Below are 72,089 nucleotides of genomic sequence, written 5' to 3' on the forward strand. Positions count from 1 at the left end.
CCGCCATGGCCAAGACCAAAGAGCTTTCGAAGGACACCAGGAAAAGAATTGTAGACCTGCACCAGACTGGGAAGAGTGAATCTACAATAGGCAAGCAGCTTGGTGTGAAAAAATCAACTGTGGGAGCAATCATCAGAAAATGGAAGACATACAAGACCACTGATAATCTCCCTCGATCTGGGGCTCCACGCAAGATCTCATCCCGTGGGGTCAAAATGATCATGAGAACGGTGAGCAAAGATCCCAGAACCACACGGGGGGACCTGGTGAATGACCTGCAGAGAGCTGGGACCAAAGTAACAAAGGTCACCATCAGTAACACACTACAACGGCAGGGAATCAAATCCCGCAGTGCCAGACGTGTTCCGCTGCTGAAGCCAGTGCATGTCCAGGCCCGTCTGAAGTTTGCCAGAGAGCATATGGATGATACAGCAGAGGATTGGGAGAATGTCATGTGGTCAGATGAAACCAAAGTAGAACTTTTTGGTATAAACTCAACTCGTCGTGTTTGGAGGAAGAAGAATACTGAGTTGCATCCCAAGAACACCATACCTACTGTGAAGCATGGGGGTGGAAACATCATGCTATGGGGCTGTTTTTCTGCCAAGGGGACAGGACGACTGATCCGTGTTAAGGACAGAATGAATGGGGCCAAGTATCGTGAGATTTTGAGCCAAAACCTCCTTCCATCAGTGAGAACTTTGAAGATGAAACGAGGCTGGGTCTTCCAACATGACAATGATCCAAAACACACCGCCTGGGCAACAAAGGAGTGGCTCCATAAGAAGCATTTGAAAGTCCTGGAGTGGCCTAGCCAGTCTCCAGACCTCAACCCCATAGAAAATCTGTGGCGGGAGTTGAAAGTCCGTGTTGCTCGGCGACAGCCCCAAAACATCACTGCTCTTGAGAAGATCTGCATGGAGGAATGGGCCAAAATACCAGCTACTGTGTGTGCAAACCTGGTAAAGACCTATAGTAAACGTTTGACCTCTGTTATTGCCAACAAAGGTTATGTTACAAAGTATTGAGTTGTATTTTTGTTATTGACCAAATACTTATTTTCCACCCTGATTTACGAATAAATTCTTTACAAATCCTACCATGTGAATTCATGGATTTTTTTTTCACATTCTGTTTCTCACAGTTGAAGTGTACCTCTGGTGCAAATTACTGACCTCTGTCATCATTTTAAGTGGGGGAACTTGCACAATCGGTGGCTGACTAAATACTTTTTTGCCCCACTGTATATATATATATATATATATATATATATATATAGATATATATATATATATACATATATACCTAAAAATATACCTAAAACTTGCATTGTGATATCTGAGTCTGCTTTTTAGGTTCACTTACAGTAAAGTTATTACATCCATATTAGTTTTTCTTTATGCCTCCTTCTGTTATGCCTCCCTGTTAAAACCAGAATTGAATTTAAAATCCTTCTACTCACAAGGTCTTAATAATCAGGCCCCATCTTATCTTAAAGAGCTATCATATCATTCCAATAGAGCAGTTTGCTCTCAGACTGCAAGCTTACTTGAGATTCCTAGGGTCTTTAAAAGTAGAAAGGGATGCAGATTCTTTAGCTTTGGTAAGCATCTTATATAGCGCTTTTCTACTCTCCCAGAGCACTCAAAGTGTTTTATACAACATGGCACATTTGCTCATTCACAGAATTACTTGCTTTATGTTTGCTTACTTGACATGCAGACTGGGGGAGCCAGGGATCTAACCTTCCAATCAGTAGATGACCTGCTCTACCTCCTGAGCAACAGCCACCCTTCTAAGCTTTTAAGCCCCACTTCTATGGAACTAGGTCACAGTTCGGATATCAAAATAAGATCAGAATACTTTACTAATCCCATAGGAAATTATGTGGTCACAGTTGCTCCAAGACAGTAAGAACAGTAACTAACTAAACTAAATTGCTAAACGAAACGAAACTAAATATCCCAGTATAGGGCAAAATGAAAAGCAATTTGGTTTCGAAAGATTTGCCTGGTACCTTTTATCAGCTTGCTTCTATTTGTGTGAGACTTAATGAACACCACCAAGAACCTCAGCATTTCCCAAGCCTGTCAGTCAAAGTAGGGACCCTGGGGGGGTAAACTCAAGAATGAATCTTCCCTACCTCAGCTAATGAGTCCTGCAACTCAGGAATTGAAAATTACTCTATTCTTCTACGTGCTTTTAATGATTCTGAGGCAAAACAAAACGTTTTGCATATAAATCTGCCTTAAGAGCTTAACATCCCTCCTACACCTTTTTCCTAAGATCTTGCTACAATCAACCATAATACAAAACCCATCTTGCTTCTGCTCTTGGGTAACCATTGTGATTACTTAACTCTGTTCATTTTTGATGCCCCCCACACCTGTTGTCCTTGCACACCCGGCTTCAAAAACATAATCACTGATTGGTCCAACAATAAATGCCTGGCAGAAGCCCCCATCCGCAAGATCTTCAACCCCCACTTTTGACAGAGCTTTGACAGCATTCTGAGGGAGACTGAGAACATTGAGCCTGAATGGTCTTAACATCCTTCTTACATGTTTTTCCTAAGATCTTGCTACAACCAACCATAATACAAACCCCATCTTGCTTCTGCTCTTGGGTAACTATAGTGATTATGGTTAATCAAACAATAAAATCACCAACACACGTTCACGCTGCCATATATTGAACACACCTTGATTATCCCCAGATTGTGGCACCTAGTTTTGAACCTTCCCCATCTATCATGATCTTGCTGAAGTTTTTGTAAGAATCTGACTTTCTCTCTCCCTCCACATGAACTGTGACTGTGCAAGAGACCTTCTCCCTGGCACCCCACAACCCAAAACCTGAAAGAGAAGCCATGGAGCTTCTCTTTCAGAAGCACGTTGTGTAGCTCATAAAGCTTCTCTTTATGAGCCATGGCTCATAAATCCACGATTCATAAGCCATGGCTCTTGTGTCCTGACTCAGTTGAAAATAATGGCTGATCACAAGTGAAGGAATGTGCAGAGCTATTTCAGCTCCACAAACAGCCAATCTGCAGTTTGTGGCAATACCGCAGACCTTGTCGAACGTAAACAAAAGTAAATCATGACACATAATATGACGAGTTTATGATGAGGTGAGCTGAAAAGGAGGAGAATACAGAAAGAGAAAATATGGAACTGTTGGCAACATGTAGCACTGTTCTTGAATTTTAGAACGTGACTTAATGTTTAGGCAAATGTACATTTTAAAAAAATACGAAATAAATACATGCTGGAATAAATAGTTGCATGTGTTTAGCTTATATACATATACATATATACAAGTGACTATGTGTGTCACTTGTATATGTCCAATATAGGACCCCTAAACCATCTATTTGTTCCTTCATCTGTCAGATCTAGCTACATTGGGCACACACAGCTAAATAGACCTGTCACCCTGATATACAAGGAAACATAACCTTTCTTCGAAGACTGTTCTGAGGATCATCTCTAGCTATAGTTGTACAAAAGTATATTGGTGCCTGCTCCACCTGTGCTCAGAATAGAATAACAAAAACACCTCCAGCTGTACCAGCCGTACTCCAGCCCTTACCTCTTTCTGGTCAGACATGGTTACAAAACTCACCGGATTTCGCCACCAGTCTGCACCCAGTTGACTGTTTGGTAAATGGACTGGTTCTTATATAGCACTTTTCTACTCTATCTTAGCACTCAAAGTGCTTTACACAACTTGCCTCATTCACACACAAGCACTTTTTTCTTTCTATGTAAATGCATTCTAAATGACATTCACACTCTAAATGACTAAACCCCTCTGTCCAGCACCATGTCTACTGCTCCAGGCATTTATTGAGGGCTACTGTGTCAGCCTTTGCTAAGAAGTTTGCTAATGGAAACCTGAGCCCGTTTGAGTCTTGGTCTGTTTCTTATTTAGCTGTATATTTGCGCCGATGTGTGTCACAAATGTGAGGGTAACCTAACCTGCTGGCTCACTGAGCAAGGGGCCAGGTGTCAGCTGGGATGTGCAACAAAGGTCACTTCTGACTGCTACTCTGGCATTTTTGGTATTGAGTCCTGTTTCATTAGAAAGGGATTAAATGGGCTTAACCCTGCTGGAAATGCCAAATCTGTGCAAAATAACCGGACACTTCCAGGCAAGGTGTATGTCCAATATAAAGAAAAGCACACATAAGCGTGTGGCTCTCCGACTGTCATGGTGACTATGTTGGACTTGGACTGCACACAGACCCTGGTCCACCAAACCCTTGTTCGGGCAGGGGCATTGTTGGAGGCAGAGTGGGTGGAGGTCAGGTGTGTGCCTTGGGACATACACAAATGTCCCATAGTGTCGCTATAAAATATAAATAAAATATAAGGGTAGAATATATAGAGTCAAGGCAGCAGTTAGCTCGCACCTGACACTTTAATTCTGGGGACGGACTGGCCGTTCTACCTGTGCTGTGTATAGTGCAGGTGGAAGGTGGAAGGCTTTCACTTGGGTGGTCTCAGAATCTCAACTCTGCTTTTTGCAGATGATGTGGTTCTATTGGCTTCATCTAGTGATGGCCTCCAGCTCACACTGAAACAGTTTGCAGCCAAGTGTGAAGTGGTCAGAATGAGAATCAGCACCTCCATGGTCCTCAGCCGCAAACAGATGGAGTGCCCACTCCAGGTCAAGGACGAGTTCCTGCCTTAAATGGAGGAGATTAATTATCTCGGGTTCTTGTTCACGAGTGACGGGAGAAGGGAGCAGAAGATCAATACGCTGGTGTTAGATTTGTTGAAACTGACTGTGTGATTTGCTGTTATTTGCTAATTTCTGAGGCAGGATTGACGGACTGGTGATAGGGAAAGTGATTTTTTAGAGCATAATATATTATTTCGGGGATTCCCTTCTATTACATAATGAACCTTATAGAATAATGTTTTGTATTATGGGAGTTGGGCGTTTGGCATTTGTAGTGAGACTAGTTCTTAAACAGCACTTTTCTACTTCACCTAAGCACTTACATGCCTCATTCACACAAGCACTTTTTCCAAAGCCTTCCAGCAAACATTCTTTCTGATGTTAAAACTGAGAGTGGACCACTATTATACCATTAGTCTTTTTGTTAACTTTGATGAGTGTGTGTGTTTTTTTAAGGTGTAACCTACTGACAAGACTGTGAGAAATTTTGTGGAGGCACCCAGTGAAAAGTTTTAAGATAAGTATACTCAAGACTATCTGTTAAACAACTGCTGAGAATTATAAAATAGGTGTTGGGAATAAAGTCTTAAAAGAATGTGTGAAAGTACATTGTAAACATATTTTAATAATAATTAAATGTGTTGTGTGAGGCTTTAGATATTGCTTCTTCCTCAAGGACACTGAGGACTTACCATCGTAAAGCCCTGGAGTTTTGTTTTGTGACTTTTTTGAAGAAGCTGGAATTGGAAAAAATAAAAGAAGCTTTGGAAAAGGAAAATCTAAAACCAGTAAAAACCACAGGTGGAGTTTAGTTAAAGAAGGCATGCTGAATGATGGTGTTGTGCACATGGACATTGGGCATTAAGTGTCTGGTATCTGATTTTCTGCATAACTTGTAGTTGTTCCCTAAATTTAATAAGAGCGATTCAGAGAGTTTTTTTCAGTGTTTGAATGTTTGGCTGTGGCTCTGTTGCACTGAAGTTTTTACCAGCAATACACAAGGAGGTTATTCTTCTTTGAGCAACACAGATTGTTTTAATCTGCTGTTCTGAAGTAGTACTAGATGAAAGTAGCCATGTGACAGATTTTCAGGTGAGACAGAATCGGCTGTAGCAGAGGAATGGTCAGATTTTGCTCAGTTCAGGTAAAATTTGTACATTTTGTCAAAAGTGAAGAAGAATGGTTCTTGCTCAGAAGGCTAAAGGAAAGAATAAAAAGTTCAGCATACCACTGACCCCATCACAAGACACACACACACACACACACACACACACACACACACACACACACACACACACACACACACACACACACACACACACTTCTTTGCCTTTTTAACTTGAGTCACATGTGGTCTTCAAGCTGCACCTTAGCTCTCTGCACACATGTGGTTTGATTTAGTGCTGTGGAAAGATTAAATGGGAAAGTTGGAAATGTGAAAAAGAGCCATGTCCTTCCTATTATGAAATTTAACTCAATTTGTCAGAAACCAAAGGCACCCTTTAAGAATAATTACCTCTGGAGCCAAACAACTCTCATGGATCTGGATTATGACTTGGTTTAAGAGGTGATCAGACAGTGTTGAAAGCATTAAGTGTAGAGTATTCTACAAATGCCATAACAGTGACGTTATAAAACATCTAATGTTAAAATTGAAAATGTATGACTGTTTATATTTGGTAGTGCAAGTCAAATGTCACATTCTTTGTAATCTTGCCTCTGTACACCACAATAGTGGATTGTAAATGAAACAGTCAAGATGTAGGTGAAGTGAAGATTTTGATCTATAATTCAAGGAGTTAAATTTTTATGCATAGTAATACATTTTAGCAATATATAATTCACCAAACAAGTGAAACAAACTACAAAAAACATAAGCATATATCCATCCATCCATCCATTCGCTTCCGCTTATCCTTTTCAGGGTCGCGGGGGGCACTGGAGCCTATCTCAGCTGTCAGCTAAGGCAGGACACATTTTTTTTATTCAAAAAATAATAATTCAAGAACTGTAGCTAAGGAAAAAAAATAATTTTACTTGGCAAACCTTTTGACAGCTCTAGCAATAAGAGCTGTCAAAAATATAAATCAGTCACACTGTCTGACAATTGACCTGCTCATCTCCAGCTACATGCAGGACTTGTAATTGGTTCAGACATAAATAACAAGTGTTATTTCTCTTTAAGCTTGTAAAACAAAAAATAAAGATAGCAAAAACTGAAACCTAACTGACCATAAGAAGTAAACTGTAATGACATGTTATACAATAAAGGGCTATTCTATTTTATTCTATTCTATTCTATTTTAAACATGTCTAAATATGTCTGTTCTAAAAATGTTAAAGATGAAAAATATTTTTTATAGAATAAACCTCAACTAACATAACATTAATCAAGCCCAAAAATTTTATGTGAGGTAAATAAGTATTTTTGAAAACATCTTAACATAGATGACATAATGTACTTTAACAGTTCTTTATTGGCAGGTGTTTAGTTCTAACAACAGCAATGGCTAATAATGGCCACATATTAAATAAAAATCAATCACTGCTTAAGAAAGAAAAATGTTTATTGGTTAAAGAAGTATTTAAAATGTTTTATTTTACCGTCATATACTTACACTTTACAGCAGTGGATCCCACACATGAGCATTGTCTGAATACTTGCAAGCAGTAATTATTGCTTCTCTTCTGTCAGTGAACAACATTACTGTACCTCACCGAGATATTTGGTGATTAAAAGTCTGATGTTATTGATTATAATAATGTCTGTGTTATAAAATAAATTAGTAACATGTTCATCATGTCATCAGAAAACCACATACTATGTGTATCATAATGCTTCTCAATCTCCCATGTCTCAGTGCAACTCCTATTGTAGCCAAAATATCAGTTACATATGCAAATACTCCAAAACAATGACCAACTGACAATTGAAGCAAAATCGCAATAAAAGACATTCAAATTGAGATTTATCTTAGTGTTTGGTAGTTGTGGAGCTACACTGGCATATCTTTATTAGAAATGACTAAATATTAGTCCGCATCTATAAGCAGTCTTCTACAAACTCACATTTTGATTGCGACACAGTTAGCTTGATTTACATTCCTAAATATCTACTTCTCAAGCAGCAAATTAAATTGAGCTACGCTAAGTTTGAAAAACAAAAAAAATCTAATATGTAAAATGCGGAAAATCATTCGAGTGTCTTTGTTTCTCACAATAGGTTAAAAAAAAAAGAACACATTTCAGCAAATGACTGACAGTAATAAAGCCTTTCTTAATAGAACAAACATATTTCGCTGAGAGACAGCAGCTTGCTACCATCATCCCTGCCACCCCTGTGCACACTTCAAAACATGATAAAAGCACTAAAACCTTACACTACACAAATTCAAAGTTTATCAGATAATAAACAATATTATCTGACATATTACCTGATAATAAACGGCAATAAACAGTTTGTGGGGGACTTGTTTGCTTTACTGAGTAGTAGTCAATTTTCTGTCTTAGTGGTAGTTCTCCTAAAGATCCTGGCAATAAATATTAATTTACAAAACATATAAACCCTTTACTGTTAGTCACTGTCAAAGAATTAACCAAGTTATTTATACAACAGCATTGAGCAATAACTTTGTGTTGTGACTAGGGCAACTGACAAATTAGAAGAAATCAACACATCTTTGGGTGAATGAAAATGAGAATGAAAGTAAAGAAACTGAACCAAACTGCACTGATTGGTTGTGATACCACACTTCATAACTGCACTACAAAACTCAATTTTAAACAGTGTGTTCTCGTTATCCCAAATTCTCTATAGCATGACATTTATATCACTTGACAACATTAGGAAATTTAGATGCACAAGTATGAAGATTTGTGGCTCGCTGTCGTTTATCAGACAAATACAGTGTTCACTGATCTCGACTAAACATAAATGAAACTGAGTGTGTAGTAGCCACTTTACAAAACATTAAGGCTGCAAAGCTACTAATGCTTCATACCATCGTATTTCATGAAAAAGGACATCATCAACTGGAAAAACATGAGGAACATTGAAAGAAACAAAAACAGTAAATCTTTTATGTAATATCAGTAAATTAAAACCAAAGCTGTCAACTTATGGGGCTGTGTTCTTGAACAGATTATTAATGTTTATTAATGTTGTGGCTACAATATTCTCTTGAGGCTGGGTTAAAAGCACTAAAAAGTAAAACTCAGTCAGAAAATTCTTGTACCTTTGATATTATTACATAATGGTTTTAATGTTTCTTGAACTGACTAAAAGTCTCTATATTGAAGACGGTGATTGAGATTAGTCACACCTCTCAAATAAACCTATGTGATAAAGTGTTTCCTGATGTTTCTGGCTTCAACCAGAAATTCTGTCAGCCAGAGAGAGGTGGAAAGAGACGAAACCGTGTTTTAAACATCCAGGTCATCTGGCCTGGCTCGGCTGCTCATTCTGCTGCTGGCCCTGCTACAAGGCCTGGCATCCATCAACCCTATCGGCTGCAGCTCGTGTCCTGCTGAGGAAGACAGTTTCTTATGCTCGTGGGTATCATCGGGGAAATCAAAGGCTTGTGCGTGGGAGTTTGAAATAGTGCTTCCTCCACCAGTCTGTCCAAGACGGTTCTGTTCTGTAGAGTAGTTAGCCCAGTTCTGCTCGTTGGCCTGCTTATTATAATTACGGCACGAGCCAGTTCCCCGCTCCCCTGTGGCAAGCTTGTAGCCAGGGGGGGACATTGGTGAGAGTGGGGCAGTTGGGGATGAGCAGCCATTATAGTAGGCATACTTTGTAGTAGAGAGTTCTTTAGGGGTAGGGCTTAAGGTGCCTCCGCTGGGGTAGAGTGTGGGTTGTTGTTTGCCTTTTACACGATCTTTGATCCTCTTAAAGAACACATAGAAAAGTTCAATGACATTGAGCAGCAATGACACCAGTGAGACCACCAACATGAAAATAATGAATACGGTCTTCTCTGTGGGACGAGACAAGAAACAGTCCACTCGGTGTGGACATGGGTTCCTCTCACAGGTGTAGACTGCACTCAGACTGAACCCATATATGTACCACTGAATAACCAGGAAGCCCACTTCAAACATAGACTTGAAAAAAATGCTCACTATATAGGTTCTAAGGAGGGCTCCTTTCATCTTGACTTTGCCATGTTCCTCAATACCATACTTTAGCTTTTTCATCTCAATTTTCTTTAGAGGTATGTCGACGTCACCTCCGTCATTTTGCACAGCTTTGAGATCCTCTTCTTTCCTGTTGAGTTTCTGCTCTTTCCTGTTCAGATAGAAGACATGAGCCAGGTAGAGAAGTGTAGGTGTCGACACAAAAATAATCTGGAGAACCCAGAAGCGAACGTGGGAAATGGGGAAGGATTTATCGTAACAGACATTTTCACACCCAGGCTGCTGGGTGTTACACTTGAAGGCTGACTGCTCATCTCCCCAGGCCGATTCGACTGCAGTACCGAGCACCAGGATCCTGAATATGAAGAGCACCGACAGCCAGACCTTCCCACCAGCAGTAGAGTAAGCCTGAACTTTGTCCAGCAGACGACCCAGAGCACTCCAGTCACCCATGTTCAGGGAGTATTAGCTAGTGGGAAAAAAGAACAATGTTGAAGTGGTTGTAGTGTACAAACTGTGTTACACAAACAGTGGATCAAAGTTAGGAGCAGGAACTGTGTTTTTAGGAAAGATTCCTAAGATTCTTGCCATTAGTTTTATTTTGGGTTATTTTTTCCACAACTATCCAAAAAACCTAATTGCGCTGAATAATACAAAGTCTGATGTCTCATCAGTACTCAAAATAATTTGGTATATTCAGTTTAATGTCGCCTTTAAAAGAGGTCATACTATTTTAAGACGTCACAGAATCGTTTTCAGCAGGCACACCAAAAAGCAGCTGACTGTACTGTTAATTTTACTATCGAATGATAAATCACATGCTTGTAACACACACTACACACACATTAAGACATCTTACTTCAGAGGGCAATGGCAGCGTTGGATATATGTTTGTAAGGCAACTTTTGCGGGGAAGTGTGAAACAGCAGTCTAATCCCCATGGTGCCAAAGTAACTGCATGTGATCTCACTTATACATGTAAATGGTAAATGCACTGGTGCTTTCTATCTAATATTACACACATTCACACTCCAGTGGATATGTCTCACGCAGACTAGTGCAGCCAGGAGTTGAACCACCAGTCTTCAAATTATTAGATGACCTGTTCTGTCTCCTTAGCTGACAAGTTATACACAGTGCAATGTATTTCTGTGAACATTAATTGGAAATGTGAAAATGAACTTTAGTTTGGGAGTGTTCAGCCTTTATATTTAAATATAAGAAGTGCAACATTTGAGCTACTAAGAATTTAAGGTAAATTAAGCTTTCACTGGTATTAGATAGGGAACACATCCCGCCACTTTCCACATGAATGAGTTTGTTTGATGGAAATGATCAAGACAAAGCAGAACAATGGACTCCAACACAATGACCTACTCAGCAAACCACTCAAAAGTACTAAGAGTACTATGGTTTTCATTGAAAAGAAACAATGTTCAAGGGAAAAAAGAGTGAGCCCTAACTCTGAGTTTCCTGACTTCAGTGGCTTTTAAGCAAAGCAATAAATGCTACAAGAGAGGCAGAGAATTTGAAATATAAAAAGAACTTTCATTAAATTAAAATCGAAAAGAGGTCATTGGCCCACTACATAAATTAAAAATCGAGATAGTAAAAACACACAAATAAATAAATAAATCTGGCTTTTATCAGCCATTGCTCCTTGTAGATGTAAACCAGGTTGTAGGTTTGATTTCTACAAAAACGAAAAAAGCTGACAAAGCATTCACCTTGGAGAAAGGGATACTCAAAGTTTCTAAGACAAGGCGCATGTGGTCTAGAGCGCACCGGAGTTTATCCGAATATTTCTAAGAGCAACAGGCGGACAGCGTTTTCCTTCGGACGCGTTTTTTTTAAAAGCCAAACTTTCTTTTACTTACCTGGAAAGTTACAGAGACAAAAAAGGTGGCCCGTTCCCCGCCACTTGGCAAAGTTAAAATCCAAGTTTGGCATCAGTAGGAAAACTGAGTCGAACTTGTCAAACTTCCCTTATAACGGTGCCGTCAGAGAAGTTACAGTCACCTGATCTCTACGTCAAGACCGAAGCCCCTGCTGCTGGGAGGGCAAAGAAAAAAAGACTCCTACAGAAACAGCCAATGTGTGGTGTTTCGGGCTTTATTGCTTCATAAGCACATGAGAACACGTACCATCACGTGGAACTAATGTTAAAAGGCAGGGTTACAAATACAAAATAACTCGAACCAACAGATATACCTCCTGTGTGCAAACTACTTTGACATGTATTTGCGTCAGTACATCAGCAGGAGAATGTAACTATGTAGCTACAATTCTTCTTCACATTTCTCTGGCAGCTCGGAATACTTGCTACTGTGCAGATGATAGTTAAATCAAGGTAAAGAGGTCCATGTGAAAAAGACAATAGGTGACGTACACACCTGCCTATCAGTTAAAAAAAACACAAACACTTTAAAAGAGGCCCTTCTACTACTTATATACTTAGATATACTCGGGCGGTTTCTGTTTCACTGTGTATAATATAGTGCTCATATTGCCAATAAAGCCCGTTTTTTAGGCCTTACACAGGGTCCTGGTTATGCTTCACCAAGCACTCAAACTGAAATTCCTCATTTAATTTTTAGTAACTTTCCATTAAACCATTCTGGGCTCCCATAACACACTTGATTGGTACACAGCACCATCTAGTGATGAAAATAAAACAATGCAGGTGTTATATCAAATAGAATAGAACAGATAACCCTTTATTGTCATTGTACACGTGCAACGAAATTTCGGGTGGTCCACACCAATTGTGCAAGAACAAAATATAAATAGAATACAACCGGAATTTTATATATATATATATATATATATATATATATATATATATATATATATATACAAAAACAATAGAAGGTCACACATTAGAGAACAAGTTGCAAAGTGCTTGGAAGTACTGCAAAGAAAAAGATTTGGTCTGAAGAGAGTCTGTGGGGGTTACTCATTACATCACACTCAGATAGGTCTGCAGTATATCATGCTATTAAATAGAGTATAGATATTCTTGGTATATATCAAGTTCACTGGCCTAATATTTTTTTCACATTTGCACTCTACTACAAGTCAGCAGGTTTTATCAGTACATAATTTCCTGGTATGATTCAGCAGTATAATCTTACATTACACTATATATAATATAGTAATACAAAGCATGACTATTAAATATGTAAATATTAAAGCAACTCAAATTTGGATGATGCTCACTCTGTCTTACTAATGTTTCCAGGGTGCTGGTTTAGCTCAGTGCGTTGAGCAGGTGACCATGTACCATGGGCCCAGGTTCAAGTCTGACCTGCGGCCCTTTCTCACATGTTTTCCCACTTTCCTGTCCTTTCATCATTGTGTCTATCAAAATAAAAAGCTGAAAAAGGCTAAATCAATATATATTACTAATATTTCCAAAGCCTTGTGTTGGAACTCTGAAATACATTTCAGACAGAACGAATTTATGCATGTTGTCACCAATCATTTCAGATCAGTCAAGTCGTGTCGGTCATTTCGTGATATTTGTGGCAACTCTTTGTAATAATGTGGACAGTAACTTGTGGCAAGTGTAAGTGTTGGCAGTGGAACTGACAGTACTGACAGTTTTCTGTTCTTAACTTTGCAAATTATTAGTCATCCATCATGATACTGTTAAGAAAACAAATAAGTAGATAGCGAACATGGCTGCTGCCATCTATTCATGATTTACATTAAAGCTCCACATTTATCTGGAAAAATGCAATTCACTATGAATAATGAAATTTATGGAAATGTGTGCATAAACATTTATTACAGAACAATACATCATATAAATATTAATATTTCCTGTCAACATGTAAGACTTCTTACAGTTACATAAAGTTAATGATAGATTGAATGAACATATGTGACTCAGTGTAACTGCTATTAAGGATATTTGAAGACATAACATTTGGCAATTCTAGACTCAAAACTGATATGTTTAATTCTTCCCCTACTCCTTGCCGATGCACTTGTCATCCAGTGTCTGTCAGAGCCCACACCAGCTGGCAGAGATGAAAATGAGGCACTTCCATACTTGCTCTTTTGGGTTCACCAAACTGGGCTGGATAATTATTTTTGTGAACCGAACACAAACTGTTCATCTAGATATTGTTTCATTTATTGTTTTTGCTTTTCTTCACATCCTGCAGCTGCCCCATCACTATATTTTCTTCATACTAAAGGAACTTGTAGCACACATTTTTGGGTCCCGTTCGATCCCTACCCGCAGCTGTTGTATTGGGTGTTTCAGATACCATGGCATACATCCCAACCAACTTGGAGCAAAACTTTTTTCCTCAAACATCTCCTATGGTAGTTTGCACTCAGGTACTCCCTTTGCAGCAGGTGAAATCACTTTAGCACAGTCCACTCAGTCTAATTAGTTCAGTCTGGTCCTACTAATGATGTCATCTGCTTACTAATGCTAGCCCTAATCGATCTCTACTCATCTCTGTGAGATGTCAGACGGATCAGCTGCTAACTGAGATTTTCTCTGCTTATTTTTGCCATGTAAGATTCAAGAGGATTTGGATTTCTGTTGTCTTCCTGTTGGATTACAACTTCCAAAGAATTCTACTGTTTTTCTATGGATTATAACTTTGAGAAGATTTGGATTTCCACTGTATTCTTGCTGGATTGAATCCACTGGACTATTATGATCAACATGAACCAGAGATAAGTGCATCTTCAGGCCTGGATAGATTGTTCTCTCCTCAACCTCTCTCATCTCTAGGACCATAACAAATGAGAATGGAGAATTCAAGTGCTTTGATTATTATATTATTTTTGATTTGGCTTTTGCTTTTCTCCTACTAAATTGCTCTAATAAAACAATCCTGCATTCAACAAGTCTAAATTGTGGACATTCCTATTTTAATCTCTTGTGAAGCAGTAACAGTAAAAACCTGCATATTATAAGATCACTCAAAGGGATTCTTACAGGTTACAAGATCCTTGGGGTCTACCATTAATTTAGTGTCCAGGCCACTAAGTTAAACCCAGTTAGTTACCAAGTACACATATTTAGAGGAGAGCTGCTGATAACGGGTGTGGCTAAAGATTTTCTACACCAGTCTTTGACTGGGTTATGTTGTTGAACCAAAGGAAAGTGTGGGGAATCAAAAAGAAATAGTGATGTACTCACAGTGGTTTCCTGAGAGATGACGTGAGATGGGTTTGATGTGAAGTATGATGTTAGTGAGATCTTGGCCGTTCAGAGTCTCGGGGAGAGAAACCAAGGGTGTACCTAATTGCTTAGCTAGATTAGTCCAAAAAAACGTTGCTCTGCCCTGGAGTTGACTAATGCCTGGAGTTAATATTTTACAACGGATTGTAACAGGAATCAATAATCAAGGTAGAGATGAGTTCATTTATAACAGTCACCCTATTTCCAGCCACTATCCTCCTGCTCTGCTCCTTAAGTGTCAAATGAAACACTTTAAAGACCAGCACTGCTCAACACTTCATTTGAAACAGTTATTCATTCCAGTGAGAGATATCTCATTGGAATTAATAAATGCCTGTGCCCACTGCAGCGCTCTGCCTCTCATGTAAAATCAGAGGCAGAAGTTTTGCAAAGCCATTCAAAGATCATCATACACAAAGTTATGAAACCCAGTTTGTTTTCTCCACCTCACCAGAGAAAGTTTCGAGTTATGTCAGAACTTTCTCAGTGGGCTCTGGCAGAGAAAACTGAGGTGGAGAAGTAGTTGAATTAGACAGAGCTGACTCCACCCCAAGTCACAGCAGCTTTGATTGGCAGGTGCAGTCTGCTGTGAATTGCAGAGAGAGTAGGAACGCTGAGAGGAGGTCCACCATTTACTTTCTAAAAGCAAAGAGTGACTGTTTCAAACTGACAGCTGGACTAACCAGCTGGCATTTTTTTTCAGTAAGTGAAATCTGTGTTTTCAAGGCTAATTTATGTCCTTAGCTAGGTAGCTAAAATGAGCCATTGGCTGATGGAAAAAGTTCGTGTTCGTTAGCCAGTCCATGATATGAATGAAGCTGCCCTTACTAAAGAAATCACTCTGTTGTCCTTAAATGTTAATAAAGTCATGGGTTAGATATTAAAGCAGCAATAATTTTAGAGACCTGCAGCAGGCAGCTGAAGATGAGGCAGAAACAGAAAAGTCACTGGAACTGCTCAGTGTCCAACTAACTTTACTGTAATGGTAATAATTATTTAGCTGAACTTTACTTCAGCCTTCTGCGTAGAGCTGATCATTACATATGTGCAAACAGAAGCGTGTTTCTGTCTCCCTCCACACAAGCATTAACACCAACACTAACATTTATAAAATGGTGCACTACGATCTCTTGTTAACGGCCAATGTAATGCAGCTTTAATGGAAAATTAATTACTGAATGGACTGAAAATGTTCTCACTGTATTCTTCATTCAAAAACTGCCCGTAGTATCAGATCCAGTTTACTAAAATCTCAGTTTGCTGATAACTCACAAAGTAAAAGAAACAGGATTCATGAAAAAATATTGCAAAACTAATATTTATGTGCTGTAACCAAATGGTGACATTCGGCACGATAAAGCAAAAGTTATGTTTAAGTTTTCCAGTTTGTTTCAATTATTCAGGCTAAAAACCAGGTTAAATTATTTTTAATGAGGTATTGTTAAAATATACTGCACAGCTTACATCCTTTTAGCGAAATAATATGAATATGATACATTACCATGTTGTTAATAATTATAATTGCTGTTGGTTAGCCACTCCAAACTGGATGAAAATGGTGAAGCTGTCCCTGTCATTATAATTGGGTGACAGTAGTGACATCAGTAAAGAGTGTGGGTGGGACAGTCAGACAGAACAGGGAGGAATCTGATGATTTAGCAAGATTAGCCTGAATTATAACAAGGAAGTGAGAATAATCTGAGTTACAACCCAAGAACTGACTGGACTGGAGAGGACTCTTAGCAAGGTAGGAAAGTTTTCAAAACAAGAAAAGTCAATTTTGTATAAATGAAACTTAATCTTAGTTTGTATTATGAAAACAGAATTTAATTCTGTGATTATATTTGATAGTGTTCAGGAATTCAATTTTAACCGGACTTCACACATACACACGATCGGATACTGTCGATGTAATTCAGAATCGAAAACCTTTATAACATCCTTCTTTACTCCCTTACATTAGTTTGGTTACTATCAGCAAAGAAATATCTGCGGCAGTAAATGACATTTCACTGTCTCTTGGTGGATCAGGAGAAAGCCTATGATTGGGTGCCAAAAGAGGAACATGACATGAGGAAGTCAGGAGTAGCAGAGAAGCATGTGATAGTGCTACAGGATATGTATGAAGAGTGGGGTTGGATTACATCTGGGATTGGCTCTAAGCCCTTTTTTTCTGCAGCGATAAAGGACAGATTAACTGATGAGGTGTGGTAGGAGTCTCTGTGAACTATACAGGTAACAGACATCATTATGAGGGTAGGGAGCAGGTGGAAAAGAGCCTGGAGGAGTGGTGGTATGCTCTGGGAGAGAGGACGAATGAAATTCAGTAGAAACAAGACAGAATATATGTATGTAAATGAGAGGACGAAAGGTGAACATGTAAGGAGGAGAAATAGTGTGGGTAGATGAATTTACATGCCTGGGTTCAGCCGTCCAAACAAAAGACAGTGAGCAAGAGAGGAAGCCAGGCAGGCTAGAGTGGGTCGAGTCAAGTGTCAGGGGTGATTTGTGACAGGAGGATGGTTTTGAGATCTGCCGTGATGTACGGTTTGGAGATGGAAGCACTAACAAAAAGAGAGGAGACAAAACTGGAGGTGGCAGAGTTGAAGATGTTAGGGTTTTAAATGGTTGTGATCTGGATGGAAAAGATTAGAAAATAGTATATTGGGGGACAGCTGAGTTGCCAGGCACGGGAGGAAAAAAAGAGTAAACTCACAAAGAAGATTCATGGATGTAGTGAAGGAGGACATGCAGAGAGTTGGTGAGAAGAGGATCCTAGGCTATCACATTCTTTACTGCATAATAATTGTAGTGCTTAATTGCTTATGTTGTCAGTATATTTATTTAAAATATCAAGGCATGCACATCCACAATACAAAGTGTTCACCTCATCATGCATACAGAGTGGAGACAGCGCTGTTTCCCAGCAACTTAGCATAACACAACAAGAGCGATGGCGAGTAAGGAAAGAGCCATGGACATAAAGTTGTAATCAGTCAGAACTCCTTTTACTTCAAAAAGTGTCAGTCTTCTCCATTCTGCCTATTTGACAGTTTCAAAATTTGTAATTGTAATTTTCAGTTTTTGTGATTACAGGTGGAGCTAGCTTCCAACAGGAGGACTTTGGCTTCAGGACAACCTTGAAGGCAGCATATTCTTTTCATTTGAATTGCACAAAAAGTAATCATTTATTTAAAAATTATATTTAAGTTTTACAAATTATATGTTTATATACAGAGACACATGTATATATAAATATTGTATTATATATGTAATATTATATGTTTAATTAAAGCATGCCAATTACTCCCTTGTTCAAGTTTTAGCTAATGAGAATTGAGAAGCCTAAATTCAGAAAAATATACGTGGTAATGTAGAAGTCATGGGTTGTATTATAAAGTGGAGGGTGAATGATCAATAAGCAGTATTCATAATTGTATTAGTATAATAATAAATGTAACTCCTGAATGAGCCATCATTGTTCAGCATAAATTTGATTGAAATTTGTATGACTATATCACCTTAAATAATCCACCCAGTTTCAAATATGACTATATATTGCTCGTCTTTTTCTCGAGATGGACTTTTGTCACACAACTGCATATTCATTGTTGTGTTTTGTTTTCTCTCTTAAAGGCTGCCATTATGGGGGAGTGGTCCTTTCTGTCTGATTTGTTAGACAAGGTGCAGTTTCACTCCACCTTCTTGGGAAAGGTCTGGATGAGTGTTCTTTTTCTCTTTAGGATCTTCATTCTGGCAGCTGGTGTCGATAAAATATGGGGAGACGAACAATCAAACATGAAGTGTAACATCCTAACGCCTGGATGCAAGAATTCTTGCTATGATCACACCTTTCCTTTGTCTCATACACGCTTCTGGGTGCTCCAGATTCTCACTGTCTCCACGCCAACGCTCATCTATCTGGGCCACGTCTTACTAGTGATTCGTAAAGATAACAAACGGAGAAGACGCCTGGAGGAAAAAAGGAAAAAGCAGGAGATGATTAAAGCCCCCAAGTATTCAAATGAACATGGCAAAGTGCACCTCAAAGGCACCTTGCTGGTCAGCTACACGTTTCAATTGTTGTTCAAGATTTTGCTTGAAGTAGCATTCATTGTAGGACAGTACTACCTCTATGGCTTCATACTTATGCCAAATAAGGTTTCTTGTTTCAAGGACCCATGTAAGACAGAGGTACACTGCTTCATTAGTCGCTCCACAGAGAAAAGCGTCTTTATTATCTTCATGTTAGCAATGGCTGTGTTTTCTGTCATTTTAAACATTGTGGAGATATTTTACCTGATGATCTCAAAGATAAAGGAGAGGAAAAGAAGGATCAGCAGCTCCATTCCACCAGAGGGATTCAATCTCAACAACCCAAACCCCAATTCAACTGAGAGAGTTACATGGTGTTGAAAGACAGTGAGCTGACGTAAACATTGACATAGGTCACTATCGTTAGTTACAACATCACTCAACATCTTCATTTGAATTTTACATCTTATTTCAGGTTTAAAATAAATCAACCCCATTGGTCAAATTGTACATAGACAGCCAACGATGTTAAATGCAGAAACTACTGAAAATGAGATGTGCTCATATTCAAAGTTATAAACTGCCAGTATTAAACACTCACATACTGATCCATCTATCTTTAAAAGTAGGAGTAGTTACTAGTAGTTAGGGGTTATCATGGCTAAGCAAGCACACACCTGACATGTACACTACATTCCCATGTTGCGCGTCAATTTTCAACCGGAAAACCAGAAACGTAACCTTCTCTTGAATATGATCTACAAATGTCATTTGCAAAAATGTTGGGATTCTAATATCTGTTATTTGGTCATTTAATTTATATGTCTGTGAAGGTTCTCAGTCATCCAGGTCATTGTAGTCAAAGGAGCTTGCAAAGAAAAGCGTCTGGACTTCTTTAAGTTGCTTGAAGACGTTTCACCTCTCATCCGAGAAGCTTCTTCAGTTTTAAGGTCAAATGGTGTGGAGTCCCAGATTTAAACCTAGTGGGAGTATCCCCCCACAGAGGGACAAAAGGACCCCCTGATGATCCTCTAATCGCCTGAGCCAAGGTGTGAAACTGGGTGTGGGTCCCAATCAGCCAGGGTTTTGGGTGAGCTCTTTGTGAAACCTGGCCCCAACTTATCATGGGAATTCCTGAGGTCAGATGGCCCAGGATGTGAGTGGGTGTAAAGGCGTCTGGGGAGGGAACTCAAAACTGGATTATAGATGGCAGACAGTTGGTGTCGTAAACCACCGCCTCTGTTCAAAGATGGTCGCTCACAGTGGACATAGATGGCTTCTTTCACTCCTCTCTGTCATTTACTTCAACTTTCATCTAACAGCAAAAAACAAAACAAAGTGTCCAAGAGCACCTCAATCATGAACAAAGTTAAACAGGTTCTAGATTATAATTCTCTCTGGATTTTGTGTTGTTCTGTAATTCTCCCGTATTTAACTTGTTGTGTAGAGGTACGGGGAAATAATTATAAAAATACACTAAATTTGCTTTTCATATTACAAAAAAAGGACAATTGGTATTACACATAAAGTTCAATATCCTCTTCATACAAACTTCTTATTTTTACAGTCAAAATTATTAAAAGTTCATGACAGGGATGAGAGGGGTCATTAAATGACAAGAGGTGTTTTCAATGTTACAAATCATCACTGTTATATATTGTTGTTAATGTGTATTACATATACTCAGGAAGCAGCTACATAACTACATGACTGAGCTATAAATATGTGAAGGGGGTGGGAGTAAATGCTCCATTTTGTATATATGTATGCATGTGCTCTAAATAAACCATCAATCAATCAAACACTGAAATGCTATGTGTCAAGTTGGTCCTGGTATTGGAAATGGTGCACATTTTAAAAATACAAGTCAGCAAAGTTCAGGAGCAGCATACTGTTAGCCAGTTCTAAATCTTGGCTCCCATGTATTAGCACTGACCCATGTAGTAAGCCTTAATTATACAGTGTTGATGGGATAGCTAAAGGGCACAATGGCAGAGTAGTCATTCCTCTTATATTTCTTTGAAGTATGCTTGATGATCGGTGTCTGGGTCGCTTACACAGTTTGTCCTTTGTAATATAACGTCTCTGTGGACCAGTCTGCGTAGTCACATAAACTCCATGCTCATTGTGTGATGATAAATTTTTTGCAGACGTGAACCCAAGTTGACCCTAGCTAACTTGCAGAAAGTATAATCAAGGCCTTATCTCTTGTTGCAGGTGCTAGTTAAACATGACTAAATATGCTCTGAATAAGATTTTTTTTTAATTGATTGCAGTCTACATTATATGTTTGAAAATATGTGTTCAAGAACACATATTTTCACATAATAGGCTAAAACAATGCTAACAAAAAGCTGAAAAAATATATACATAACTTTTTAGGTTCACTTAAAACTGAATATTTATAAATAAAGGCCTTTAAGAAAAATATTAACAAAACACATGGATGTGTCTCACATTATATTTATTTTATTTGCTGTACAAAAAGATCTTGGCGAGCAACTCACTTAAAAAAAAAAGTTGTATTGAGCACTATTATGAACACAGTAGTTTTTCATTGTACAGGAGTACAGAAGAAAAAAAATCCCACTGCAGATAGCTGGTGAAAACTCTGTGTGACTAGACAATATGCTAAAGAACTAAACTCAAGTTTATATCCCAGGAAACTTTTCTGTCAAACTTATTCATTTTCTACAACTAGATTATGTTTTCTTCAGGAAAAAAGTTCTTTATCCACAAATGGTGTGATTTCAGACTTTGGCTTTTTTCAAAACCTCTTGGTCCCAGTCAGTGTCAAGAACATCATTATTTAACTCAGCAGACTCAAACAGAGACAATCCTGAGAATAGGCTTTTGGAACCATTACTATTACCATCCTGAGGACTCATAAAACACTTTCTCTTTAGACTGGCAGTCCTTTGACAGTTAACTGAATCCCTAGTTACCATTTTTACAGTGTTGTTTTCAGTATGACTGAATTTGGTCTGTTTTACTTTGCACTCGGACATTGTTGTACTTGTTGACTCCATCCCTAGTTCACATTTCTTTGCTGGTGTGTAATCTGTTGCTGGGGGTATTGTTTGGCACTTCTTGCCTATGTGGTTGGCGATGTTTAGAATTTTGTGGACTTTTGAATTAGCTCTCAAACAATCAGCATCACCTTTTTTAAGCGTACTATTTTCCATTTTTGTTTGAGCTGTTGTGGGTTCACTTGTCCAGATAGACGAGAATCCTGAGAGTTTAATTTCTGAGCTTGAGGATGTTATACTGGTCTTCATCTGTTCTGATTGTAATGTAGTTTGATTAGTGATGCAAGCACTTGATTTTGAAAGTGGGGTGGAAGTAAATATATCTCTGTCATCACCAGTGCTGACTCTGGTTCTCTGACACAGGTGTGCGTCATTATGACTAATTGGTTTCTTTGTGTTAACGCTCACTGTCATTTGCTTTTCTGGACTGGCATTATTGTTATGGTTGTCAACTGAAGTTCTCATCTTATTTGGTTTGAACATGAATCTTGACAACTTTCCACGCAAGTCTATGTGTGTTTCAGCTTCAACTGCCATTTTCTCCCTTGGAACAGCGCTGCTCTTCCTACTTTCAGTCAGGTGCAATTTGTCCTCCTTTACATAGCTGTCTTTGTCAGTGGACAGGTTTGTCTCTAGTACATTTTCACTTTCATCCCCAAACACCAGCCTTTCTCTGTGTCCTTTTCCAACCTCTTTGTGAAATCGCTGATGTTTCAGGTCCAGTTGCCCAAAGCCTTTATCTCCCATATTCTTAGAGTCCATTGTGCTTCTAGAAACCTTTTGAAAATGATATCCCAATGGCTCTTGATGTGCTTCATGCTTCTGTCTCTCATATTTCAGTATCTCCTCTTGGCTTTTAGAGATTTCTTCTGTAACGCTTTCATTTTTCTCACCTTGTATGTTTTGTTCTGAAACAGAGGTAATATTTCCAAAAACAACTGGAACAACAGTCCTTCTCGAAGTCAACTTTTCAGATCGACAGCTTGATTGTCTGGTTACTTTAGACACGTATGTTCCACTTGAAATAGTGTTTGTATTTTCTTGAGGTGTAGTTATGGGTGAGGTCCTATCATTTGGGGACAGTGACAGAGAGGTGTGGAACCAGTTCGAGTCACTCCTCACTGTATTACCACTTTCCAAATTGCTAGTGTGTGTTTTGGAGTTTGCGTCACTGAGTAGATGCTTCAGTTTAGTAGTTGATGAATCACATTCAGGAGCCTCTGATGTCTGGCTTTTTGACCTTAAGAGAAAAACAACCTGCAGTTAAAATGATGATAGCTCCAAACACTCATGTGCACAAAGTTGAATCCATAAATCTGCTCCCAATTTGAACTCCACTGGCTACATTCATCACAAAGAATCATGTCATTAAGTGTCAAAGTATAATTATCTTATGTGTTTTTGTATATGTTTTATCCAACTACAGACAGAAAATGGGGCCTAAAAGACTATAAATTATCAGTGGACGTCAAATCATTAGGTCATGATTTTGATGTCATGGGGGATTTCTTGGCAGAAAAGAGACAGTTACTAGCAGCACTTCTTATGCACTCAAATGTTGTGGAGCAGGAGGTAATAATCTAACATTGGGATTATCTTTGAAAGTTAACAAATTAAAAACAAACAAACAAACAAACAAAAAAACAATTTACTCACCTGGATAGTCTGTCTCTCTCCTTCTTAAGGAACAGTGGGAGGTTCAGTCCTTCAAGCAGTATCTGACACTGAGTTTGATACTGCTCAACAGGGTCAGCAGGAAATGAGGTGAATAAAGTATTCACATTTCCCTGCAGAGCGCCACCCTAAAAGAAGAACATAATATGCAGTTATAGACTGACACAGCAGCATGATGACAAGACACCACAAAGTGAATGATATTTGGTGAGTTCAAGTGACAATTGCAATCAACCAGCTGGAAAACTAAGGAGACTAGAAGTGAGAATGTCATCTGTAAACTCATTTTACATCGTGGACCATATACAGCCCACTTTACCTTTACGTGGGCCAGAATGCTGAAAATTAGTATATCAAAAAGAAGTCTGACTTCATCACTCATTTACAACAAGTGAATGCTGCTGTAACTTATGAAAGCTCTGTCAGCACTTGCTCTTTGGGCTTAAGCTGTAAAAAAAATAAATGACAGAAAAAGTTCTGTTATCTCATTAGCCAGACTGTCCTGTAATTATAAAACAGTATAAAGTTTGTCTTATCATACAAAAATTGTCCTCATTTATTTATTCATAGTAAATAATGATAACTTTTCACTCATTTAATTGTTTATCCATTTCTTGATTATTTTGGTGTAGTATGAATAGCTGTGAGAGAAGTCTTTATAAGCACTTCACCAAAATTTATGGAGATACAATTCAAAGTTTATGTCCTCCTCTACATTTTCAGAGATGTCCAGTGGGCCAGATTGGAGTCTTGCCAGACCAATGCTGGCCCCTGCATTAGACGGTCACCTAGGCAACCAGAGCCTTGAATATCTGCAATTAAAGTGGGAGCTTCAACACAATATACAACGAACAGATTGCTTGCAGTATTGTATACAACTTTAGACTAAAGCATCAAGTCTCAGCTTCAATGTGAGTAGATTTTCAGCAAGTAAAACTGTTTTAGACACAGTTATGTTAAGATTCTGTTTCAGTAAATGCAATGAAAACCAAAAGATTAGGCAAGAAATTATCAGATGTGGAATTTATTTTTTCAAACTTAGCAGCTGGTTTCATTCAAAAAATTGCAGACTTTAGTATCCTACCTTTAGTAAACAATTATTTACTGCTAATTATTTTAGTATAATGATCATAGTACATACAAGTGGTGTGAAAACGTGTTTGCCCTGACTGAGCATAAATGCCAGGATCAGTACTACAGTCAACTTCTCCTATTTCTCCCAAGAAGTATAAAAGAGGGCTATGCTATCCAACCCTAGAAAACCACCAAGTCATTGGTCCAGGTATGTGGATGATACCTGGGTGAAAATCAAATTTCAGGATGTGCCACAATTCACGGATCACATTAACTCGCTGGAAAACCACATCAAATTCACCAGGGAGGATATGAAAAGTTGCTGGTTAGCCTTCTTAGACTGTGAGATCTCCATCAGTAATGGGGGACATTTAAAAGTTGATGTGTACTGTAAACATACGCATACGGACAGGGCTGCGCGATATGACCAAAATCTCATATCCCAATATAAGACATCTACCGTCCGATAACAATATAAATCACAAAAATTTTACATTTTCTGTAAATTCTGTGAATCTTGGGCAGCTCGACTTGCGTGAAGTGTTAACAGCTGGGTGTCGTGTACCTGGAGTCGAGTGTTTAACCGATGCATGAAACGATACATTTTTAGACATAAGTATTTATTACACAGCGTGCTGCCGGGAAAAGCCTGTTCTAAGTCTAAGGTTTATTTTTTAGCATCTGGCGGCTCTTTTTTGCTTCTCATCCGTAAATAATCTGCTCTTTCACGTGATTCCGTTTATTTTGAAAAGTCTCAACAGCATCTTGAGCTTTATTGTGAAAGGTTTATGTGGAAAATAAACAAGTGGACACGCGATGGATTTACCGTCGTTGTTGCTAACCACAGCGCATAAAAACAGGCACTTGTCTGTCTGTAGAGTGGTTATATTAAATATAAGAGAAAGAGAGAACTTTAAGAAATTAATATAGCCACTACAGTGACCATCAAAACGATAAAAAAATATTGCCATAAACAGTTTATTTTACACCACGAAACAAATGATTGCGTAAAATGAAACGATAGACATCTTTATATCGTCATCCGATATATATCGTTATATCGAACAGCCCTACATGCAGATTAGTATTTAAGATTTGACTCTCATCTTCCACTGGAGCATAAACTTGGAGTCATCAGGACGCTGCAACACAGAGCGAACCCCATCCCCACTGACACAACGGCCAGGGAAGCAGAAGAACATCACATCAAGAAGGCCCTGAGTAAATGTGGTTATCCTAGCTGGACTTTTGTCAAAGCTGGGAAGGCACCTAAAGAAAGCTCCAGCTATCCAGGAGAGAAGGACAACCGCTGCCTAAGTGAAAACCCACAGTGATCCCTTCTGTGTCAGGAGAATCGAAACAGTTGAGATGCATTTTTTCTAAACACCGAATCTCTGTGGCTTTTAAACCCCAAAACACGCTGCGCCAAAAATTGGACTACCCCAAGGATCGGGGACACTCCAGTGGACACTCTTTCAATGATGAGGATGTACACATCCTGTACAGGGAGCAGGGAGTCAAGGAGGCCTTTTACGTGAAAAGGGAAAGACCATCTCTGAATTGAGGAGGGGGCCTAAGGGTACAATTTTCATCAGTGGGCTGGTTTCAGTCATTGTGCAAATGTACTGTTTATAAGGTTGGGGAAACCTGCAGTTAGCTAAGACTGAAGGAGTCACTCGAAAGAGTGAAGAAATGTTTTTCCCATTGAAAACGCTATGTCCAGATGAACAGAATCAACCTTTTGGGATTTCCTGCTAAAATAAATACAATGAATACAAAACCCTTTAAATTGAAAGAGACTCATAAACAGGTTTTAATTTTCAAAGTAACAAATAAAAGCCTTACCTGCATAGAGCACTCCATAACAGAAACAGCAATGACAGCGTCTTCTATGGTAACTGTCTCTCTGTACATGAGCTTGGCATGGGCTGTAAAATTAACAAAAAACTTTTCTGCCACTGCTGGCGTTCCACTTTTTTCAGATTTGTATATGCAACAAGCTTTATTGTTATTACATATCATCAGCAACTTGACAGTTAACAAAACTTTAGTTTAAAATCATTTTGCTTTTAAATAATCATATGAAAAATTTAGTAACTAATTACAATATTTGATTAAAAAATAAATAAATCTCCACTCGCTCCTGTGAATGGTCTTTAACCTTCAAGATCTAGTCCTCTAACTGAATTGAATCGATTTTAGAAATCAGTGAAAATACCCAGCCCTAAGGCAAAGCATGCTGTGCAAAGACACATAACAGCAGCACATAACAGCAGGGTGCAAGATTCTAGCAGACAGGGCATACATGGAACGCCATAACAAAGAACATGAACACCTGTGCAGAGTTTGAGAAGTCAGAAGGCCAAAATGGGATACAGTTCCTAGGGTGGTTAGAAATGGCCAAGCTAAGTCATGTGGACTTCCACATACAAATGGACGGCTAACAAACCAAACATACTAGTGATGGACAAGCAGAGGAAGGAGGCTACAGGGATAGATATAGTTTATACTAAAGTGGCAGCAACAAAGAACACAAAAACAAAAAACATCTTGTATGCCTTTCGGTGCTGCAAGAGCAGCGTGTAAAATATTATCAGAAGACTCGTTTTAGACCTGACCACAATCAATGACTTGGCTTAGACTCAATTTATGAATAAATATGACCAAACTAGTCTGAAGTCAAACTTCTCATCTTACCTTCAGCCAGCCTGCTCAGACTCTCCAATGTGCGAATAGTTGTGCGGGCAGCACTGCTGCCGTCACTTCGTCTTTGTAGCTGGTAGTAGCGTGTCAGTATACAGTTGGCATCTTCTGACATCACTGGTTTTAAATGTTTAATCAGGCTGAAATAAGCTTTCATTTTTTCCATAGACCACAGACTCGAACACTGATCAGGTAGTCCTTAAGAAAAAAAGAGAAGGGGCATTTTTACCACGTTCTCCCCATTGAAGGGTATGTGAGAGAACAATAATAACCAATTATTTATAACAACAGACTTTATTGTTTTAGTCATATTTCACTTCCAAACTCAAAAACATGTCTTCTACCTCTGTCCTCCATAATGAAAGAGGAGATGATGTGGTCCCACTCTGCATTTCTAGTATCCAGCAGAACTAAAACCAGGTCAAAACGACTTAGCAAAGGACTGGCCAGAGCTACGTTCACAGACAGTGGCTCGTTGGGATCATACTGGCCTTTAGGGTTGGTAGCTGCCAGAATGGTAGTTCTGGTATTCAGTTTACACACCATGCTGCAGAAAGAGAGAGCAGTGGATCACACAGAAAAAAACAAAAAACAAAAACAGATGAGTAAATACTTTTTTTTACTTAAAATGATCCATTTAAATAATCCAGTATGTGGATTAGGATATTTATTAGTTTATTAGTTTATCTAAGTTCATTTTATATTAGATTCCCCTTGTGTTTTCTACCCGTGTTAAGTTTCCCTTGTCCTTTATGCGCTTCATGTCTGCATGTCTTTTGTCGTCAAGTTCATGTTGTCATGTTTGCGTTTCATTATGTTTCCTGTTTTATTTTGAAGAGGTCCTGTGTACTACGTTCAATGTGTTTAGTTTTACTCTTCCCCTCATTATGTTCATGTGTGTCAGCTGTTTCCTCATGTGTTCCCACTTCACTCATAGCTGTCTGTTATTCTCCCCGTCTTCCATGAGTTTGTTGTTGTTAGTTTCCCAGTTTAGTTTTGTTCTTTGTTTCACCTCCACGCCTGCAATAAAGCTGTGTTTTTGAGTTCACGTCTGTCTCGGTGAGGTTTGCGTTTGGGTCGTTTTCCTGCCTGCACACAACCGTTTTGTGACAATATGTATTAAAAAAATGCTGTATAATATTACTGTCAGAGTTTGAGTACAGTATTGTTGTGTGAAATAACTGTAAATAAAAAAGGTGGGGAAAGGGGAGAGTTGTTAAGATCTCAGTGCTACTTAGGAGATGTTTACAAACTTACAAGGTGAGTAAATGTTTAAACGATAGGAAGGAGGGGAATGTAGAAGACTGTAAATGAGACCCATGAGCTGAGCTGTTGTTTAGGAAAGTGGAGTGAGTTGGTCCTGAGGCCCCGTTAATGAGAACCAGAAAAAACAAACCAAACAAAAAAACTGTCGGCTGGATTAAATGATGTTCTATCCAAACTGGCAGCTCACATGTAGCTCTTCAGCAAAATGAGCCAATAGGATAAAGAAAAGAGAAGATTCTGCTGAATACCAATGAACATGCCTTTAGTAGACTAGGTCATAAACAAGGTCTTAACAGAATGAGCCACTTGGCACAAGTAGAACAAGAAAAAAAAGGAAACCCTGCTAAACACCCATGAGTGGACGAGGTCATAAACACAAAATGAGCCACTGATAACCGTGACTAGATGCCAGAACCTTATGAACATACTTAAAAGTGGACATTGTTAAGGAGAGTTTGCATAGATATTATAATGACTAAAATTACTTCAGTAGGAGAATTAATTAGTGCCCAATGCAGGTTATATTTGCTAGTAGTGTAGAATATTTGAGAACAGAAAAATGAGGTCATTTTTTATAAATCGTTAAAATAAACAATACTAAACAAAAAAAAGTTTCAACAATAGCAACATCAAGACAATAAGACTCCAATGATAATAAACTACATTATCAAAAGTAAGTAAATGTTAATAAGGCAGAGGTCTACAACTGAAACGTCATATTTGGTCAGTCTTAACCTGCTGGTCAGCAATTTTGAATTTAGAGTGTATTCCCCCAAAACCTGCATCTCCTTAGAGACTGTGTCTGCCCCAAATTCAACAAAAAACACTTTGAGAGTCTTTTGCTGATATACGGCATTGAAAACAAAATGTCATTTTAAGAGTATTCCCTGAAACCTTTCTCAGCTGACACTTTGAGTAACCTTTGAGTTGTTTTTGACCAGGATATGGCTTTCAATGTGCATATTAAATGCTTTCATCTACTTTCACAATATCTCTAAAATTAGAAACATCCTATCTCAAAGTGATGCTGAAAAACTAGTTCATGCATTTATTATTTTTAGGTAGGACTAATGCATTTTGTTATTAAGAAGATGTCCTAAAACTCTACAACTAAAAACCATCAGTTGATCCAAAAATCCATTTATTTTAATTCAATTCAATGTTATTTATATAGCCCCAAATCACAACTCAAGGCATTTTAAATTGTAAGGTAGATCCTACAATAAGATGCTGCAACGAGAGTACTGACAGGGACTAGAAAGAGAGAGAAGATTTCTCCTATATTGGCTTCCCTTCGTTGGCTCCCTGTTAAATCCAGAATTGAATTTGAAATCCTGCTCCTCACATACAAGGACTTAAATAATCAGGCCTCATCTTATCTCAATGACCTGATAGTACCATATCACCCCATTAGAGCACTTTGCTCTCACACTGCAGGCTTACTTGTTGTTCCTAGAGTATTTAAAAGAAGAATGGGAGGCAGAGCCTTCAGTTTTCAGGCCCCTCTTCTATGAAACCAGCTCCCAGTTTGGATTCAGCTAGGGTTAGGGAGAACCTAAACAGGCTCTCTTCCTCCACACACTCCTCATACATAAAGTGCTTTACAAAACCAAACATTACAGCTAACAGGTGGATTTATCCTGTTTGAGTGCAGCTAACCAAACAGCATAGAGCCACTTGCTGCTAAAGAGACAAAGAATGAAAGTGGACACTCTATCCTTGGTTTCTTAACATAAAACTCATTGTTGCTGTCAAGGGCAGTACTGGAGTGAGCCCTTTAATCTGATTTTTAGTTTTAGTGTCCTTATTTTCCTTTGAGTTATCATTTCTGTCACTAGTTAACTAACATAAACTAATGTGTGTCAATTAGCCTCAACCAACCAACCACATGTTCGGCACTGACAGAAGCTGGCGCTAAACATGTTTTTAAAACCTTAAGCACTTATTTCCTAAATCAAGCTTAACAGACAGGGCTATATTTCCATTATGTAAATTAGCCTTTGATTAGTTTTTCATGTTCTCTTTAATTCATGATTTAACAGTTATTTTTCCCCACAGGGCCAGGCAGGTCCCTGTGATAAATGAAATCATTATTTAAGTTATGTTTGTCTAGTATTAAAATTTGTTTGATGATTGGAAACATTCAAGTGTGACAAAGATGAAAAAACAAAAACAAACAAAGAAAACCAGGAGGGGGGCAAAGAGTTTTCCACAGCACTGTATACGATCGTGGTCATTCTGTGTTTGAAATTCCTAACTTCTGGTGATGTGAATTTATATGTAAATGCATGAGAGTCCTACCCAGCTTTAGCAACACTAATAGATTGTTGCTCCATAGCTTCATGGATGCTGATGCGATCCTGCTCCTTGATGCTGTTGAATTCATCAATGCAGCACAAACCACCATCTGCCAAGACCAGGGCTCCTGCTTCCAGGTGCCAGTCACCTCCATCCTTCACAGCTGCTACTGTCAGTCCTTTGGAAACACATTCACTTTATGAAGTAATACATTGGTATTATATGTAAAAATATATAGTTAATCACATGTCCGAGTCACCCTTCATTTCTTGACATTGCTTCCAACAAGGCAGATTTTATTGTAATTTTTTTTTTTTAAATCATCATGAGCGATACTTCTCGGGCCTTTCAAAGTTTTGGGGTAAATTGGATGTGTTTTAGCTCATTTTCAGTCCAGTCCATGTGTCAGAGGAATATTTTATTGTTTGTTAAGCTACTTGACACAAAAACATGTAAAGTAATGAATCACTGTTGTGTCTACTCAAACAAACAACACAGTTTGAAAATGAAACCTTTGTATAGGCCATCAGTTGAGACAGAGCCAGATAATATTAACTCACAAGTGTTAAGTGACAGGATTGTTTTCTAATCTGACAGATTTTAGCTGGTGCCGTGTCTTTCCATTCCTTTTTGCACCTATTTTTCTTCATGTGCTCAATACTTTTCCCCACCTTTCATTTTTTGTTAATACACAATGGTTATGTACCCAATAATTTTATATAACTGGAATTGGAATATGTTTCAGTAAACAAAAAAAACAAAACAAAACTTGTCTCAGTGTCCAAATATATATAGACCTAACTAATCCTAACAAGGATATGAATACACATGGGTGTATTCATATCCTCGTGGGGACATCTCATTGACATAGTGCTTTCCCTAGCCGCTTAACCTAACCCTGACCATCAAAAGGCTAAAGGTCAAAGAAAAGTGAGACACAGTGTGAAATCCCAGTAACTCTAGGCTCCCTCCACAGAATTGCATGGCAGCATTTGTTTGAAAAAACAGATTTAAATACTAACAGTATGTTGTCATATTGTGATTTATTAACCGCATGAGTGTGGAAATTATGTTTTTTATTATGAAAAAGAAAAACCAAAATGATAAAACTTTATCTTTGCAGGCTGAATCCCCTCCAGAGGGTGTTGGGAGACCTATGTGGGTGAGACTAGAGGGTGTTCTTTACCATACTTTGATGGATATCACAGTGTTAGAAAGGGTCCCTTTCTACTTGGTTTTTATATTGATTACTTATCTTAATTTTAGTGATTTTCTTGTCATATGGATTTTTATTTAGTTATTAATGTTCTTTATTTAGGTATAAATAAGTGAATCTTGGTTTCAGTTCAGTCCTCGGGTTCTCCCCCTTGGTCCGCGACAGTCCTAAGACTCCCTCACGGACCCCACTCCCCTACCCAACTGACTAATTAGTGTCTCAGATTTTGTTTATTCTTTTTTTATATATTTTTTCCCCTCCTTTTTATTGTTTCATCTTACTCACGTTCCTACTCCGGATGTTACCTGGTATCGGGTTCTCCCCCTTGGTCCGCGACAGTCCTAAGACTCCCTCACGGACTCCACTCCCCTACCCAGTGACTAATTAGTGTCTCGGTTTTAGTTTTAGTTACAGATGAGATATCTAAGTAACACCCAGAGTAGAATGCATGACAAGGTAGGAGTGACACCACACAGTTTTAGGATTTTTGTTTTTGGTACCTGAGAGGAGCACATTGGGCGCTCCCATGTGACTTAATGGTGACCTATCCTGGGAGAGGCCCACAGGATTGGGCGTCTCTCAGGAAATGATTTAATCCCTCGTTCTCTCCTGGCCCCAGTAGCGTGTATCCCTCTGAGGAAGCAGGAGATCCGCGAAATGTCAGGAACGCGAGGCCAGACCAGTGGGACAATTTTTTTTTTTTTTTACAGCTCTCCCAAGTGATTGGTGCTGGGGACAAATTTTAGCCTGCTCACAGAGTTCAATTTTGGAAAAAAAAATTGTTAAACTGACTTTTTTAGAAAATCATTAGTGGGGAGTTCTTTTCCACCTGTTGTGATTCCCCGTGGATTTAACTCCACCTGGGAGGTGGCACTGGGAAGGAACGAGGCATTGGTGTGCGATTTAAACTGTTTGTTCCGAGCTTCTACTGATCAACAGAGTTTGTAAAAAGAAAAAAAAAAAGGAAAAAAAAGGGGGGGTGGTCGCCCGAGATTGGAGACTAAACCCCCCCCCCACATTTAACTTGGTCTTCCTCTTCTAATATTTTAAATTTATCAAGACTCTTTACTCTGTCTGCAGCACAAATAAGCTTATTAGAAAAGGGCCTGACTTTCATTCCAGCGCCATAAAAATTTTCACGTGATGAGTTTTTTTCTCGGGACCTACATTGGTACCATAGAAGACTGAAACTACAAGACTATTTTGAAACCAACAACTTCCACAGGGATCCCTTCGTCCTACCATCTGTGTGGGAACTGGAGTGGGGGGCTCAAAGAGCTAATAAAAAGAGATATTCGGTTGTTCCACTCGTTAAGGCCGCAGGTGGGGAGAGAGGGCAGTCTTACGGTGGAGGAAGAACGGGCGCTTAGAGAATTAAAAGTTAACCAGAACATCATGATTAAGCTGGCGGATAAAGGCTCAAAAATTGTAATTATGGACAAGCAGCAGTACAGACTGGAAGCCCAGAGACAACTGGGAAATGAGAAATATTACAAATGCATTTCAAATTCAATCCAGCCTGAGGTGCAGCAGCAAATTAGGAGGATTGTCCACTCACTACATCACAAGAGTTATTTCCACAAAACAGCGCGACTATTTCTTAGGTCCTGATGATCCCCACCCACGCTTATCCTATTCTTAGATCCCACCTGGAAGACCTATAGTCTCCGATTGCAGTGGTGCAATACATAACATCTCTCAGTACACCGAGAGCCCTCTCTAATAAACATCCAAGTTATCTTAAGGACACGTATGATTTTTTTTAAAGTTCACAATAGATATAGACAGTCTGTACACTAATATCAATACATAGACGGGACTGAGAGTCGTAAGTAACATCTTTCAGCGGTACCCGGATGCTGCGCGCCCTGACGCGGCAATTCTCCGGCTTTTGGAGATTTGTCTCGTCAATAATGATTTACAATTTGACAATAGGTTTCATTTGCAGATGGAAGGAACGGCTATGGGCCAGAGATATGCACCGTCCTACGCAAACATATATATGAGCGAGTGGGAGACAGAGAGGCGCTGGCCAAGTGCTCATTACAACCGGTGTTTTATTTGTACTTTATAGATGACATCATAGGCGCATGGGGACACGGGGAGGATACGTTCCAACAGTTCGTACACATCTTGAACACACATCACCCATCTATAAAACTTAAGCAGGAGCACAGCGACTCTGAAATCTATTTCTTGGACACCACGGTCTTTTTTGAGGATGAGAAGGATGGCAAGAGGTTGCATGCAAAAGTTTATTTAAAACCCACTGACACGCATGCGCTCCTCCATAAATTATCACCCACCACACACATTTCGGGAAATAGTGAAATCCCAAATATTGAGATTTTACAGAATATGCAGTAAGGAGGTGGATTTTTGCAATGCTACTTCCATATTGTTTAGGAGTTTGAGGAAGAGGGGGGACTCACGCTCTTTTTTTGAGGAAGATACACAGGGAGACGCTCTCGGGCCTTCGTACGCCTAACGCATGGACACAGGGTGATTTTTGGGAGGGACGGGGTGGCGCAGGAGAGCGAGTTGATGCTCGGTGGATGGATACTGAACTTGGGACTCCTTTTAATCAAAACACCATCGAGGACATAACGGGAGGGGAGAGACTTTTGCCCTTTGTTAGTACTTTCCACAAGAAGTACACGCCATTTCTCAGCAGTATCCACCAAATTCTTTGTGAAATGCGGACCTGGGGGCATGCATTCGAAGCGCTTAAGGAAAAACCAAAGCTTGGGTGACCTTTTGGTTAGAGCTAAATTGGAGGGGAGGGTAAACGAACCACCTAACACATTGTTGCAGTTTTTGGTACAGAAGCACATCATAAGTAATCCGCACAGTGGAGGCTCTTAGGCGATTAGAGGGAAATTCTTTCTAGAGATAAAAAATGTGATTTATGCCATTCAATGTAACAGGTGTGGGATGATATATGTGGGAGAAACTACGGTTCGTTTGAGAGCGCGGCTGCAACAACATCTATATGCCATTCATGCAGCGGAGTCGCGTACTTTAGTGGCCACCCACTTTAAAGAGCATGCAGTGGGGGCTCTGATTATCATGGGCTTGCAGGAAAATCCGGGATGGTCAGTCGGTCAGCAAAGAAGGATGGAGAGGGGTTGGATAGACAGATTCAACACTTATGCTCCATTGGGCCTGAATGTACCTGCATGAGATGCGGGTTGTAAAAACTCTTGTTTCTCTTTGACCTAAAGGATCATACATGTGGGTTGAGAGTGTTGTTTCTTAGAAGTCTCTTGTAATAATTGCCGGAGGTATGAATCCATCAAGACCCCAAGGTGAGGGAAAGGGAGGGGAGGTGCGGTGGATGACCTGCTGTGAAACTCCTGAGCTGAAAGAAGCCATAGGTACATCTATAGAGGTATGGTTGACAGAGGAAGAGTGTGAAATAAATAAATAAATTAATAAAGAAAATGGACTGAAGGCCTGCTGTTTTGATGCTATAGGAATAGAGATCAGGGGATGGGAGAAAGTGGAATAAACATCAAAATCGCCCTCAACAGATTTATTTCACGGTATGAATTTCATTGGAGGGGAGGGAAAATCAACCACCTGAGACACTGAGGCAGTTTTTGGTACAGAAGCCCATGATAATGGCGATTATGGGCAAATTCCCTCTGGAGATAAAAAATGTGGTTTATGCCAAACAGGTGATATGTGGGGGAGACTGGGGCCCGTTTGAGAGTGCGTTTTTCAACAACACCTATACCCGTTCGGCGGAGTCGTGTACTTTAGTGGCCACCCACTTTAAGGAGCATTGATCATCATGGGTTTGCAGGTTAATCCGGGGTGGTCGGTCGGTCAGCGGAGAAGGATGGAGAGGGGGTAGATAGAGCGACTAAACACTTGTGTTCTGTTAGGCCTAAATGTACCCATATGAGATGTGGAGGCAGCGTGACGGCTTGGGTGTGCATGGCTGGCAATGTCACAGGGACACTAGTGTTTATTGATGATGCTGACCCCGTGACTGTGTGAAAAATTGATGACCCCCTAAACCTAATACCTGGTTGGGCCACCCTTAGCAACAACACCTTTAAAAGAAAGAAAAAAAAAAACAAAAAAACAGCCCTGTGGAGAAATTTTGGCCCACTCGTCTTCACACATGAACCACCTTTTTAAGATCATGCCACAGGATCTCAGTCGGATTCAGGTCAGGACTTTGACTAGGCCACTCCAAAGTCTGCATTTTGTTGTTCTTAAACCATTCAGAGGTGAACTTGTTAGTGTGTTTTGGATCATTCCATTTGTGGATAATGGCTCTGACTCTGGTTCGCTGGAGTCCCTCAGCTTTAGACATGGCTTTATAACTTTTTCCAGACAGCGAAATCTCAGTTACTTCATTTCTCACTTATTCCTGAGTTTCCTTGGATCGCGACATGATGTCTGGCTTTTGAGGATATTTTGACCTACTCCACTTTGTCAGGCAGGTTCTATTTAAGTGATTTCTTGATTGAGAACAGGTGTGGCAGTAATCAGGCCTGGGTGTGGCTAGAGAAACTGAACTCAGTTTTCCGAGATGTGATACAATATTCACACAGGGCCATGTAGGTTTGGATTTTTTTCCCCTTAATAATAAGCAGCGGCATTTTGTGTCTCCTTTGTGTGTGTGTATATATAGTTTTGTTTGTTTTTTTAAAAGGGAAAAGCAGGACCTACCTGCACTTGTTGAGCCAATTCCAGCTGTGAGTACAGAACGACACATAATCTTGGCAGCATATTTCAGGAACTGAGACTTCCCTGTGCCTGGGTCACCAACCAGCAACATATGACACTCGCCTAGAAGGAGCAAATCATGAATACACACATTTCACAGAGGGCCATTTGTAAAACACAAAAAACAACATAGAGGCATTGATTTGTCAGAGTTTACATTCTGTCACAAGACAGTCACAATTTTAATTTTCATGAAGCCATTTAAAGGGCCCGAAAAAGCAACATGGGTCTGTCCTCCTGTGGGCTGACCATCTCTGCGGCCCCTCCTGTGGGTGGTGAGCCCACAGGTGGCCTCAAAATCTCATCATTGCTTTTTGAGGATGATGTGATTCTCTTGACTTCATCAGGTGAGGAACTTCAAGCTCACACTGGAGCAGTATGCAGCCAAGTGTGAAGCGGCGAGAATGAGAGTTAGCAACTCCAAGTCTAAGACCATTGTTCTCAGTCGGCAAAGGGTGGAGTGCCGATTCCAGGACATGGATGAGTTATTGCCCCAAGTGGAGGAGTTCAAGTATCTGTTGTTCACGAGTGAGAGGACAGGGGAGTGCGAGACTGACAGACTGATTGAAGAGGTGTCTGCAGTGATACGGATGCTATACCAATCTGTTGTAGACAAGAGACCTGAGCATAAAACGAAAGTGGTCCATTTACCAGTCAACCTATGTTCCTACACTCTTGTCGCAAGCTCTGGGGAGTGACCAAAAGAATGAGGTTCCAGACACAAGCAGTAGAAATGAGTTTACTGCTAAGCGTAGCGGGGCTCTCCCCTGGAGATAGGGTGAGGAGCTCAGTCATTCGAGAGGGACTCAAAAGGAGGTGGTTCTTCTGACATCTGACTAGGATACCTCATGGACTTCTCCTAGGTGAAGTATTCCGGTTGTCTTACCAGGAGAAGGCCCAGGGTTTGGAATGTCTCAGTGTCCCCTCAGATGAGCTAGAGGAGGTGGCTGGGGTAAGGGAAGTTTCAGTTTTTCTGCTCCAGCCACGACCAGAACCCAGATGAGCAGCAGAAATTTGATTGATGATTGGTTCAAAAGAAAATGAACTGCAAAGGGCCAAATTCCACTTCAAAGGCACAGCTTAGAAATGTTTAAAGTTTATTTACTGGTTTGTAGGAGTCATTCTTTGCAGATACTTAAGAATATTAATATGTATTATTTAAAATTTTAAAAAAGAGAAAAATTGCATACCCCTAATTTTGGTCCCAGAAGAATCTATTCTCTGAACTCCCCCAGCCAAGACCATGGCCACTGCCAGTTTAATTACATACATGCCAAAAACCTGTGGACACAGGCTCATTAAGATATGGTTCCTACCTACAAATAAGACAGAGGGAAACAAAATAAATGGATATAGAGCAAGATACACAAATATAATAATCTTACACAGTAAATTATACATACCAGCTACAGGATTATGTTTGTAGCTATTCCAGAATTCTTCAAATTCTTCCTGAGCATCCTTTACAAGCTGCCCAGCAGCAGCCTGCTGGTTGTTTACCTCTATGTTGTTAGCTTTGAGGACCAACTCCACATCACAAAGTGCACCATCATAAAAGGGTTTCCAGCGCAGACACATCACTCCATAAACAGTGACATCATCTCCTGGGAGCATACAGTCCAAAATCCAATACATGAGATTAATTATTAAAATTTTATTTTCAGTTCTGATTTTGGCAAAGTAATCATAATACAACTACCTTTGTTGCATCATTTTTCACTACAAACATCTATTAAGAGTTAGAAAACATACATTTCCAGTGACAAACTTATGTTTGCTTTGCTACTCATTTTAAACTCAACTTGCCTTGAGCCACAAACTGTAAGATATCAGGAGAAGCGCATCTGGACAGTTCTTAAACATTAATGTTTCTTACCAGATTTACAACTGTCGACGAGGTCATTCTCCAGAACTACCAGTAAAGAACGAGGAATACTGCCCACTGAAAGTTTCTGCACCTGTCGTAAGTTGGGTACAATTCGATAGAAATGACATATTTTACGCACTCAGCAAGTGAAGTTTTAACAACATAACTTAACGCTTTAACTATGTTTAGAAATTTTTAAAATCAATACATAAATTAATTCAATAAAATCAAGAAGCTCATGTTTAAAAGCCTAACCTGCTCTTGAATTTTGATCTCCTGGTAATCCCTGCAAGCAGCAGGTTCAGATCCTTCAGACAGACAAGTGAATTTATATGAGTTACAGCTATCGGGGTTAGGGCAGGCTACGGGTGGAACAAACGTGTAGAATTGCTCAAATTCTGCCTGCACTGTGAAAACATGACGACACTTTGTGCACAGGTAATCACGCTCATATTCCAGAACCTACGAGAGGAGGAAAAAGACACGGCTGTCAGTAAAACTCAAAGAAACCAAAGTGGATCTGCGTAAGGCTCTGCTCCTTGTCCAAACACCACCTCAAAGTTTGCAAAGTGACTTTTTGTGTCTCGTTGAATTTTTAACTTGCATTCAATTTTTTAATCGAATAACTGTTTCAACAGTTAAGCTTAACTGTAGAAGGCTTGTTAGACATTAAGAAACATTTCTCACTCTAACTAATAATGGACATGAATAAGAATAAAAACTGGAAGTTGTCTGTGGGGAAGTGTGGTTTTGGCTAAGCTGCAGAGGAGGGATGGAGCAATGGGTTTAGGGTGTGACGTTAAGGGAGGCTAACCCACACAGCTGTTCTCAATCACGTGGTCATGCCTTCCCCATTTCAGTAGGATGCCGGGACCTGACAGGAAGACGGCTGGGAAGTTGTACAAACCAAAAAGTGTGCTGTATGTATAATATCAATCGACTTGCAATGCGGTGTGCTTCGGGTCTTTTTGTCACAATGATGCCGAAACCCAGTCATGGGATGATGGACCGCAACCTATTCGGCTGGTGGAAGTGCTGGCGAAGATGGTGGTGGAGCTAGCCGCTATGCATCAGTAGGAGGCTGCAGTGCATCATCTGCAGAGCAGCACCTGATGGTTCTTCTAACCCTTTTCCCCTCTACAGACACCATCCTCCACTCACCGGGAGCCGCTGGGGCAGGAGAGTTGAGTGCGGGGGGGCCAGGACACATCTGCTGGGACCCCCTGTTAGGGCAGAGTGTGGGGATGCATTCACAACCAGTAATGGTGTGGAGTGTCTGCACTGCACTAAGCGGTGACGTGGAGTCATTGAACGCTGACTCTGGCCTGGAGGAGACGGCAGGGCCTTCTTGTGATGCCTCATCAGCTAAAGAAATTCCCTCCATGGAAGATTTCCCACTAAAGCAGTCTTATGATGACAATATATGCTAGGTCTTTGACCAAGTGATAAAAAATGATGGTCACATGTTGCACCCTGACCTACCTAAAAAAGATGGGTTGTATCAATTGGGTCCTTTCACAAATATTTAATTCAAATATTGACACGATGTGTGGGTGTCTAAATCACTACTCCACTATTAACTGGTGGCTTATATGTATACTGCTCATGTTTTTTGCAGTGTTGGAAGCAGCATTCAGTTTAATGAATAGCACATGTACATATATGAAATTCTGTTACCTTGGCAATACTGGTACGTATTACAGTACCCGTTACAGACAAAAAGTGTCCTACATCTCTAGTCCTAGGAATTGTATCTCTTGTCAGCTCTGGGCACACTGGCAGACCTGGACACAGGAGAAAAAAAAAGTTATGTTAAGTGACTCGAACAAGCAACAGTGACGAGCAGCAATGCTCGAAAACCCTCAAATGTGGCTGTATTACAACAATTCTGCAAAGATGAGTGGGCCAAAATTCATCTACAGTGGTGTAAAAGACTCATTACCAGTCGACACAAATGCCTGATTGTAGTTGTTGTTGCTAAGGGGGGCCCAACAAGTTATTAGGTTTAGGAAGCAATAACTTTCTCAAACAGGGTCCTTAATGATAAACACCATCATTTAGAAACTTCACTTTTACATTTGTTTGATGATCTGAAACATTTAAGTGTGACAAACATACAAAAAATAGCGTATCAGTCAAGGCATGTAATACTTTCTACTTTTAAGATTAGGCTTTCCTTTTTTGACAGAGCTTCAAGTCAGGCCTTTATCAAGTGACCTTGGAGCTACTCTTAGTTATGCTGCAATAGGCTTAGGCTCCTGGGGCTTCCCATGATGCACTGAGCATTTCTCCTTCTCACACCCCTTTTCACTACTGTGACCCCGAAACGGTCACAGTAGATGGCTGTGTCTTCCTGAGTCCCTGAGCCTGGTTCCACAGACAAGGGGCCTGAAAGCTGAAGGCTCTAACTCCCATACTGCTTTTAAACTGGACATGAAACGCTACAAGTATAAAGGGTAATTTACACCCTGGAGCCCTGCACTGAAAAACTGATACTGATGTAACACTGTCTGTGAAGCTGGATTTAAGAGAGAAATGCTGATAGAACATGTTTAGTGCCATCTTGTGTTAGTACAAAACATGACGTGACCAGCTTGGTTGGTTGTGGTCAAGAGACTTTAGTCTAACATTACTTTATGTTAGCTAACTAGTGACAGAGCCGATAACTCAGGTGGCTCCTTATTTGTAGTCTTATTTTCTACTAAGAGGGGCAGGGATAGCTCAGTAGGTAGAGTGTTGGCACCATGATCAGAAGGTCGGGGGTTCGATTCCCCTGAACAGCTACCCTGAGGTACCCCTGAGCAAGGTACCGTCCCTAAACACTCCCCGGGCGCCCAATGGCTGCCCACTGCTTCACTGAGTGAATGGGTTAAATGCAGAGAGGAATTTCCCCACGGGGATCAATAAAGTACACTTTCTTCTTTCTTTCTTCTTTCAATTTTGTACTGCCCTTGGCTGTAGCAATGAGTTTTATCTTAGGAAACCAAGGATCTACTGTCCACTTTCACTGCTTGTCTCTTAAGCAGTCAATAGTTCTTTGTTGTTTGGCTAACTGCACTAAAATGGGAAAATATAGCTGTTAGCCGTAATGTTCAGATTTATAAAACTCGGTACACCATATAGGAGATGTAAAAACTAAGTGCAAGCACATAAATGCTAGATCAGGCGTCTCCAACTCCAGTCCTCAAGAGATACTGGCCGGCAGCTTTTATATGCATCCTTGTTCCGACACACCTGAATCAAATGAATGGCTCGTTACCAGGCCTTTACCAAACTTGATGGCATGCTGAAGAGGTAATTTAGCCATTTGATTGATTCAGCTGTGTTGGAGTAGGGATGCATCTAAAACAGGGGTGGGCAATCTCAGTCCACGAGGGCCGGTGTCCCTGGAGGTTTTAGATCTCACCTTGGGTCAACACACCTGAATCACATGATTAGTTTGTTTTCAGGCCTCTGGAGAACTTCAGGACATGTAAAGGAGCTAATTTAGCCATTTAAATCAGCTGTGTTGGTTCGAGGACACATCTAAAACCTGCAGGGACACCGGCCCTCGTGGACTGAGATTGCCCACCCCTGATCTAAAAGCTGCAGACAGTAGCTCTCAAGGACTGGAGTTAGACACCCCTGCATTAGATATATACATATAATACAAATACATAATTCCAGTTTTGGTTATTTGGACAGTTATACTGATATAACTGTGGGGATTTGGACTTTGAGCTTAAGGCAACAACTAACGCACAGCTGCACGCTGAAATCTGGGAACTAAGGTTAAAAACATTTTGAGTGTCATTCTCTGATATATTTTTCTATGTGACAGCATAACCATGTTTCCAATAGTTGGAATTCTGTTTCCAAGTTGGGATTCTGTGTAAAATTTTGATCTCTGCCAAGAAGGTTATATTTTCAGTACCATGTGTGCCTCTGTGAACAATATAGCTCAAAAGGTTTTGAATGAATTCGAATAAAACTTTGCAGGAGTACAGTGTGGGGTCATTGCGTTAAAATGTAGCTTGCATTTACCAGCGTCTTCAAGGTCAATTATTAGTCGAAAAAGTACTGTGCCGAATAATGATTTCAAATAACTGACCTCTCCTTCACAGTCAAACTGATCTAAATGTCAAAGTGATAATAAGCCTATATTGGACTCTCAGATTCTTACTGTCACTGTTTGCATTGACAACATATAAACAATTAGAAAATTATATTTGGGGATTCAAGGTCAAATAGGGTCAAACTGGCAATATTTAGAAAATCATATTAGTATATGAAGATTCTAAATATCACATTATAGTTTGCAACCAAATACATCACATTTGACCTCACCTTTACATTTCAGAAAAAAAACAAAAGGAACATTTACAAACTAAAATTGGAAGTTAATACTCCCCAGAGAGATTGAGCTACCAAGGCGGAGGTTTGTACTCAGAGTGCTTCTTGTTTTTAATATAACATTAACATGAAATTTTTTATATTAATATAAACTTTAATTTAATTTGAATGCACCTACTAAACTATCAAACTGGGAAATTGTATTGTTATCTTTATTAAAATATACACGTCTGGTTAAGCACTCAAACTCTTTATGCAGACAAAGAAAGGCAACTATTCCTAGTTAATGAAAATAACAGTTTATCCAGTTAAATATTTTAAAAATCACACTGATATAAAGGCTTTTTCTTAGCTTCCTGAAAAATACAATAACAAACTTGGTCACCATCTTTAAAAAAAAAACCCAAAAAAACTGCTTTTGAAACTATGTGCTGCTTTCGTAGAGAGTGCCCGGATCTATAGCATAGATTTATAACTCAGTATATTTAGGCTTGACGGCATTTTGGTTGACATAGACACACGATCCAAATTGAGAGCTGTAACTAGTATAACTGCATGACTAACCTGTGATGCGAGCATGAAGAGTGTGGACCAATCTCTGGTCTTGTTTTCTTTGCCCTTCATTATGTTTGAGTGAGCCGTCGTCTGTTACCGCTTTGGCTTTTCTGTTTAATACTTTATCAAATATAGCCAGGACATCGGTGGGATATGCATTGAAATAGTCCCCAATCTGTGGGAAGACAGTACAATAACCATGACATTAGTACAAATCCACATTAAATAATGAAGTGTAAGTATGTCAAAATAATAAATGGAGTGATTGGATAAGAAATACTTAGAGGCTAAATATTCAAGAAAGAAAAACAATGTTTCAAAATGAACTGCTCACTGGATTCCAATTTAGAAAATTCCTTTTTTAATAGTTTAACTGCATCTGCTAAAAATAAATAAACATTTTAAGAAAATATTTTTTCTTAAATGCAAAAATAAAAAAACCCGAGTACAGACATTTCAGCTAAGCCATAAAATAAGATACTGTTCGTCTTTTTACCAGATGGAGCATCATTGTTGAGAAACAAATCTGATCATGTGGGCCTGATCATTTTGTTAACATATTATTGTTCGTTCTATTAAAGACGAAAGAATGAGATTGCAGGTACGAGTGGCATAAATGAGATTTCTCTGAGGGTTGGATGGATCCTTTACAGATACTGTGAGGAGTTCAGTCATTGGGGAGGGGCTCAGAGTACAGCCACTGCTCCTCCACATTAAAAGGAGCCACATGAGGCAGTTGCCTCCTGGGTAAGCTGTTCCAGCTGGATATGTCCTACCAGAGGAAGGTAGGACAGGAAGGTTTGGGCTTCCCTGTTTGGCCTGCTGACTTCAAATAAGCAGAAGAAAATGAATAGATGATTTATCGTTTTGTTACTCAAGCCGTCTTCCCTAATCTTAGTATATCACTTTTGCAATTTATTTTAATAATCTGGTGCCAAAAAGCAGCACTCCCCGCCACCCCAAAATAAGTTTTTTTTGTTTTGTTTTTTAAACTATGCTATCAGTTTTCAATTGATTGCAATATCCTCTAACTATACATAGTTAAATATCTTTGTATAGTCAATTGAAAATTAATTAATTTTAACATATTTAATTTCACTTTGATCCACTGTAAAACCATATCTCCAAATCAGGAAGCAAGTAGTTTTTCCACATGCCATTTGGTGATGGCATGATGAACTGTACTCTAAGTACATGTAACTGTACATGTACCTAAGCACATGCTGACAGTGCAGGGCCACCTGATGACCTAAAGATCACAAGCTTCCAGACTTGTCACACAAAGACTTCTCCTGCTCCTCAGAATTATTTGATATTATGTACTATAATAATATTATGGAATATAGACTTTTTATATCAGGAGATATAAAAAGTTTATATTCCATAATTTGTAGACATAGTGTTTGGCAGATGAATGGTCAAACCCTGCCCATGTTTATTTCTGAGAAACATTAGCTCTCCAAGCTCTTTACAAACCTAATCATGTTACTGACCTATTGCCTATGAATCAAATTAGTTGCAAAATGTTTCTATGATTGCTTCACTTTAGTATCATTTACTTTTCCAGCCTTTTCTTCTACAATTCCAGGGCTCGCAAAATCGCTAGCCCGACGTCCCGGGGCTAGCGATTTTTCCAGTCGGGCTACCAAAATCTATCTCTGCCCTGCCCGTCGGGCTATCATAGGAAGGAAAAATATATGTCAATGCTTTTGCATTCTTTCGGAAATGTAGCTGGGTAATTATGTCATTGGCATCGGTGAGCCACTGTCAATATGTGACATATTGAAATCGCGTTTGAATTTGCGCTTGTTTTTTGCTTTCACTTTGCAATCGCGCGAACTGTGTATAGAGAGCGACAGTACTGATTGGTGAGTGAGGATAATTTGTGCCTTTGTTCCTCTGACATCGTCTTATCAATCGTTAGCTTACTATGCAAACATGACAAGTGAAATCTCCTGCAGCAAGCTTAAACATGTGAGAGGTTGATCGCGCAGAGAATCGCTGAGAAGCAGCAGGATATATATTTTAGTTCTGCTGAGCCAAATAAGACAGGTCAGGGTGAAGAAGTGACAGCCAAAGAACAGCTTACCACAAAACGGAAAAGTTATGACAAATCAGACTATAAGGCAAAGAGAAAGTGCAGCTTTATGGTTTCATGGACAAAAGAATTTCTGTGGCTGCAATATGACAAACTAAATAACCAGGGCTGCACATAAGTGGTCCGCAGGTGCGCATTCGCTGTCAAAATAAAAAACGCAACGCGTGTTTGCGTACATAAGATTTTCTGGAGGAGGACAGACATTTGTTTAGAACTCTTAAAGATGTCGAAGAAGCTCCTTTAAGCAATTACTTTGGTTTTCCTCCACCTCCAAAGAAATGTCAGGAGTCCGAACCACAAAAGAAGCGCGTATTCTCGGAAAAGTGGTTGCAGGAGGTGAGCTGGCTTCAAACAAATGATGAACGCACAGAGATGTGGTGCGGAATGTGCCGTGAAAATCCCACTCTAGCGGACAAAAACAGTGCCTTTTATAGGGACGCAAACGTGCGTTGCAACTTCTTATCTGGTGCGCGTCTTTTATTTTGACAGCGAATGCGCACATGCGGACCACTTATGTGCACCCGTGTAAATAACATAATGTTCTGCCGGGTGTGTTGTTGGTTTTCCCTCGATTTCTGAGTCGACAAGCGCCTTTGTTACTGGGACCAGTCATTTTAAGAAAGGCCCCCATTAGAACCCATGAGAAATGCAAGAAATGCATTATTGCTCAGTCTGCAATATCTTTCCCGGAACAAACACCAATTGCAAATAACATACTAAAAAATAAACCTGAAAATCAATCTATGTTGCAAAGAGTGAACTACCACTGGCAAAATTTAGCAGTCTTTGCAAACTTCAAAAAGCAAATGGCCTAGATCTTGGTTCCACTTTCCTCTTACCTGTGACTTCAGTGGAAATTTCAAATTCAGGATCTGACACAGACTGATTCATGTTCTACACAGTTCTTACAAGTTCATAGAAATTTATGTTCAATTAGAACCAAGTATTTGAGTTGATGATTGTAATTTTTATACAATGTTGTAATTTGTGTTTCAACAATTTTTTGATTAATGTTTTGTTTCCTTTACAATATTACACTTTAATGTATAATATTGTAAAGGAAACAAAACATCAATCAAAAAATTGCTCTCCTTTTTATTCGGGCTACTTAAATTTATCTTGGGCTACCAAAAACTGAAGAGTCCCTGCCCGAAGGGCTACCAGGGATTTTGAAATTTTGCGAGCCCTGAATTCCCAACTTAATATGTTAAATTTGGTCAGTTTAAACATTTGATATGTTTTTGAGGTGCTTTTGTGAATAAATGTGGGTTTGAGATTTGGAAATCATTGCCTTCTGTGTTATTTAAACTTTACACTCCAATGCCCATCATTTTAGGAACCGGGATTATAATAATACTATTCTGAGTTTAACCATGACACATGACTTTTTTTTCTTTCTTTTTTTAAACAGACATACAAATCTCAAGGGGCTTACTTTATCTATATGCCAAACACAGAAACCTGTGTTAACATTACCTCCATATTGGCCTCAAACAATGTCATGGCATTAACCACTAGAGGGCGATGTGTGTCTTCAGTCTCTTCAATAAGTTGGAGAATGTCATTGTGATGATGATCTGTCAGATAGGTTTCAAACACCCGATCAATCAGTGCCTCCTGTTCCGGGCTTATCAACATGATGCAACAATTTGAATCCCTGCAAGAACATAAACAATGAAACTGACGTTTATAAAGACTAATGTTACACACACGTTGTGTGCTGGACTTAAACATCATTTTAAATATTCCATATCTATGTGCATTCACAGTTAAAGATCTCTCTTTCTGCGTGCTCAGCAGTCAAACAAAGGTGTTAAGCTGCTGGCTAGCTGCACACAAAAGACATGGAATACAACCGTGGACAGGTCTATTGGCAGCAGAGTGGCCCACTCTCAATATTAATATTAATATTAAAAACTCGTAACATTAGAAAATATGATTAGGTTAAACACATAATTGCAACACAGCTATTGCACATTTAAAGAAGCCGTGTGGGAGAGAGGAAACAAATACAATTCAAATGCAATACTGCTCTATTAGAAGTTCTCAACTTTGTTCTAACTGCCTAAAACTGCGCGACAAAGCAACAAATAATGTTCCCATGTCTTCCCGGTGCTCATCAGGCAAAGACAGAGATTTTAACTATAGACACTCCTACTGTCTACCCGAGAGTTACAAAAGGCACTTCTTCGTAATTCTTATGAACACTTACGAGCTTACATTACATAGTAGCTCAACTCTGATAGGCCTTATATATGTGTGTTTGGATTAGTACACATCAGTCACATTGATTTCAAACAAAAATACCACTCTGCATGCTATCTATCAGCGTAAACACCCTGCATACTAAAAGTTGTATAACAAGTTTCTCCCGCAGATAATTACGTTCATATCCTGTCTCGCTGTAATAATGTAAAGGCTCACATACCGTTTGTAAGACACACGAACATTTTTTAATAAGAAACCCACTTGTACAGCCACAGCGACTTGTGTTGCGCGGGCTTACAGCTGTCTTCTTCTACGTCTAAACTGGCTTCTGTTTCTTCTTCTTGTTTGTAAACGGTTGGCAAACAACGAAAGAGTTTGTCATTGCCGCCAACTGGTATGGAGTGTGTATCGGCATATTCTCATGCAGGAGCTTGGAACGGTGTGTATGGAGGGCTACAAGTGCCAAAAAGATATAAATAAATAATTACACAGTTAATTTAATATTTCATTTATTAATAATGAAGGTAGAAAATAATAATTCATTAAATATTGATTTATTTAATTTGAAACATTAAATAAATTATGTATTTACTTCTAATTTTCACAAAATATTGACATATTTAGTTCATACATTTTGACACTCCTGGCGCTGCTGCGGTGTTCATGAATTTCAACCTTGCCCATCAAAGTAACAAGGCGGGGTCAATGCCGATTTGTTTAGTGGGCATTTCCCAATACCCACAGCTCATTTGGACTTAATGGAACCCAGACTGTAAGTAATCTTTTGAAATACTACTGTTTTTGTGTCAGCAAATACACTTCTGATATTTTTTTCTAGGCAACAATTTTGTGATGTAAACTTCAACCATCTGGGCAATCAGTCAAAATGAACCCTATATGCAAACGTGCTTTGATGTTTTAGGAGATGTTGTTCCCGATGTTTGTTCACTAGTCTAACAGCCAGCTTTATGGTTGGAGCAGACAACACCCAGGTCCCTGCACACAAACCTTTGCTGACCCTCACCTCTTGAAGACTAAACAGGGATTACAAGGAACTCAGAAAAATAGAAAGACTGCTAATGAACCTTAAATCGTGATCATAATGCATAACAATCACAAAAACACAAGAAACTCAAAATGCTGCGACCAAGACAAAGAACCATGACAAAGTGTGCGACATATTCTGCTTGTTCCTAAATTAAAATCAGAATAAGAATAACCTTATGTGTTACCCCCAAGTCAAAAACATACAGAAAAGTTATAATGTGTTATATACATAATTGTACCCATCCAGTGGTTAATTTCATAACCACGTGGCAGCAGGGATCTCGCAGCACAAGCCTAACCCCAAGACTCTCTAATTCCCTCCCTGGTCACCCCTACATCACAGCCTAATGTGAGTAAGAATGATCAGAGTGCTAAAACAGAGCTTTTCTTTATTTCCTCATAATAAAGCATTTTTATTCAGAAACAAAGATAAATCAAAATAAGTTTGATCAATATATAAATGAGAAATTTAGGTTGAGTAGTGAAAATGATTGTCTGTGAAAACTAATATCTAAGCAATGAGTTTATCATACACATAATCCTAAATTAGAGAAATAATGTTAACTGTTACACAGCGCCTGGTGTAGCCCCATTTTTCTTGTAGTAAAGAAAGATGGGTTTTGTTAGGATTAAATAAAGCCGTTTTTAATTATTTTTATACATTGCTATGTGCTCATTAAAGAGTTGGCACTCCATGAAATGAGGGTCAAAAGCTTCATTCAGCGCTATGACTGAATTGAATTATCATGACTGTCATGTAGAAGTGCAGAGGGTTTTGCAAAACATTGTCACAGACAGCCTGGGGGCCAGCACGAGAGGTTCGGATCCAAAAGCAGACACCATGAGCTCAGCTGCATTTTACACAAGTGATTTATTAAAGGGTGACAGTGAAAAACAAAACACCCTAATGTCAAAGGAGCTTGCAAAGAAAAGCATCTGGACTTCTTTAAGTTGCTTGAAGACGTTTCACCTCTCATCCGAGAAGCTTCTTCAATTCTAAGGTCAAATGGTGGGGAGTCCCAGATTTAAACCTAGTGGGAGTATCCCCCCGCAGAGGGACAAAAGGACCCCCTAATGATCCTCTAATCACCTGAGCCAAGGTGTGAAACTGGGTGTGGGTCGCAATCAGCCAGGGTTTTGGATGAGCTCATTGTGAAACCTGGCCCCACCTTATCATGCGAATTCCTGAGGTCAGATGGCCCAGGATGTGAGTGGGCGTTAAGGCGTCTGGGGAGGGAACTCAAAACTGGATTATAGATGGCAGACAGTTGGGGTCGTAAACCACCGCCTCTGTTCAAAGATGGTCGCTCACAGTGGACATAGATGGCTTCTTTCACTCCTCTTTCAAACCATCTGTCCTCTTTGTCCAAAATGTGAACATTGGCATCCTCGAAAGAGTGTCCTTTATCCTTAAGATGCAGATGGACTGCTGAGTCTTGTCCTGTGGAGGTGGCTCTTCTATGTTGTGCCATGCGCTTGTGAAGTGGCTGTTTGGTCTCTCCACTGTAGAGGTCTGGGCATTCCTCGCTGCACTGTACAGCATACACCACATTGTTAAGTCTGTGTTTTGGAGTTTTGTCTTTCGGGTGAACCAGTTTTTGTCTGAGTGTGTTGCTGGGTCTGAAATGCACCGGGATGTCATGCTTGGAGAAAACTCTCCTGAGTTTTTCTGATACACCGGCTACATAAGGGATGACAATGTTGTTGCATCTGTCCTTCTTATCCTCCCTCGCTGGTGTCTGATCTTCTTTTCTGTGCCTCTTTGCTCACTTTAAGAACGCCCATTTAGGATAACCGCACATTTTGAGTGCTTCCTTTACATGCGTGTGTTCCTTCTTTTTCCCCTTCAGGCTTAGGGAAGGAACACAGACACACACTTCTTTTTCCCTGAAGGGAAAAAGAAGGAACACACGCATGTAAAGGAAGCACTCAAATCCATTTCTCTTGCTATGAACACCCTGGTAGAACAGCTTGAATCCACCTCCAATGCTCCTGGCCTTGCTTCCCTTGCACCTGGTCTCCTGCACACACAATTAATCTACCTTCCTTCTTTCCATCATGACTGCCAGCTCTCTCCCTTTACCAATTATAGTCCCTAGAGTCCGTACTCCCACCCCCCTGTGGCTGAGTTGTACTACATCTTCTAATAATGTACTTTAGACAAAATGGTGTAATGCTGAAATATTTCCTTTTTTCCTGTCATGGTAAAGATTATTTCTGGCTTCAGCTGCAGTGTCTGTCTTAGCTTTGTAAGACTTTTTCCAGGTTCTAACAAAGAAAATAAATATACTGCAGTGGTTTGAGCTGAAGGAGAGGAGGTTGTCTGATATGTGTACTTATTGATTTAGGTATATTACATCTTCCAGTAGTATAGCTTAGATGTGCTACACTGAGTCACACAGAAGATGATTTTCATACGCTACAGTATGATTTTATTGCTTCACTTGCTTAGGTTGAGGAAGGTGATCATAGCAGTGTATTGTGGTGACACCTTGTCAGACTGCTGATAATAAAATCTGCGGTTAAGAGTGGTGCTTTATGTACAGTGCAGAAGCACAAGGAGAAAGTAGTAATATGATAACTCAACATGTTAAACAGTGTAATACTCAGAAAGGTCTTTCCATCCTGCCGGAAAGTGTGAGCCTTTCACAATGACAAAAACAAACAAACCCTTGTTTAGAGTTTATATTTTGCTGGCCAAATCAAAACTGTGACCCATCTTATCTGAAATTGACAACAATTGTGATATTGCTAGAGCAACTGCTGCAAAAATGCATTAACACACATATTTACAAATCTGTGTTGTAGCAATAATTATTCTGTAATTTATATTAATCTGTAATTGTTATTTGTATCTTTTTCTGTTTACTTTTCAGATGGAACAGCAGTTGTCCAGTGACAGCGACAGTATCATTATCATTAAACCCACTTCAGCTGATTCTGACATGGTACCTGAGCTCAGAAGGACAGACAGTGTTATTGTAAGTTTATTCGTACAACTCCACTACAGATGTCAGATTTTTGTGCACAGAGCACAAAGTGAATAGACGGTAACAGTCAAATTTAAAACTAACAACTAAGTGTTGTGAAAAAATATAATTACAATAACTATCCTGTACAATCATGTCACCTTCTTGGATTAAGAGCAAGCCTTGATAGAACGACTGTAAGCTTGAGACAAGGGGTTTCTCATTTATCAATATTGTAAGGGACACTGATGTTTAATGTCTTTTCTAGTGTCTGAAGTTCAGAGGTTTTAGTGCTTCAAGTTCACAAAGGTTTTCAAGGTGTTACAGTTACAGTAATAACAGTAGCTTAAATGGATGCCCATCTATATCAAGTCCTGACATCAGTGAGGAAGAATATGCTCCTCAAACTGCTGAAGAAAGTGACAGTTCTGCAGAAAGTATCATACGACACAAAAGTAAGAAGAAAAAAGCACGGAAAACTACTTCAGGTAACTCTCAGGAAGATGTCCAACAACTGAAGAGAAGGTGTACCCTAACTCAATGCAATTCCTCAAATTCAAATGCTAAAGAATCCTCTTCACTTGATGCAGAAGACACAAACACATCTGCTTCATTTGATGACACCAGAGAGTCCTCGTCACCTGATTGTTCTGATGTGACGGTTATGACACTAAGGAAGAAGAAACATGGTGGCATATTGTACAACAAAAAGTTCTACTGTAAGTTTTGCTGTAAACCTTTCAGCAAGATGGCACGCCATTTGCAATCAAAACACAAAGATAAACCAGAAGTGGCAAAAGCAATGGCTTTCCCAGTAGGGTCTAAAGAGCGGAAAATACAGTTGAGTTTATTAAGAAATCAAGGGAACCGTGCCCACAATAATGAGGTGATTAAAAAAGGACAAGGAATGGTGATACCTCGTCAACAATCCAGTGTACCTGTGAAAGCCAGTGATTACTTGCACTGTATTAATTGTCAGGGTTACTTCAAGAGAAGGTCACTATGGAGGCACATGCAGAGATGTCATCTCAGCAGGAAGGTCAAAGGTTTAACGCCAGGAACATCTAGAGTCCAGGCTCCGTGTAAACATGCAGAGCCAGTCCCAGACAGTGTCAATGCACAATTTTGGAAATTGGTACAAGTCATGCATGATGATGAGATAACAAATGTTGTCCGCAAAGAGAGTTGCATACTGAAATTTGGGGAGCATCTTTTCAATACGCATGGACATGATGTCACTAAACATGACTATATCAGACAGAAGATGCGTGACAGGGCGACTGGTGCTCCAAGGACAGAAAAATGGCAAGTTGAAAATGGTGTCTGATTTCTTTGTACCAGGTAATTTTCCTCATGTTATTGCAGCAGTGAAAAATGTTGCTGGCTTGAATGAGGAAACAAACACATACAAAACACCATCTTTGGCACTGAAGTTAGGCCACAATCTCAAGAAAATAGCAGATGTTCTTGAATGTGAAGCAATGATCGCTGGTGATGAGAATACTATTCGCAATGTAAAGGTGTTCAAGCAAATCTGTAACACTAAATGGAGTGAGTGCATATCTTCAAAGGCTCTCAGAAATCTGAGTGAGGCAAAATGGAATACTCCACAACTTCTTCCCTTTACTGAAGATGTGAAGAAGATGCATCAGTATCTCAACATACGACAGACGGAGTGTCATACAAAGCTCAAAGAAGAACCAAATAAGAAGCACTGGGCAGAACTTGCAAAAATCACATTGTGTGAAGTGATTATCTTCAACCATAGAAGAGAAGGAGAGGTTTCCAAAATGATTCTTAATGTGTTCACATTGAGAGACACTTCATTGACTCATCCAGATGTTGAATTGACTTTAACTGACCTGGAAAAGAAGCTTTGTAGGCACTTCCAACGAATAGAGATAAAAGGCAAGCGTGGAAGAAAAGTCCCCATACTCCTCACACCTGATATGATGACATCAATGGATTTGCTCATTAACACTCGCCGAAATTGTGAAGTATTAGATGAAAATCCTTTCATGTTTGCGAGACCGAAAGCACTTACTCACATCAGAGGGTCAGATGTTGTTCGACAGATCACGCAGAGCTGTGGAGCAAAACAACCAGAAACGTTGTCCTCTACTAAATTAAGGAAGCACATGGCCACCATGTCCAAGATCCTTAACTTAAAAGACAATGAAATGGATAATCTGGCAGACTTCCTTGGCCATGATATTCGAGTGCATCGCGAATATTACAGACTGCCTGAAGGGACGTTATAGCTGGCCAAGATAAGCAAAGTCCTTATGGCCATGGAACGAGGACAGCTGTCAGATTTCAAAGGAAGAAATCTTGACGAAATAAACATTGATCCACAAGGTAAAAAATGTGTTAATAAATTGTGTATTTAAAATCGAAGTATTTCAAAAATCATGCAGTATTATGCAGATGGCCCATGAGGGATGAGAGCTCCCATTGGTGTAGAGTAGCTAAGACTGTCCGTCTGTAAGCACGGTGGATGATAAGTTCTGTTCTTCTACACTGTCTACAAATGTTTTATTACTCATGAAAGGAGCTTCTTTCTGAGGAAAATTGGTAGGAGGCCTCAAAGGCCTCAAGGTCAGGTGTGAAATGAAATCCACCTGGTGGATACATTTGTGTTCTACCAACTTTCTGCAGACTGAAGAAACTCTCTGGCAGAGTAATAAAACACTTTAACCTAACAAGAAGTCCAATTGATGCAGTTTCTAGAAAACTTTATCTGGATGACTGACAACCTTCAGACAAATATGTATACATGTATACAGAGCTTTAACTACAGCTATCCTACTCTCCCTATACCCTATTGTGTGATACTTCTTAGCATTGCTTAGGAGCAGTCTTAATGTTTTTTTTCCAAATGGTTGCTGTGTTTCCCAGAGAACGTAGCTGTTGACAGTGATGCATCAAACAGTGAAGATGAGGATAACACGAGTGTGACAAATGCTGCGTCATCTGCTGCACTCTCATCTGCTTCACTCTTATCGACAAAATCTTCAGGTATGTTGCTAACTTGTAGATTACTTTGCTGTTGCTAAAGTATTACCATTAACATAAGGGCTATTGCAGGTTAAGAACAAGAAAAAGATACCAGATGTAGGTTGCAGTCATATCATGGATTCACGCTATAACTTGTCAGTCTCTGTCACAAATGTAGCTGTGGAGGTAATGTCAGAGGTGAAGCTTTTATCACCTCCTTTAAAAAAATGTAAGTAGTTAAAAAAATGTGAGTTTACTTTAGATATCCAAAGAACTTATTTGATGTATATTTAATATCTCTGGTCCCTTATGTAGGTAATGATATGTATAGCAGAATTATGTCACTGAACCGCTGGCTGGCCAGGAATTGAAGGAAGCTGGGATTTCAGTTTGTGGATAACTGGGCTTTTTTCTGGGGCCGCCCTGACATGCTGAAAGCGGACGGTCTGCATCCTACTGGAGCTGCCGCTATTTTATCCAGTAACATAGACAGCGGCTTAAAGCAGGTTTGACATTAGGCAATTAGCATCCGGCAGGTTACAGGTGATTAGAGAGCCTGCTAGGTTTATTGGTAGTGCACTGCTGGAGTCTATTAGCTTAGCTAACATGTCCTGTCAGGGAAATCTTCACAGTATAGTAAGACTGCAAGAGTAACCAGACCTATAACACTGAGATTGTCTGCCACACAAACTGTGAGTCCTGTGTAGCCTGGAAAGTTTAAGGCCATAGTTTATTACAACTTAAGTTGTAATGAACTTTATTAGTACTTCAAAAGAGCAGTGAGCGAGATCAGTGTATCTGAAAATACAGTTGTGGTGTTTGTGCAGCAGCCTCTCTTCTGTTCTTTCTGGCTAAAGGCAGAGCTCAGCTCCCCAACACAGAGTACTATTTCTGTTGAATGCATTATAGATTAAAATATACACCTCAACCAACAGTCAGTACTTTTAATTGATAAAAGACATGTATACATGAATACATAATGGTAATAATACATACATAAATACTAAGAAAATATTAATTAGATAAACACGCAGGAGATGTTAAAAACAGTACATTTCAAATTGTAGGTAAATCTCTAAGTGGATGTTTTGGTGTTACTGACACTGTAACTGATTTAAGTTGGTTTTCATCAAAATAATGACACTTGTCTCAATGTTTTGGTATATAGTCTCCTGTAACATCTAAAAGAAGGTAGAAGTTGCAACAGATTGTTTCCACATTGTGATGGGTCTGTAGTGCTATTTCCAAACTCTGAAGATATAGGTCCTGTGATTCTCTCTGCAGTCCTGACTGTTCTTTGTAATCTTGTTTAGTTCACTTTTGTGGCTGATTCACACCGGTGATGTCGGAACAGAGAACACATTATTGCAGTGTAGAACTGGATGAGCAGCCCTTGTCCCATTAGTAATAGAAGATGTTGTGTTTTATCTTTAGCAAGTGCACTAATAAAGCTTTGAAGAACATTTTCTAAGTGTAGTCTTTGCTGATGACAAGATTGCTTTCACTGTGTTGAATATTTATTTACTAAAATAACTTTTCCACAGACAAATCAGGGATGAAAAAGAATACTACTGAAGTTGGACAAAACAAATATTCACAGTCAGACAAAGGTAATATTTCTAGTAATTGTAAGACAGATGATTGTGGATTTTCTTTTGAAAGACATTACTTGTATAGAGGGCACGCTGTCCAGTGCGATTGCTAGCTTTTATTACTGTGATGTCTTTTACTTTTTCTGTCATTTTTATTTAGTACATTAATTTAACATAGTGTATTAGGAAATAGCAAAGGGAAGTTTATTTTGTTAATACTCTTTGCATTTATTGAAAGTCCTTCTCAGTTTTGTTCTTACTTTGACAGGAATGTCAGATGAAGAGATGCCACCGAACATTGAGGTCTGTGTTGAGTCTCTGGTAGAAGAAATGGTAACACAAATCTAAAGTAAAAGTCTAAGTAAAAGTAAAAAGTATTGTGCAGTAAAACTACTCTTAGAAGTAATTTTTTTTTTTTCAAAATATTACACAAGTAAATGTAATGGTATCTGGTATAATGGACAATTTTGCTCCAGATATGTCTGGTAGTGCTGCAGGTTCTTCAGTTAATAGTTACTGTATTGTGTGTGCTGCTATTGCTGTGAACCATTATCATTATACCCTCACTGTGTCCCTTACAAAAAAAGTATAGTTAAATGCGTATTCATTTCACATGTATCAAATTAAAACTTAAGTCACCAGTTGTGTGACAGTCACAACACCCAGAGTGCTTCATTTACAGCAACTATGTTCATAGTTAATCTGCCAGTCATGTTCTTTGAGAAAACTAGTAAGTAATTGAGAGGGCAGTTCTATTGACTGTCTCTTCTCACTGATAGTTTTATTTTTTTTTATTTCCCACACTCTGTTCAAAAGGTAAAACATCATGTTACAACAATGTTTGACAAATTATTTATTTAAACATCAATTAATTCTTTCATAGTTTGTTTACAGTTAAATCGCTGCAATGCATTATGGGCATTTCTTGTACTTATACTTGAGGAATACCAACAAGTACAAAGTATAGTCCAAATGTACCTATAGCTTTTGTTATACTTGTCGACATACTCCAAGTATCAGATCTGGTCATAAGGGGAGTCATATGATTACACACCAACTTGATGCTCTTCTTTTTGAATAACACAGTTACTGTCTACTTTATTCAGGGGCATCACAAACCACAAGAAGGAAGTGGACTGAAGCAGAAATAAAGGCTGTGGGGAAGACTCTAATGGAGTACATCAGCTCTGGAAAGGTTCCTGGGAAGGCGGCAGAGTGTCTCAAATGTATTGAGACTTCACCATTAGCATTGAAAGAGAGACGTTGGAAGGGAGTTAAGTTTTACGTGAAAAACCGAATTGATGCTTTAAAGCGAGAGTCAGTGAAAAGAAGGTAAGAAGCTAATGTCAAACAAATGGAACATAAACAGCTTCAGTTACAGTTAAAATTTTCTCCTATTTAGAGAAAAAAAAGGATTGTTCATTTCGACCAGGCAATTGTCACGGTGCTGGGTCGGGTACCCAGTGTTCTATCTTTGTTATTATTGCGGGCTCATGTTTTGGTCCTTTTGCCCCTTGTGTTATGCTGTGACCCCTCTGTTCTGTGTCCTGTCATCCCTGCCTGTGGGCTCCCTCTGTTCCAGTTTAGTCAGGTCCCTGTGTTAAGCCCATGTCTGTCAAGCTACGTCCACACGTACCCGGGTATTTTTGAAAACGCAGCTTTTTCTATGCGTTTGCACCTTTCGTCCACACGTAAACGGCGTTTTCGGTCACTGAAAACTGAGATTTTTAAAAACTCCGGCCAGGGTGGATATTTTTGAAAACTCAGTTTTTGCATTTACGTGTGGACGAGAAAAAACCCCCGCAGAAAACGCAGCGTCAAAGGTGTGCGCCTTTTTTGACGTCACACTGTGCGCCACGTTATTGTTTCGGTGAAATGAATTTCTACAATACTGTTAATTGTACTCTCTGCAGTGTTTAACTGCTTACATATACACACACAGTTACTGCCCCTCCACACATACGACTCGGCTCTGCTTCTATGCCCCATCCTTGTTTACCATTTCCCACCGAGGCTTCTAGACTTCTGATTGGCCAATATTTCTACACGGTTAGGACTATATCGCCACCTGTTGCTTTGGCATGTTCCTAGCAGCGTTTTCCTTCATTTCTGCGTTTACGTGTGGACGGGATTATTTTTTAAAACGAAAACGGAAAATCTCAGTTTTCAAAAATACCCGTGTACGTAGCCTCAGTCTGTGTCTTCGCATGTGTGTTTTCTGTTTTACTTTGAAGTTCTGTGCCTCATGTGGATGTGTCTTGCTTTGCCCTCGTCTTTGTGATTTGTATCAGCTGTGTTCCTCGTGTGTTCTGACGCTCCTTGTTATTCCCCTGTGTATTTATGTCGGCGTCTCCCTCAGTTCCGTGTCTCATCGTACCCTCACCCTGCTGTGTTTCCGCCCGTGTATCCTGCCTGCTATTTCCTCAGTTTGTATTCTCAGTTTAAGTTAGTTTGTGTTCAGCAATAAAGCTGCTTTTTCGGTTCACTTTCGTCTCCGTGAGTCTGCATTTTGGGTCCACCATTTCCTGCCCGTCTACACACAGCCATGACAGCAATGGTACATTAGTATTGAAAAGATTGTTTTCTTTGCTGTTCAGGTTAAGTTTGAGCAGGGAGTTCTCTCACATTTAACTGCAACTATATAATTTGCTGTGGACTGAATTAAAGGGTTTGTGAACGCTTTCTAAAACCATGCACGCTGACCTAACTTTACGTTGCACGCTCACCTAACTTGCGCTTGCACCTTTTGTCCACACGTAAACTGCGTTTTCGTTAACGGAAAACTGAGATTTTTAAAGACGCCTGCCAGGGTGGATATTTTCGAAAACTCAGTTTTCGCATTTACGTGTGGACGAGGAAAACGGAGAAAACGCAGCGTCAAAGGTGTGCGCCTATTTTGACGCCACACTGTGCACCAAGTTTTTGTCTCGGTGCCATGAATTCCTACAATGGCAGACTTAGACAAAATACTGTTAATTTTATTATCTTCAGTGTTTAAATGCTTACATATACACACGCAGTTGTATGTAAAAAAAAAAAGTTTGTTTTATCGGGTTTGCTTGTAATTGTTGCCTATATACATTTTAAGCTATTATTTATTATTTAGTTCAATCAATAGATCAAGTTTTGTAGTGACTATGAAATATATTGTAATTATCTGTTTCCTGTTTATCCTAGACAGGGCAAAAAAGGACTCCAAATTAAAAAAAAGATAAAAATGAAAGACTGGTGCATTGTGCAGTTCAGCACTGGTGGTACAGAAATAGTCCCTAGTTCGTGGATAAATGGGGAGAAATTGTCATGGCCTTCATATCCTCCGCGAGACACATTCAGGATCCATGCCGCAGTAAAGAGGAGAGTTCATCCTGGTGCAACATGGCTCACCTATGCACCAGTCCGACTTCTAATAAGCCATGGTGGGTATCATCTGGATTGATGTTGTATAAATGTAACAATAACAAATTTTTTGTGTCCTAATTTATGTCTGGCCATACATTGTGTTTGTACTTCCAGACACATTTCACAAAGTAGAACGCAGTCTTCAGAAATATCTAAGTGAACACTGTGATACGTCTGACCTTCAGTCCGAAGCTGAAACTCAGACCAGTCATAAAAGAAAGCACAAGTAAAACTTTTTTTTATTTCACAAACATATCTTTGATTGCTAAGAATTTATGATCTTGTCTTTTATACATATCTGTGGTGCTTGCATACTGCAATATCACCACATAATATAGTCCAAAAAGTGGAAGCTTGTAAACTTTTTAAAAATGCAAAGCAGTGTACACTTGTGCACTTCAAAAATTCCTTGTACACTGTACCTTCTTGCACATCTCCGTTTCCTGTGTGTGTTGTTATAAATCAAACTGTAACTTTAGGAAAAAATATTCCAAAAGCACATTTGTAATTACTTATGACCGTTTTCAACTTTTTTCCTTTAGACTAAATCCCCTGTACACATATAGTGACTCAGAGGATGAGCAGCCCACAAAAAAACGGTTTCCCCAGGCCCCTCGAGTGAAAATACCAGGTAATAAAATACTGTCTAGTGTCTTTGTACATATCTGTGTGTGACACAAGGAAACTTTTGACAAGTTGTCTGTATTCTTAAATACTTTAAAAAATTATCTTTTTCTAAACAGCCCTCACCACTCCGCAGTCTTCCCCCCAGCCCACTGACAGCAGGCATCATAATGCCCCGCCCAACTTCCGGCACCTTTCGCCACTCCGGCACAACACGCAAACCGACACAGCTTTGCGATCTCCCCAGCATGCAGAGTATGATGTCGAGGCCTTCCTTATAGATGGTATGCTTTTAAAATTGTGTTAAAGCTGAATCACAATGTTATTGTACTCTTATCTTCAAAACACCAGTTAATACTCCTGAATGTCATCTTGTTGTGATTTGTTTTTCTGTCGATTCCAGAGACTCTGAGGCCACTATTAAAAGGCAAGTTCGAAAATCTTGGAATTTCAGATTTTACATGGTATAAATGGTAAATGGCCTATATTTGTACAGCGCTTTAACTAGTCCCTAAGGACCCCAAAGCGCTTTACACATTCAGTCATCCACCCATTCACACATAATTCACGCACTGGTGATGGCAAGCTACATATACAAATATCAAATATATGTGACAGGCAAAAACTAGCAAAAACTCTTAGCAGTTAGTACAACTTATACTTGAATGCAAAATGTTACACCATCACTTATGGATATATTAGTTTTTCGCCTCTCACTGCTTAAGCCATTAATCTTTCTGGAATTGTTTTTTTTAAACAGATGCGACCTCACAAAAGATATTAACTATGCTGTCAGACCTGACGAGAGCTGTTAACGAACTCCGTGAGAAGGTCAGAGCCATCCGCAATACCGGCTGCAATGAATCGATAGATGCTTATTTAACAAACTTCATGCCAGCGAATTCTTTAGCATGCCCTGTAAATTACCGTAATCAGGTCAAATCATTTTCCTCATCCTCAATTCAATGGCTCGAATATCTCTCGTACACACAAGGTGTTTTTATCAGACATGCGCTCAATCAAGGAGAAAAACAGCTCGGTTCTCATTATGTCGATGGGTTTGGTCATATTAGGGGTAAAGCATATGTTTGGGAATTTTTGGGCTGCTACTTCCACGGGTGTGTAAAATGTTTTTCAAATCAAACCAATATTAATCCCCTGCTAGGCTCCTCTTTTGCAGACATAAACAGCGCCACTCAAGACAGGCTCGCTAGATTGAGAGCTGAGCATAATGTGTGTCTTGTTATAATCTGGGAGCATGAGTGGACCGAGTTAAAACGTACTGATGAGAGTGTAATCAACTTTCTCAGACGTTATGATCCACCAGAACCTTTGAACCCTCGCCATGCACTCTTTGGAGGCCGTACAAGCCCAGCACAGCTGCGTTGTAGTGCTGGGCCTGGTGAGAAAATCAGTTATGTGGATGTCACCTCGCTGTATCCATTTGTAAATCGCACCTGTCGTTACCCCTTAGGTCATAGGTGTCAAATTTGGCCCGCAGCCTAATTACATTTGGCCCGCGAAGCCATACCAAATTACTATCAGAGCTGGCCTACTGGTATTATACAGCTAATATATATATTGTTTAGTATTAAGCTTTGCTTGTTCCATATTCAGTTTTTCAGCAAAACGTGTTTGAGTCCATAAGAAAAGATTCATTCTTATATCTGGAGGAATAAATATATTTCAATAAATATTAACGTTAGCCCGCGACTTTGTTCCAGTTTTGAATTTTGGCCCACTGTGTATTTGAGTTTGACACCCCTGCCTTAGGTCATCCTCAAATAATCTTTCGAGATTTTCAGGACCCTAAAAACTACTTTGGGTTTATCAAAGCGGTTGTTTACCCACCCAGAGGGCTCTATTTTCCCGTTTTACCCTATAAAATAAAATCAGGTAAGCTTCTCTTCACTCTCTGTCGCACTTGTGCTGAAATGAACAACCAAGAGGGGGCGTGTAACCATAGCAACGAGGAGAGAGCACTCAGAGGGGTGTGGACCACCCCTGAATTTAAGCTTTCATTAGAAAAGAGTTATCAAATAAGTCGAATCATCGAGGTATGGCACTTTGCGAAACAGAGTAACACAATAGTCACAGACTATGTACATCATTTCCTGCTCAAAAAACAAGAAGCTTCAGGCTACCCGTCAGATGCTGTAACTGAGGAGGCTAAACAGCTTTACATTAAAGACTACCAGGCTAAGCAAGGCATCACTTTAGACCCTGAAAACATAAAACTAAACCCTGCTAAAAGACAAATGGCCAAACTGTGTTTAAACTCCTTTTGGGGAAAATTCGGTCAGAGAAATAATTTCACACAGAGCAAACTGGTGAGTGACCCCGAGGAATTCTTTAACCTCATGTTCTCTCAAAAATACAAAGTGAGCTATTTCTCTTTTGTCAGTGATGATGTGGCTCTTATTCAATGGTGTTATGGTGACCTCTGTACTCCACTCCCAAACTCCACAGATAACATCTTCATTGCGGCCTTCACTACTTCATATGGGCGTATGAAACTCTACAGTTACTTGGATCAGCTGCAGGAAAGAGCTATTTACTACGATACTGATAGTGTTGTTTATCTCACCAAACAAAATCAATCTGAACTAGAATTAGGTAGATATTTAGGCGATCTAACAAATGAGGTAGATCAGGATGATTTCATTACAGAGTTTGGAGCAGCTGATCCAAGCAGCTGGACCTAAGAGTTATGGCTACATGACCAGAAAAGGTAAAGTTGTTTTAAAAGCAAAAGGCATCACACAAACACATGATGTCTGCAAAAGGGTCAACTTTGAATCTGTAAAGAACCTTGTTGACAATTACATTGATAACTGTGAAGGAGGGTCTACACTTGAGGCCCCTGAGCACAGTATCGTTCGTAATAAAGCAGCCTTTTCACTAGAAAATTCATCATTCCCCAAAAGATTCCGGGTTGTTTACGACAAGCGTAGATTGCTGCCAGGAGGTCTGACTTTACCCTTTGGTTATTGATTATTTTTATTTTGTTTGTTTTTAAAAATGTTTCAGCCTGCTTTAATTGAGTTTATCCCAGACTTCATGTGCCATCATGAAGTCATGGGCCTAGTGGTTCGGGAAAGACCTTTTTCGTGAAATCTGTATTGGAAAACTGTGTACATGTTTTGAACAAGCTTATTGACAATGTTGTGTGGGTTTATACATCCTGTCAGCCTTTGTATTCTGAGCTGCAAGAGAAAAATAAAAGCATTAAATTCATTGAAAGTCTCCCTGAATCTTTTGAAGATGAGAGCTTGTTTCCCTCACACCAAAGTCATCTCATTGTACTGGATGATGTTATTTTTCAAGCAGCTAATCATCCAGAAGTGGTCCGGATTTTCACTCAATACAGACACCATAAAAATATGAGTGTGATGATGTTGAGCCAAAATGTGTTTTTACAAGGTAAACACAGCAGGACGATCAGTCTGAACAGTACTTATATGGTGTTATTTAAAAACCCTCGTGAATATGCCCAGGACGTGTGCAATACTTCTTGGAGAGTTTTGAAGAAGCAACGAGAGAGTCACACGGATATTTATTGATAGATTTAACCCCCACCTGTCCAGAGCAAATAAGACTGAGAACAGGGATACTACCCTCAGAACAGCTGTGTGTTTTCTTACCCAGGAAAAAAATAAGAGAAATAATGTCTGTAAGATTGAGAAGAAACTTTGCTTTGCTGAAAACACTAACCACAAGCTCCCCTAAAATTCGTAAGGTTATTTTAGAAGAATGCTCACCCGATTTTATTCAGTCTGTTTGTGAGATTTGTATGAATCTTTTAAAAGGAAATATTCCAATCACACAATGCCAACATAAGAAGTTGAAACGGCACAGAGAGAAAATCAGACAGATGGTAAGCAGACGTGATGGAATCGGGAAGAAAAAGAAGCTGATGACTCAAAAAGGTGTTTTCCTCTTACCCCTTCTCACTACCGTTTTACCTTTCGTAGCTGATTTAGCTATAAGCGCCATTCGCAAATAAAAATGCAGAAAATGTATCTGATCTCGCCTGAGCAGATCAAACGCTTAAATCAGGGGTGTCAAACTCAAATACACAGTGGGCCAAAATTCAAAACTGCAACAAGGTCGCGGGCTAACATTAATATTTATTGAAAAAGAAATCTTCCTCCAGATTTAAGAATGAATCTCTTCTTATGGACTCAAACAAGTTTTGCTGAAAAACTGAATATGGAACAAGCAAAGCTTAATACTAAACAATATATATATTAGCTGTATAATACCAGTAGGCCAGCTCTAATAATAATTTGGTATGGCTTCGCGGGCCAAATGTAATTAGGCTGCAGACCAAATTTGGCCCGCGGGCCAGAGTTTGACACCTATGGCTTAAATGAAACACATTCAGATGCTTCTCGAGTAAATATCAGAGACAAGGCCGAGGATGAACTGGATAGTCAAATGAGACGTGTATTGGAGACTCAAGGTCTAACCCCTGATGAGAAAATTAAAAAGTATAACATGCTTTTACAAAAGTACCTCGTACTTGAGAGACAGAAATCAGATGAAAGCAAACAAGACTCCCCGCAGAGCGTGAAGGGGGGTAGAGTGAGAGATCAGACGACTACCAGCAGGAAGAAAGTGAGGAGTGGGGGAAGATGGGAAGTGTGAATAAGGTTTTACACGATGTTTTAACCCACATAAATCCACGTTCAAAGAGAAACACTGAATATCTAACGCGTAGAATATTAGCATCAAAAGGTCACATCGGATGGACTGACAACGGCTAATTGATGCATAGACAAAACGCCATACCAGGAAGTCATATGCTCAACTTGATAAAGTTTTTAGCAAGTTCCCGTGCAAGTGTGAAACCAACAGGCTGGAGCTCGCTCGCCCGAACGTTGGCGGATCTAAAAATACCCCTGTCCACTATTACAAACTTGTCGGCCAGAAGGGGAAAAGCAGCGTTAAAAGATTCAAGAGAAACAGGAGAATACGACACATCATCTGAGGATGATGTTATTGTTAAGAAAAAAAAGAAGAAGAAGAAAAGCAAGACCTTTGCCACCCACATGGTTAAATTCCTGATGTAATCAAAAACCAAAAAATAAAACGTTATTGTTATGTTTTCAAAAAGTTAATTGTGTCTCATGTTTTAACAAAAAAAAAAAAAAAAAAAAAAAAAAAAAAGCACAATACACCACTTTTTTTTCCCCCGAAACATTTTTTAGTTCTTACTGAAATAATTTTTTAGCACAAATAACAATCATTAAAAGCTTTCAGAGAACACGAAGTTTGATTAAAATTGCTAGCTTTACATATTAATACACATCTGATAAATTGTTTTACATAACACGAGACCATGCTTACTGTAACCACTGACTCATTTTAAATAGTTTAGGACAGCCAAACTACGGACCAGTTGCTAGGTTCGGCAGGGCTACAATAGAAAGCAAGGCGAATACAGAATGAAATGGCTGGAGACAGGAATTTGAGCAGCAACGGTTATAATTTACACAAAAATGAAATAAACAAGACAAATTCCACATTGACAGTAGTAATGGTAATAATAACAATAACAATAATAAGAATAAGCTGGCAAAACAAAAATAACCCCAAAAATAGTCGTTTGAGCTCAATATTCAATTGTCTTTTTGTCTTTGGTCATTTGTCAAGTCAAAAAATTCTTAGTCTAGTTATTTTTCTCTTTCGTTTGTGGTTTGTGTGTTACCACTTGGGAGTCTCCATCGAGGAAGAAGAGTAAATTCCTCTGCAAAGTTCAGTCCGGGCTCAGGCTCGCCATCTCCATCCGGAGAGAATCCATCAGAATCCAAAATCTTAGTTCCTTCCACACGAACAAGGAAAAAGAACCTAGCCTGCACAACAATATTAACATTATTGCACACAGCCAGCTCAGTTTCTTCTCTTGTATCACAGCTATAGCTTTAGTTCTTTATCTTTTCCACATTACCACAGTAATACATTACATGCATGCTTTGAATATATCTCTCGTTGTACATGAAATTATTTTAACCACATGTAAAACAACAAATGAATTTCTCGTTCTCTTTTCAACCATGAAATTGTGATTAATAGGTATAACCAGCACGATAATAGATTTTTCCAATCATCCTTCAAGTATGCTAAACAAATTCTACCACAAACAGAATTTCAACCGTTTTTAAACAGCAAATTACCACTCGCGAATCGGTATGAACAGAAGAAACAACTTTTAGCAACAGACTAACACAGAAAATTCAGCACGAGCTATCCGTGGCCTGTCTCATCTACTTCCACGTGCGAAAAGTGAAATGATGGTCTGGTGTTTTGGAAGACGGGGCTAAACCCACTTTCAACCAATGAAAAAAAAGCATTTACCCCTTGTGATTCGGCAACAGAAAAATAAAGTTTGCTGGAGGATCACACTTCCTTTTTTCAAAATAAATGTTGCTTTTCTAAATAAAATAATGAAAATACATTTATACAAATAAAAAGAAACCAAGAAAGAATAACAACAAAAGCGGTTTTCTCTACTGGATTACACTATCATTTTTGATTTGATTAGAGCTATATAAAGCAAGTACATCATCATAAGTCTTTCCACGCAATTTCTGGGCAAGGAAAAATATACAATGCTGCCCGCATACTGTAGACAGTGTGGCTTGTAGCTGTCTTTGATGGAAAGATACTCGTTTAGCATGCTTTTTCAAAAACGTTACAATGTTTTTGGGGTAAAAAGGATAATCTGGTGGGAATCCAAACGAATCATAAAAACTAGCACCCCCATCTTCATCTAAAGAAATAGCCAGCCAGTGAGTTCCAGGTTTGTTCCTTGGATCTGTATTTATGATCATATATGTAGGCCGTTTAAACGAGCGTTTGAGTAATGTTAATAATTCATCTTCTGCATATACTCCAAAGAAAAAAAAAACAAAACTACACAAAACAAAACCCACTAGCAGTCTCATAATACTGTCCAATTGGTGATTGTAATATCACCAATAATTCAATAAAAAAGGTGAAGCCTCAGTAATAATCAACCAAAACTTGTCTTTTGGAATTGATCTCGAGAATGGAATCATAACAAGCATAAACAATCAGTGTCGTTGTGTGAGGCAGCGGCACTCTGAAGCACATTTCAAGTCTCAAGTTGCCATTTATCACCGGTGACAAGGCCCGACTGTCATCTGAAGGATTCATATTGAAAACAAACAATGTATACCCTTGTTCAAACTCCTGTCTGTCAATGCACAAGGACAGATCTTTCAGGTTTCTCCCAGTAGCAGTGTACATGCTGTAAAACTCTCTAGGAGGGATATTATACCCCTTATGTCAAACTGAGTGATTTATGACCCCAATAAATTATTCCTGAGCTCAGGAAGTAAAGGAAGTAATAAAAATATGATATTCATAAAAAAATATGATGTTCATAAAAATTATATTCATCCAAAAATATGTTAGTTCATAGCTCATTGCTTTTTCTTCCCCCAAAAAGAACTGATTATTTAGAAATATTTTTTTTATATCAAATAGCATTCTTTTATTTTTAAGCCATTAAAAAAGTTTTTACTTTTTTATGCTTAAAAAACACCATCTGGTGGTGGCTCAGTGCGTGAGCTGTCTCAGGACCGTGCTTGTGTCTCGGGCTCCGTGTTTACGTGTGTGTCAAGGGATTTATTCTAAAGACGCTTCTTCAGCTAAGAATCTAAAGGTAGAAACACACAGATGCTGCAGCTTTTACTTGCAAGGGCGATCACAGAATCCTCACACCAGAGTGGGGACCCTGTGATGTGCGCTCTGTTCCTACACTACACAAAAATAATACAACAGTGAATACGTCTATTCATAGGAAGAGGAATGTTAGTGCGTATGTATGTGCATATGTGTGTGTGATTCTGAAGGACGTGGCCCCTCTTCTTGTTAGGGAGTGCAGATAGAAGTGTCCAGCTCTCCTCTTCCTGGCAGGAGTGAAATAATAACAGCTTGTTCAGCTATTATTGCTGTGAGAAAGAATTTATAAAACAAGTCTTGTAGTGGACAACAGTCTAAGTCATAAAAAGGTCATCATGCAGTGTTCTATCATATGTAAACTTATATCACTAAAAGCTTATACTGACTACAAAGTACAATTTTATATTGACATTCCCTCCTGTTGTCACGTATAACTTTGAAGTGAGATATCAGTATGTAACATCTTGTTTTACATTTTCTGTCACACCATCATTAACACTAGGTTTACTAACCTGCGCAAATTTGCGTAACTTCCCTAAACCCAACACCCCCTAGAATTACTGGCTTTTTTATTTTCTGGTGCAAATCCCGAGGTGTTAATCACCCCTGCTGAGATTTTCACAGGTCGTCAGCTCGTTTCTCCTCCAGCTTTTGTTGTGCAAACCACCCATTATCTTTGAGGCCTGGCACATTTGCATTTGCTCACTCAGAGTTGCTCAGATCCAAGCCAGGCCAAACCTCTGTGTTACAACTTTCAGAAATGCCTGCCGTATCTATACAAAATATCCCACACATTGACTGACCTGCAAATATAAAAAACACACATTCACACCTTTGACTCTACGCACAGATCTTCCATTGTTCCATTGTCACTGTGTATGTGAGGGAGTGGCATTGCTTGACTACAGCACAGTGCACATCAGGATGGCCTCCGTATCACTGCCACGCAGGAAGAACCTCTCCGCGCAACAGGCTTTGGTCTTGCTTCAGGAAATGGACGAAGCAGATTCTGATGGAGGAGAGGTTTTATTTGTCCAACAGGCCACTGATACCTCCTCAGAAGAATCTGAAAAGGAGACGGAACAAGAACCCAACATGCCTCCACAGAAGAGGCCCCGTGGTACTGGGATAAATAAATCTATCACTGAGAACCATTGTTCTTTTGGTGTCACTTGGTTCAGTATAGTGTGAGGATTCGCTACTACTGGAGGTATCATTTCAGTAATTTCACTTATTGCTTGCAGATCATGTACCAAACGATACTTTCCAGTATTAGCTTTCTTTACTGGGAAGATTGGAGTATTGCAGGTAGCAGAATTAGTTTTTATTAGAATTCCTGCTTTTTCCATATCCTTCATCACTGGCTTAATCCCTTCTGTTGCTTCCTTAGATAAGGGGTATTGAGATTTAATGGGCCTGTGGAATGGAACAGTCTGTACTGTTACTGAGTCTGCATTTTTTATTAATCCCACATCAGTTGGTCCATTCGACCACAATGTTGATGGTAGGTTTTTAAGTGCTGGTTCCTCCTCCAGCGAAAAGATTTCTCATTCTTGTGTGCTGTCATGCAGATGAGCGTTGGCTGTAGTTCTTATCACCCAGCCAAGTGTGTATCTCATGCACCCTGTTCTTTTTAGTGATGGGTCGTTCGCGAACGAAATGGCTCTTAGAGCCGGCTCTTTGAAGTGAACGACGCGAGCCGGCTCCTTATTGGGAGCCGTGAGGTTTTTGTTTTTTTTTTTTTTCCCTTTCTCTCACCCTCTCTCTCGCCCTTTTTTCCGCTAAACTCCGCACGCGCAGACTTTGCGCTGGGCAGAGGGGGGAGGGGCGTTAGTTACACTGGCAGTAGCACAGGAACAGAGCCAGAGAGAAAGAGAGCGAGGGACAACAACGTCACATTAGAAAGGTATAGTAATCATCCACTATTTTCAGTTGCAGATGATAAAGGATTCAGAAACCATGCAGGCCCATATGACAGAGAATGTGCATCTTCTTTTTGTTTTGATATTTTAATTTATATTTAATTGTGTTGTGGTTTGCAGTGTTTTGTGTTGTTTCACGTTAAATTTGTTTAAAAGGAAAAAGCTGAAAATTTAAATAGTTAAAAGTTGAAATGTAAATAGTTGTTTTTTTGTATTATATGATTTATCTATTACATTTTATGTGGAGTGAATAAATAAAGTATATTTAGGGTGGCCCTTAGAGACAAAGCACGTACAAACTCCAAAACACGTAAAAACTCAGAAGCACGTACAAACTCCAAAACATATAAAAACTCAGAAGCACGTACAAACTCAGAATCACGTACAAAAGACAACAGAAGTGCTCCAGGATGCTAGGGTGCAGTGTTGAGCTTTTGTTACCTAGTGGCTACACAAGCCAGGAAGTATCAACAACTGGATTTGGTGTGTGGTAGTAACAGGTAAATGAACTTTTTTTTAAAAAAAATTATTTGAATAAATATGAGTGCTTGTCTATAAATACACAAACCATACACACATGCTTCCAGTTGTGTAATTTAAGTGATCTGGGTAGCTCTGTTTTGAAGTTCAGTAAACGCTAGAAATGTGTTTTGGAGTTTGTAAGTGCTTTTTGGAGTTTGTATATGCTTTAGAGTTTGTACGTGCTTTGTCTCTAGGGGCCATATATAAACATATATAAATAAAACCACTTTTTTTACATTAGTAATTCCTTTTCTGCATAATTTTATATTATTGTTAATGATTTAATAATTAAAGCAACAAAACAACCTGAAGAGCCGGTTCGGAGCCGAAAGAGCCGGCTCTTTTTAGTGAGCCAAGCCGAAAGAGCCGGCTCTCTAAAAAGAGCCAGAAATCCCATCACTAGTTCTTTTACCCTGTGCCCAACCCTCTTCCTCTGTAGGTGTATATTTATCATTTTCTACCTTTTGCAGGATGTTGCCTAATTGATACCATTGTGTACCTGCTGTTTTTGCAACTGACACATGGGGTTTTGTGATCCTATTTAGTTTTCTTACTGGGTCTGATTGGATCACTGAGCATACTGCATTTCCGCTTTTTGTGACATATAAATGTTGCAGGGTCAGATATGGGCGTTTTAGGCTGTGTACCTGTTTATCATACAGAGGGTCTGGGCCTGGGGTTTGTTTATAGCGCAGGGTGTTGTGATACTCAGTTGGCTTAATTTTTTCGGCACTTGAGGGGAGATATTTTTTAGCTGCTTCTTTGAGCTGTGTAAGCGGTGGCAAATCTAATGACCAGTAGTAGTTTGGTTCTCCTTTTCCTTCCCTCTGATAGGGGTCTTCCTCTGCTAACATTATTTCTGCTGTCATGCCTGTATCTGTGGGGATGACCCCTATCCCTAGTTTTGTCATTGCGTCTCTTCCTAATAAGTTTACTGGGCAGGTTGGGTCTATTATACATGGCACGCAGCAGGATCGTTGGCTGGATTTATGCAAAAATGTCAGTGGCATTGTTAATGGCTGGGTTTTTACGTGCCCTGATGCTGTTTTTACAATTATCACTTCATTAGAATAGGTTGTTTGAGGGGGTTCTGTCTTAAGTACTGTTTTACAAGCTCCTGTGTCACACAACATTTGCAGCTTTTTGCCATTTACATAGACCGTAAGTGTTGGCTT

At 39.4% G+C, this 72,089-nt stretch overlaps 4 protein-coding genes across 7 annotated transcripts; 2 read left to right on the forward strand and 2 right to left on the reverse strand.

The window, feature by feature from the left end:
* Nucleotides 1-7,145: 7,145 nt before the first annotated feature.
* Nucleotides 7,146-11,839, reverse strand: gja1b (gap junction protein alpha 1b). The gene is made up of 2 exons (XM_006796275.3): nucleotides 11,700-11,839; nucleotides 7,146-10,291 (listed from the first exon to the last, which is right to left on the reverse strand). The coding sequence occupies exon 2, from the start codon at nucleotides 10,273-10,275 to the stop codon at nucleotides 9,109-9,111; it is 1,167 nt and encodes a 388-aa protein (XP_006796338.1). The 5' UTR covers nucleotides 10,276-10,291; nucleotides 11,700-11,839; the 3' UTR covers nucleotides 7,146-9,108.
* A 4,908-nt stretch (nucleotides 11,840-16,747) lies between these two features.
* On the forward strand, nucleotides 16,748-20,862 carry LOC102779471 (gap junction Cx32.2 protein-like). The gene is made up of 3 exons (XM_006796276.3): nucleotides 16,748-16,778; nucleotides 18,128-18,211; nucleotides 18,668-20,862. Exon 3 carries the CDS (start codon nucleotides 18,677-18,679, stop codon nucleotides 19,445-19,447), a length of 771 nt encoding a protein of 256 aa, XP_006796339.2. The 5' UTR covers nucleotides 16,748-16,778; nucleotides 18,128-18,211; nucleotides 18,668-18,676; the 3' UTR covers nucleotides 19,448-20,862.
* A 624-nt stretch (nucleotides 20,863-21,486) lies between these two features.
* Nucleotides 21,487-48,445, reverse strand: mcm9 (minichromosome maintenance 9 homologous recombination repair factor). Of its 4 annotated transcripts, none has more exons than XM_087852695.1 (15): nucleotides 48,350-48,445; nucleotides 47,398-47,498; nucleotides 43,833-43,998; nucleotides 40,614-40,720; nucleotides 39,192-39,398; nucleotides 38,946-39,027; nucleotides 38,473-38,673; nucleotides 38,260-38,385; nucleotides 37,013-37,132; nucleotides 31,114-31,288; nucleotides 27,891-28,093; nucleotides 27,541-27,744; nucleotides 26,689-26,771; nucleotides 23,752-23,897; nucleotides 21,487-23,335 (listed from the first exon to the last, which is right to left on the reverse strand). In XM_087852695.1, the coding sequence occupies exons 1-15, from the start codon at nucleotides 48,369-48,371 to the stop codon at nucleotides 21,817-21,819; spliced, it is 3,462 nt and encodes a 1,153-aa protein (XP_087708821.1). In that variant the 5' UTR covers nucleotides 48,372-48,445; the 3' UTR covers nucleotides 21,487-21,816. The 4 variants fall into 4 exon arrangements, with proteins under 4 accessions (XP_087708821.1, XP_006796340.2, XP_006796341.2 ...); XM_006796277.3 differs by having other exon boundaries at nucleotides 47,398-47,578; nucleotides 48,350-48,437; XM_006796278.3 differs by having other exon boundaries at nucleotides 47,398-47,578; nucleotides 48,391-48,428.
* Nucleotides 48,446-51,763: 3,318 nt separating this feature from the next.
* On the forward strand, nucleotides 51,764-58,070 carry LOC148098582 (uncharacterized). Its single transcript, XM_087852875.1, has 5 exons — nucleotides 51,764-51,775; nucleotides 52,053-52,157; nucleotides 52,414-52,633; nucleotides 55,044-55,163; nucleotides 57,841-58,070. Exons 1-5 carry the CDS (start codon nucleotides 51,764-51,766, stop codon nucleotides 58,068-58,070), a joined length of 687 nt encoding a protein of 228 aa, XP_087709001.1.
* The last annotated feature ends 14,019 nt before the right edge of the window (nucleotides 58,071-72,089 follow it).

This window comes from Neolamprologus brichardi, chromosome 15 (assembly GCF_056152115.1).
Source record: "Neolamprologus brichardi isolate AB-2024 chromosome 15, ASM5615211v1, whole genome shotgun sequence".
Classification (NCBI taxonomy): Eukaryota; Metazoa; Chordata; class Actinopteri; order Cichliformes; family Cichlidae; genus Neolamprologus; species Neolamprologus brichardi.

Bases quoted from the DNA above. Each gene is read 5' to 3' on its own strand.
- gja1b (XM_006796275.3), bottom strand. From the start codon at position 10,275: ATGGGTGACTGGAGTGCTCTGGGTCGTCTGCTGGACAAAGTTCAGGCT.
- LOC102779471 (XM_006796276.3), top strand. From the start codon at position 18,677: ATGGGGGAGTGGTCCTTTCTGTCTGATTTGTTAGACAAGGTGCAGTTT.
- mcm9 (XM_087852694.1), bottom strand. From the start codon at position 47,658: ATGATGTTTAAGTCCAGCACACAACGTGTGTGTAACATTAGTCTTTAT. The intron at 40,721-43,832 runs GTTAGTCATGCA...TCCTGTGTCCAG, and splicing joins TCTTCATGCTCGCATCACAG to GTCTGCCAGTGTGCCCAGAG. The intron at 23,898-26,688 runs GTAAGGCTTTTA...TTCTTCTTTTAG, and splicing joins TTATGGAGTGCTCTATGCAG to GGTGGCGCTCTGCAGGGAAA.
- LOC148098582 (XM_087852875.1), top strand. The intron at 52,634-55,043 runs GTAACTCTCAGG...TGTGTTTCCCAG, and splicing joins AGCACGGAAAACTACTTCAG to AGAACGTAGCTGTTGACAGT. The intron at 55,164-57,840 runs GTATGTTGCTAA...TACTTTATTCAG, and splicing joins CTTATCGACAAAATCTTCAG to GGGCATCACAAACCACAAGA.